Source organism: Hibiscus syriacus, unplaced genomic scaffold (genome assembly GCF_006381635.1).
Source record: "Hibiscus syriacus cultivar Baekdansim isolate YM2019G1 unplaced genomic scaffold, ASM638163v2 tig00015129_pilon, whole genome shotgun sequence".
In the NCBI taxonomy this organism is placed as follows: domain Eukaryota; kingdom Viridiplantae; phylum Streptophyta; class Magnoliopsida; order Malvales; family Malvaceae; genus Hibiscus; species Hibiscus syriacus.
In genome coordinates, this window is record NW_024062349.1 from 619 (window position 1) to 72076 (window position 71458).

The 71458-nt window shown below is 36.0% G+C and overlaps 5 protein-coding genes, 1 non-coding gene and 6 pseudogenes across 8 annotated transcripts in view; 7 read left to right on the plus strand and 5 right to left on the minus strand.

Moving 5' to 3' along the window:
• Positions 1 to 2935: 2935 nt before the first annotated feature.
• LOC120207674 lies at positions 2936 to 5598 on the minus strand (annotated as a pseudogene).
• A 1253-nt stretch (positions 5599 to 6851) lies between these two features.
• Positions 6852 to 11747, plus strand: LOC120207681 (neurofilament medium polypeptide-like). Its single transcript, XM_039207109.1, has 11 exons — positions 6852 to 7229; positions 7574 to 7691; positions 7791 to 7965; positions 8915 to 9152; positions 9375 to 9394; positions 9585 to 9688; positions 9804 to 9978; positions 10540 to 10593; positions 10675 to 10728; positions 10877 to 11052; positions 11527 to 11747. Exons 1-11 carry the CDS (start codon positions 6937 to 6939, stop codon positions 11650 to 11652), a joined length of 1533 nt encoding a protein of 510 aa, XP_039063040.1. The 5' UTR covers positions 6852 to 6936; the 3' UTR covers positions 11653 to 11747.
• Positions 11748 to 12933: 1186 nt separating this feature from the next.
• Positions 12934 to 15553, plus strand: LOC120207682 (la-related protein 6C-like). The gene is made up of 10 exons (XM_039207111.1): positions 12934 to 13385; positions 13539 to 13603; positions 13747 to 13901; positions 14012 to 14083; positions 14160 to 14239; positions 14336 to 14414; positions 14511 to 14558; positions 14657 to 14725; positions 14827 to 14949; positions 15033 to 15553. The coding sequence occupies exons 1-10, from the start codon at positions 12934 to 12936 to the stop codon at positions 15264 to 15266; spliced, it is 1377 nt and encodes a 458-aa protein (XP_039063042.1). The 3' UTR covers positions 15267 to 15553.
• Positions 15554 to 17539: 1986 nt separating this feature from the next.
• On the plus strand, positions 17540 to 20762 carry LOC120207675 (peptidyl-prolyl cis-trans isomerase CYP40-like). The gene is made up of 9 exons (XM_039207103.1): positions 17540 to 18003; positions 18437 to 18937; positions 19107 to 19194; positions 19305 to 19357; positions 19581 to 19685; positions 19899 to 19974; positions 20105 to 20142; positions 20232 to 20295; positions 20401 to 20762. The coding sequence occupies exons 1-9, from the start codon at positions 17824 to 17826 to the stop codon at positions 20415 to 20417; spliced, it is 1122 nt and encodes a 373-aa protein (XP_039063034.1). The 5' UTR covers positions 17540 to 17823; the 3' UTR covers positions 20418 to 20762.
• Positions 20763 to 21048: 286 nt separating this feature from the next.
• LOC120207683 lies at positions 21049 to 22798 on the plus strand (annotated as a pseudogene).
• A 25787-nt stretch (positions 22799 to 48585) lies between these two features.
• On the plus strand, positions 48586 to 62620 carry LOC120207678 (annotated as a pseudogene).
• On the minus strand, positions 51274 to 52959 carry LOC120207676 (annotated as a pseudogene).
• Positions 53660 to 56084, plus strand: LOC120207684 (annotated as a pseudogene).
• Positions 58555 to 61388, plus strand: LOC120207679 (annotated as a pseudogene).
• A 1555-nt stretch (positions 62621 to 64175) lies between the features above and the next one.
• On the minus strand, positions 64176 to 67861 carry LOC120207677 (uncharacterized protein At4g06598-like). 3 transcript variants are annotated; one of them, XM_039207106.1, is made up of 5 exons: positions 67719 to 67861; positions 66015 to 66737; positions 65310 to 65385; positions 65096 to 65222; positions 64176 to 64450 (listed from the first exon to the last, which is right to left on the minus strand). In XM_039207106.1, the coding sequence occupies exons 2-5, from the start codon at positions 66713 to 66715 to the stop codon at positions 64233 to 64235; spliced, it is 1122 nt and encodes a 373-aa protein (XP_039063037.1). In that variant the 5' UTR covers positions 66716 to 66737; positions 67719 to 67861; the 3' UTR covers positions 64176 to 64232. The 3 variants fall into 3 exon arrangements, with proteins under 3 accessions (XP_039063037.1, XP_039063038.1, XP_039063036.1); XM_039207107.1 differs by having other exon boundaries at positions 66015 to 66733; positions 67717 to 67861; XM_039207105.1 differs by lacking the exon at positions 67719 to 67861 and adding an exon at positions 67567 to 67613 and having other exon boundaries at positions 66015 to 66730.
• A 612-nt stretch (positions 67862 to 68473) lies between these two features.
• TRNAR-UCG lies at positions 68474 to 68547 on the minus strand. The gene has a single exon. It is a non-coding gene; the product is annotated as a tRNA-Arg (tRNA).
• Positions 68548 to 69505: 958 nt separating this feature from the next.
• LOC120207680 overlaps positions 69506 to 71458 on the minus strand; it is a 5867-nt gene continuing 3914 nt past the window's right edge. The window contains exons 7-11 of the mRNA XM_039207108.1: positions 71355 to 71458; positions 71052 to 71267; positions 70576 to 70918; positions 70305 to 70488; positions 69506 to 70209 (exon numbers count right to left, since the gene is read on the minus strand). The exon at positions 71355 to 71458 is cut by the window's right edge and continues 85 nt beyond it. Of these exons, the coding sequence (XP_039063039.1) occupies positions 69726 to 70209; positions 70305 to 70488; positions 70576 to 70918; positions 71052 to 71267; positions 71355 to 71458 (1331 nt within the window). The 3' untranslated portion in view covers positions 69506 to 69725. The remainder of the gene's footprint in view (positions 70210 to 70304; positions 70489 to 70575; positions 70919 to 71051; positions 71268 to 71354) is intronic.

Here is a 71458-nt window from a genome sequence, read left to right on the forward strand (position 1 = left end):
GGGGATCTTCAACAAGCCCTGGATCAAATAAATTCTTGAAACTGAAATATCTGACAAGGATAGAGAGGTGAAACCTATTATCAATGACTTTATTTTGTGCTCTGAGAATGCAATTTTCTAAAAGAGTCTTGACGTCTTTGGCTTTAGCTTTTCAAGATAGGTACTGTTTTTTATTGATAGGTCTCCATTATTGTTCAACAGATTGCCCAATGCAAACACATATTTCTGAACTAAATTTGCATGCAGAAGCCCAGGCAAAGGAGTATACGCAGAAGGTATGCTAACAATTCTTGATTGGATTAGGCTGTTCTGCTGCGTTTTCTCTGGCCTATTGAAGATAAAATTATATGTTCTTTTTCCTTGATATTCTAACCATTTGGAGAAATATAAAAATTGGAAACAGTTCAAGCATTGGAAGCCATGGCTGAACAAGTTAAACCTGAAGGTTACTCCACAAATACCCAAGTCATTCATCGAACAAGTAGAGAAAATGTGTCGAAGCCTCGAGGCTCTGGTTCCCCATTCAAATGCATTGGCTTGGGTTTGACACAACAAATAAAATTAGAGAAGATGAGGATCTTACTGCTGCAAGGCTGCGCATCGAAGAATTAGAATCCTTAGCGGCAATCGGCAGAAAGAGGTAGGCTTTATCACATTGATGTTGATTCCACAACTTTCTTACAAACTTTGGGAGTTTGCACTTGCTAATTATTTTCTGTAAACATGTTATTTTCCAGATATTTTCTCTCAATGCAAGATTAGCAGCTGCAGAAAGCATGACCCATGATGTGATTCGAGATCTATTGGGAGTCAATTGGACATGACAAATTATGGTAACCCAATTTACTTGTATCTACTATTTAATATAGGCTCTTGGCACTGAAATATATGTTGCTTAAGGACCAATTCTCTTTAATGCAGTCATTGTTGGATAACCAGCAAGTGCAGAAAATAGCAGAGAAGGCTAGACTTGATAGTTTAGAATCTCAAGTGAAGGTATGTTGCTTGAGTACTTTGAAGCTTTTTGGGCTCTATTTTGTGTCCTGATTTATCTGAATTGTCATATCATATTTACAGGATCATGAGGTGAGAAGCTCAGGCAGCAGCTCAATGAATTTGTTGAGGAAAGGCGAGGGTAAGCAAAACATAACTTCATTAAGAACAATATTGCTTACTTGGCTAAAGCTCAGGCAAACAACTATAAGCTAAAGTTTTTTTTTTATTTTCAATTATCTATTTCATATCTTCAGTATATCTTCATCTGTTTTAACAGGTGGCTCGAGGAAATTGATAGAAACAGGCCGAGCTAGTAACTGCGCAAGTAGATTGGAGAAGCTTCGTCAGCGAGATCAGTTACTTAAAACAGAGAATGAAATGCTTAAGGTTAGAACCTTGAACTTCTTTATTCTCGTTGTGTGTGAATGATTGATTTCCATCTTTTGTGGACGTAACTCCTTATGCTATCTGCAGATGGAGAATGTAAATTACAAGAAAAGGCGATGGAACTTGAAGGGGAAGTAAAGAAGTTGTCTGGCCAACAAAACCTCCAACAACGAATCATCATCATGCCAAAATTAAGGCAATTTCTAACTTTTCTTCCTCTAGTGGACTTTCTCCTCAAGTCATGCCAACTATGATCTGTCATTTCTTTTTTTTTCATTATGTTTGAATGATGCAATAGGAGGAAAATAACATGCTAAAGATTCAAACGAAGAGCTTGGTTCCAAGCTGCGGCGGACAGAGGTTGTCCTTTCGCGTGTAAGGGACGAGCTTGCTCAATATCGTGCTTCGATTGGGAAAAGCCCTTGCGTTAACTTTGATGAGGAGCAACGTTTGAATAACAAACTGGGTTAGTCCCTAGAGATATCCTTCTATAGTGGGCTTAGCACGGTGTTCTGGTTCGTCTAATCGTCTTTGAACCGGTTACAGGAATCTGATGAAGACCGAGTGCAACTAGCACATAAGTTGCTGGGATTGTGTGCAAGTGTTTTAAAGGCTGCTGGTATAACAATGCCTACTTCTGATGTATGCCCTGCGGCTGCTGAAGAGGCACTTGAGCAACTCCAGAATAAAGTCATCTCACTTGAAAGAGAATTGCAAAGTTTAACACTTAAGGTAATTAACTGACACTTGCAATTGTGTAATTATCTTGCATGCCGTATGCCTGAACTCGGGATGATTGTCAGATACGAATATGTTTACATGCTTTAGAGAAAGTAAAGAACTCGGACGTCGTGAAGAAACTGATAAATTAACAAATTTGTTTTGCAGAATAAGATTTATGGAAAGGAACAGATTGACGGAACTAATACCCCAAACACCACCAGCAAGTGCAAGAACAGATGAAAACTGTCATATCCGATAAGGGTACTCCAAGCTCCATTTCTTTCTACGTTATCGATAGCAAAAATCGACTTCTAATTACATGTTATACATTATGACTTATCTTTTTGTCTTTTGACACAAACCTCGACAACATGATTGTATATCTAATGAAATGAGCAATGCTTTTGTGAAAAACCCACGTTTAATGAAGCTCTAATTCCGTGCTCTAGTTCAATCAGTTCATAAAATTACTTTTACGAGGTACATGGTCTGCATATTCGTTTGGGCTGGATATAACAGGTTCATTTTATGAACTGTATAAGTTATACACAAACTTTTTCTTTTCTTTGGAAATGAAGATAATGAGTTACAAAGACTGAACAACATTACATAACAGCACTTCAAAGAGGCAAAGGCATCAAGTGAAACAGAGAACATAAGTACTTCACTTCGAAAGGGTTGTACTGATAAAATGCTAGATTCTGGGTTGACATTGGAGAAAAACCTGTATTTTTGGTCCCACACTTGCAATAAAATGATAGTCTCTTCTGTGTATTCTCCCGAAAGTTTCAAAGGGTAAACTTCGATGAATGTTGATGATCACCCTTCTATTGCACGATTATAATCACATTGCATATATTATCTCTCCGCTACTATCGATGTCGAGTTCAGGATCACTGTCTAGGTCCTCCATATCGTCTCGATGTCCAGACTACTGGTCAAATACTGATTGAGACTATTTGTATTGGCTGCGGGGATAGTGGCTTCGGAAATGATCTGCATGATCTCGTCAACACTTTGCATCGGTTGATCAGGTTCTTTGAACTGGTTGTTCATCGTGTTCTCATCCATGAGATCTGCTGGTAGGTTCTTTAGAAACCACTCGTGGTTACGTATTTCAGGAATGGATATCCTCTGTTGCAATAAAAAATCAAATCAAAGTTCCTACAATTAGAATTTAGGAACCAAGGAACAAAGAAGAAATGAGGTTAAAACTTATATGAATTTCAGGCAACTTGAACTTGAAAATAAAATGCAAGAATATTAACTCAGGTTTCAACAAAGAGAGAACTAACTTTTGCAGGGTCAGCCACAAAAATCCTCGAGATCAGATGACGGCACTCGGGTGATATGAACATAGTCTGGGATTGAGTACTGACATTTAAAATTCGCTGCAAGAACCGATTGATTACATCAGTCAACATTTAAAATAGTTGTCACTATGATTTTATGAAAAGAAGACAGCATTACATGAATTATTTTGTGGTTCTTAGGATCCTCGGGGTCTTCGAATGGATACGCACCAACCAACATAACATATAAGGTCACCCCACAAGACCAGACATCTGCAATCTGGCATATTTCGTTGGAAAAGAAATTTTAGCATATATATTACTTAGAAAGGGAAACATGTGCTAAAGTAAGACATACACAACTACTACGATGCATTGTCTTCTCACTAGTGGCCATTCTCTAAACCTGACAGAACTAGACATAGTACATGACATGTGGTAGAACAAAACCATGGAAAGCACTGGCCAAACTTAGTGTCTGGTAATTCACATTGCCTAATCCCTGAGATTTGCACACTGTTCATCTTCAACCACGATACAATAAGGCATGATGTTAGTTATTGCCCAGAAATTATAGGTACAGAATTTCGAAGCACAAGGCCAAGAAAACAACGTAGCACCAGAACAATCTAAGACAGGAGAACACGACAATTAACAGCTGACAAAAGCAGAAAATTTACAAAAGGAAAAAACGGTTCACATACTGGAAGACTAGAATAGTTCTTTCGAAAAGAAGCCTGTTAGTTAAGAATAGTGAATACAACATATGTAGATGGAACTTGCACTGCCACAAATATAAGAGTTTAAATTAGGAAAATAAGAAGCAATAGTACCTTTCCATCATATTCTTTCTTGAGTAACACTTCAGGTGCTATATACGCAGGAGTTCCAACGGTGATTTCGGTTGTGAGTGCAGCACCGAGGACTGAAAAATGTATTCCACATCAATGTAAATGTAGATGGAAAATCGGAACAATGAAGTTGCTTGCTTGAAACACCCTTGATGCTCTAATCAATACTATTTGTTACGGAACAAAACAGTAAAATTCAAGCTCTACCACAAGACAAGAAAATGGAAATAGATGTACCTTGGAGTACCCGAAGTCGCAAATCTTCAAACGAGGAGCAGGACTCCCATCAAGTAATGTGTTCTCCAATTTCAAATCTCGATGGCATACTTGCTTCAGATAGAAATTCAGCAAAAAGCTCAGCTGAGTCACAACTTGAATTCTCTTTCAGGTAAGTAAAGGACACAAAACAAAAGTTACTCACCATTGCATGACAGTAGCTGACTCCTGATATAAGCTGTTGAAAGAAGAACCGTGCCTGCAAATACACCGAGATACATAAAAGAAAATTTCGGATCACTACATGTATATATATATAAGTTAAAAATAAAGTGAAACAAAATGATTCAAATTAACTACAACATAATATTTAAGGTAAAACATATTAAATAATAAATATAATTACATAACTATAATAAAAAATAAATTTGGGGTTAAAAATCATAACAAATGATATTGTTGGTTATTTTTTTTTTAAAAGCAATCTCACATGGCTAAAAAACATAGAAGAGCATCCCAAAAGTCTAAAGAGTAAAATATGAGAACAAAAAAATCTCACATTGCTAAGAAACTAGAAGCGCGTCACAACTAACTTCTATAATAATAAGGTAATTTGACAATCAAATCATGGGACCTTTTGGTGAGCATTGAGTGAACTATTCTTTCACTTCAATCAAGCTCGAATTTTAGGCTTCAATCGAGCTTCTAATTTTTTTTTGAGTTCAAGTTTCAATATTATATTTCGAATTTGAGTTGAACTTGATAATTTTTAGCTTGTGAGTTTGAGTTGAGTTGAGCTTACTTTTAAAGTTTTCAAGTTCGAGTCGAGCTCAGCAATACTCGAGTTCGATTTGGCTCGTTTAACAAACGAAATTTGGTCTAATTTAAAAAAAAAAACAAAAATCCCGGTTTTTTCTGATTTTCAGCCGGTCCGGTTCGAATGGTTCAGTGATTCTGATCGGTTCACTAATAACGGTTCAACCAGTTTAGATTGAACCAGACCAAGAACGATTCCCGATTGAACCGGTTGAACCGACTGATCCGGTCCGATTTTCAAAACAGAGTTATGGACGATGCTTGGTCTATGAACACGCTGAAAGACAAGTTTAATAGAACATTAATGTATTACCCATCTAATTCTAGCTTCTTAAGTGATCACAATATAACTTCTTAAGGTTATGCGGTCAAAATAGAAAAAAATGAAATAAAGTTATTTTGTGTAGTTTTCCCTTTTTGTAATCCTAGTGTCCTTTGTGTTCAATAGCCCCATAAGCTTCGATTAAAGGTGGAAACTAAAAATATTTAACCTTAGGAGGGAGGAACGTAATATCTTATATTAGGAAGATGAAATTTTAAGCAAATAATAATAGTCAAGTGGGTTTACGAGAAAGATGTGTAGAGACAAACGTAAGATCTTATATTAAAAAAATAATTTTTTAAAAATTTAGGAGAGACAAAAATAAAATATCAATTAAAATTATAGAAAAATATCTAAAATATATACTAATTTAAAATTTTTAAAGGACGATTACTCACACCCGGTTTTTTGATCCATGGGGTGCGTATTTATGGTTTTAATTCTAAGATTATCTTTTTAAGTTTTTTTTTTATTATTGTTTGAGATTGTTTTTCTTATTTACAATGGAATTTAAAATAATATCTCGAAATATATGAGATGCTTTTAGGTCAGCATTATATCTTTTTTTCATTAAGTTAAAAGTGATTATAAAGTAATATTTGTTCAGTATTCTCAATCATTTGGCAATAAATGCTCAATTACTCTTGTAGTCGTTGGTGCTCAAGCACATAATCTTTAAGAACAACAACGATTCCTTAAAATATTGAGATAAGTTGATTCGTGCCAACATTATACTTTTAATTACCCTCATTCAAGGGGCATTAAGATACGTTAGTACTCAAGTTGGACTATGGTCAAAAGATAACAAATGAATATTAAAATTATACTTTTAATTCTAATAACATTATTTAAACGTAAACATTTTAGAACTTAGGGTAAAATTTATTTAGAATTTTTCTTAATTATTAATAATATATATATTATGGACATAATTATTTGAGTTCGAAGCTACTAAAAAAATTGATGGATAAAGCCCAAATCAATTGGTGGATAGGGTTCAAAGCCCACACTTCAACTCTAAAACCCTACAGATTGACTATTCCGTCTCAAAATGGTCTAAGCACGTGAAGGGTTTGGGTCAACGGATATTATTATTATTATTGAAAATAAAAATGAAAACAAGAGAAAAACAAAATTCCGAAAATACCCCTGACGGGCCACGGCAGCCCTCAATCCACAAATTTTCCACATTTGTTTTTTATGTGTTTTAAAGCTTTACTTGCATGCGACTCCAGTTTTGGAATAAGACACCCCCCTTTCCAAGTCTCTGTCTCGATATACCGGCGATAATCGCGAACCGGGGAAAACCCAGATTCGATTTTTATACATAAAAATGGTGTCGAACTCGGACCTGGTGGCCCGACTCCGAGAAATCCTATTGGAGTCGGACCTCGACACCGCCACCGCCGGCAGTGTGAGGAAACAACTCGAGGAAGATTTCGGCGTCGACTTGTCTGATAGGAAAGGTTTCGTGAGGGACCAAATCGACATTTTCCTCGAAACCTTAAATCAGGAAAATGAAAAGGAAGAACGTGCACTTGAATCTGAAAATGAAAATAACGTGCTTCAAGAAGGTGATGATGAAGAAGAAGAAGAAGAAAGCAAGGGAGAAGGAAGCCAAACAAGGCAGGTTTTGTTTTGCCCCATTTGATTATTGAGTAATTAGTAATATTGTATTAGAAATTAGGCGCTTTAATTGTTCAATTTTCGAGGGGGAACTTTCTCAAGTTCCATTCTTTTTTTAAGAATAAATTAAGCAAAAATAATATGTATTTGGGTTATCTTGTTTGTTATAATTGCATTGCAATAATCAGTTCAGTTGCATAAGGATGGATTTCTCAATTGCGATACTGAGTTCATTTATATAAGAAAAGGTTTTTCATCTAAAATGCGAGTATCTATAGTTGTTTTTGGCATCAAGTTTCTCGTATTATTGTTATGAATGGTTGGCGCCCTTTTCTTTTATGCAGGAGAGCAAGTAAAGCTGATAAACAAGTGAAGAAAAGAGGTGGTGGCTTTCAGACAGTGTGTAGTCTTTCTCCTCAGCTTCAAAAGGTAGTAGGAGAGTCTAAATTGGCCAGAACTGAGGTATGGGTCATATATGCATACTCGTTAATCGATGTAGTTTTCCTAGATAGTTTTGTCAGAATATTTGAATTCTTATTTTCTCCTTTACTGTGCTTCTAGGTAGTGAAGAAACTTTGGGTATATATCAAGGAGAAGAATTTGCAAGACCCGAATAATAAGCGAAATATTATATGCGACGAATTACTTCGTGCTATTTTTCGCGTAAATTCTATTAATATGTTCCAAATGAATAAAGCCCTGACCAAGCATATCTGGCCGTTGAGTGAAGATGATGGTATTTACTTTCGACATAGTTAATATTATCTGCTATGAGTGCTCATTTTGTCCAATTATTTTGCCTGTCAGTTATAGATTGTAGTGTGTAATGGTGATTTTGTTTTTTTAATTGGCATTAAAGGGATTGGACCCTCTATGTCTATACATTGGTTGTTGCAATCAAAGAATTATTCTATGAAATGACATTTGGACACATGCACTCACGGATCTCAAGTTCTAAATTTTCTTCATTTATTAAATATATAAGTACTGTGAGGAAAACTATCATTCTCTATCTGACTCCGTTATTGTAGCTGATGATCTTAATGATAACCTTTGGTGAGAGAACTTTCTAGTTGGAGGTATAACTTGTAAGGAACTATCTTTTCGGGTTTAGATGAAAACATGTTATTTATGCATGTTCCTTTTATAATTTTGCTAGTTTTAGCTGAAGATGATTACAATGGTGAAGTTATACTTTCCATGAAATATGAGGCCCCTAGCACATAAGCCTTTAACCTATCTCCAAAAGTTGTTCAGGTGATGATAAAATTGAAACTGATATAAATCTTTAATTCCATGCAAATAGTCATGTAAATATATAACACCTGGTGCTGAAAGATGAAGGAAATTTCAATAATGGGATTATCTATTGATAGCAATTTCTATGCTCATTATTATTTTTTGTTTTCGTAGGTAATTTTCGTTCTATTGGATGTGATATGTAATATTTCCAAGGTGCAAACTAATCTATTTCTTTCCAGCCTTGGATTACCTTAGGATGTTTAAATTTTTCTGCAATTTCAACTTCAACTTCTTCAAAAAGGCTTCCGCATTGAACTTCAGTTTTATATCACTAATGGTATATTATAAGTTTCTTATGTCTTTCTTCTGAAGGCATTGCCCTGAACTTGCATAATTTATGTGATCGTTTAAATATTAATGCTGTGCCAACAATTTAAATCCAGAAAATTCAAATCATGAGATGAAATGTGAAGGCGGTGATGATTCAATATCCATAAATGCTGAAAGTGCAAAGGAAGAGGAGAAAGAAGAGGAAAAGGAAGATGATGATGATCCTGTTTCCATAAATGCTGAAAGTTCAAAAGAAGAAGAGAAAGAAGAGGAAAAGGAAGGGGAGCAAGAGGAGGAGGAGGAAGAAGAGGCAGAGCACGAGGGTAATGCACATAGAAGCAAGAACAAAAGGTTTATTTTCTTTTTTGACTATAACTTTTGCTGGTGTTTGCTTATACTCTCCTCTATGTAAGTTCATTATCAAGTTTATATGTATGCTCAATGTAATCCTATATATAAGTATCGGTAGTACATGTTCCTTGTCATACTAGATTATCAACTGTCAGATAGAGAGATTAGTACTTAATGCAACTATACTGTTAGTTTCTGTTATATGTTTATGTATTTGTTTAGGTTTGTAACATTTTATCAAGGTGTGTAGTTGCAAGGATCCCTAGATTTGTGGTTTAGTTGTCCTTGTTTGTAGTATCCTGGTTCCATTAGATAAATGAAAATAGATGGTTTCTGAAATTGTTGCATTTGAGTAATCTACTGGAGGGAAATATTTCTTAAGCTACTTGATGCTAATGTAAATTTCTAACAAATTATTGTAGCTCGTCTAAGTGGATAAAGATATCAAGAGAAGGGGAGGTGGGTTTAGTAAGTTATGTAGTCTTTCCCCACAGCTTCAGGAATTTATTGGAGAATCTGAGCTGGCCAGAACTGAGGTTTAGATATTTTCATTTGGACATGTTAATCTTGTGAACCTTTTCTAATCAAAATCTTATGTTAGTTACCTGTTAATGCCTTTTCTTCCTTGCTTTTTCTTTCTTTTACTTGTAGGTTGTCAAGAAATTGTGGGCTTATATCCGAGAGAAGAATTTGCAAGATCCGAAGGACAAGAGAAATGTAACATGTGATGAATCATTGCATGCTCTTTTTGGCGTAAATTCTATCAACATGTTTCAGATGAACAAGGCTCTTTCCAAACACATATGGCCGTTAAATGAGGAAGATGGTATCATCTTAAGCATGACTTCCCCTGATACTTGACTGGATTGTGATATAAATGTTATTCAATCTTTATTTTCTCCTCACATACCAGTTTGTTTGGCAAAGCTAAACATGACTCTTCTTGCGTTTAAATCTTTGTTAGCACATGAACTTGGAATAACTTTTTATTCTATCCATTGCTATAGGTCTTTAAACAAGGTGGCCCCTTTCAAATTATTTTGTATAATTGCAAAGTTAGCAAGTTTGTCCCCTTCAAATGATTTTCTCTAACTGCGAAGTTGGTAAAGCTTTCTTTTAGAATGGGTCCCTCGACTCTTCTGTTTATATTATACCTATGTTTGAAGGGGAACTATTACATCTTGAAGGGCTTGTATTTGTTGTCTAAGGAACATTACCCAAATACTTTTTCTTTATTGAACTTTCAGAACTGTAATATTTGTTTTGCTGATTTGTTCATATGATCCATTACCATTTGAATTGCACTGCCCTTGGTTTTGCTTCTGTTGATTATCCACAAAGTTGGTCTTCACTGCTTGAATAAATTGTTTTTCCCTTGATGTGACAGCTCAATCTGACTTTGCAAAAATGGAAACAAAATCTAAACAAGCAATGGAGAAGGGTGAGTGAATTTTCAAGTCTATTAGTTATGAGGGTCCTGCATGATTTTGGCCAATAATTTTTTATTTCCTTGATGTGGCAGCTCAAGCTGACTCCGCCAAAACGGAAAGAAAATCTAAAATAGCAAGGGAGAGGGGTGAGTAAATTTTCAAGTCTATTAGTTATGAGGGTCCTGCATGATTTTCGCTGCCCACGCGAAGCAATGAATGATAGAACTTGGTTTAATGGATGATGGATTTGAGCTGTTTTGTCTATAACAATTTTTTTATATATATTTATATCAGGTTCATCTGAGCCAAAACAGAAAGAAAAGAGGCAGAAGAAAGGAACATCTGGTTTTCTTGCTCCTCTTCCACTTTCAGATGCTCTTGTGAAATTTTTTGCTACAGGTGAAAATGCACTAAGTCGTGCTGATGTTGTGAAGAGAATATGGGACTACATTAAAAAGAATGATCTTCAGGTTTGCTTGTTGTCTTCTATCGTTGGTTATACATGGTTTTGATTTTTGGTGAAGAAGCTTGGATGATAAAATCTCCATTTTATGCAATACTATGTTACTTGGACACGGTATAGCTAGAATTTCCCAGTTTTTGCATATATTTGAAGGATCATTGTTGGTCATATCCCCATATCCATGTGTCGGACACAAATGTTGAGACATGAGTACTTCAAGAAGAATGAAGAAGTCCGATCAACATAGATGCTATGAGTATCTGAACCTCTTCCGAAAGTCGTATATGCTGGCAATTAGAAAGCTTCAGCTCACTTCTGACCCTCGCACACAAACATATTATATGCTCAATCTATATTCGTAGTTGCAGTGCTTCATATTATATGCTTTGGAGAAATTTATCTGCATTGTTCAAATCTATTTTCAAATCTCTAGCATGAATTCTTTATTATCTTATTCATGATTATTTTTGTGTTTCAAAAGGATCCATCTGATAAGAGAAAGATTTTATGCGACTGTAAGCTCAAAGAACTTTTCGAGGTGGACTCCTTCAATGGCTTTTCCATGACAAAGCTTCTGACCACTCATTTCATCAAGCTGGAACAGTGAGTTGTTTCTTCCGTGTACATAACATAAACATAAACCTATGAGCTAAAAGTGGGCAATTTTGCTTGGCAAATGAAACCAGCAACATCTTTTGAGAAGAAGTTTAAAGCTTTCTGCTTTTGGCCCTCATATGCATGCTAAGTGCTTAACATACGTATCGCTCGTAGTTCACTTACATTTGTGATGTAAAACTAAATGAGTTTTATCCGCATTATGCGATGTTTTAAAATCAACTTGATATTGTTATCATATAGACCGATAATACCATCTTTCAAAATGCACCAATGGTTAGAAAGCTGTACATTGAAAAGATTCGAATTGTCAAATTTAGGCATGTGGATTAATTTTTTAATTGAGCATAATATAGGGACAAACTATAATTTGATAAGCGGATTAAATTATTTAAACAATGATTTTTTTGAATTTTTTTATAATTTTTATATAAATAATTCATTTAAGAATTGTGAAATATTCAAAATTTCAAACCAACAAAAAAAATTAACCGGTAAAATTCATTTATCTACCTATATCAAAGTTTGTAATTGAGATTTAAATCAAAAGGTATTTTCATTCATCGTTAATTATATTTAATGTCATCGGAAGCAAAATGGAGGTAATATTTGCTTTGGCCCCTGAAAAAAAAGGGTTTCCCTTTAGCTCCTTAGGAATGATGAAATTATAATTTAGTTCATTGGTAAAATTACACTTTATTTCCCTAAAATTTAAACTTTAATTTTAGGCCCATAATAAAAAAAACCTAGCTTTATCTTAGATAGAAGACTGTTACAAATTTAAATGTGTTCAAACGTATAATGTCTAAAAGTTGTAACAACAACGATGTTAATCAATAAATAATAATTATAATCTTTTAATCTCTTTTATTAAAGGGAAAAGGTTACAATTTTATTCTTCTTTGAAAAAATAAAATTTTTAATTTGGACGTTTCTAGAAATTTACAATTCGGCCACGTGCGTAATCCAAGAAAGTGGGAGTTAGTTAAAGTGGTGGCAAATCCCAAACCTTAAAAGAAACGGTCAAACTCCAAAAGCAACGGTTAACGTGTAAGAAAATCTCATCTCTCTCCTTGGCCGCCAAATGTGGATTCAAAGCAAACAGTTACCAAAGTTACAGTTAACTAAACTTTAGGAGAGAAAAATACAGAACAAATCTTAAAGTTCCCAAAACACACATTGACAGGGGGAAACACAAAACAGATCACGGACTTCTTCTTCTTCTTCTTTTATTTTTGTTGGGTTTTTTTTAAAGAGTAAATTTTTAACAAATATGGCACAAGCCCAAGCTGAGGAAAAGCCTAAAGAAGAACCACCCCACGACAGGTTTCAAATGAAAGATCATCAAGCCATTTCCATGGCTCCTGCAAAACCAACAATCGGTTGTAAATGTAATACTCCCATTTCCATGGCCGCTGCGAAACAGACGATCGGTTGTGGTAGTGGTACTAGTGGCAGTAACAACAACGGCAATGGTGTAACGTTCAAATTCAATGCACACGCACCGGAGTTCGTGCCGAAATCGCATAACCAAATGCCCATCTCGGGTTATTATTACCCTTTTTTCCATTACCTCGGTGGTGGCGCCACCGCCGCCTCTGAGTGGTTCTTCCTTGGTGACCAAGAACCTTCTACTTTTTTGAACTCTAACCCCAGTCTCTCTATCCCTAATTGTTCTTCCAAGACTGTTCTCATGATGATCTCCGCCAAAAGATCATCAAACAGGTAATCTTTTATGGGTTTTTTTTCAGCTCTTTTTGCTTGCTTTATCATTGTGATCATCAACTGTTTGATATATTTCCTTTTAACAATGAATGGTGTGAAAATAGTGTGATTTGTTTCTGATTGTGTGATGAAACAGGTGGAATACCAGTTCAGTGACATGAGTCTGATCGCAAACGAATCGTTGTCGAAGCAAATAAGTAAAGATCCCGAAGGTTATGGTATGGAAACTTGTGTTCTTGTTAAAATTTTCAATATCAAGATAGTTTTTTCACTGATGGCCAATGAGACCTTATTAGAGTTAGCAAGGTTGAGGCTTTCGAATTAGTTTTGGACTTTCGATCGAATCGAATTAGTTGTTGAGTTAATTATATTGTTCGGTGCTTAAACGGTTTTTCACTGATAAGTATTGCCTTTGCTTTAGTGCCTATACCTTTTATTGCTTCAACAAAGAAAATCAAGTCCCTCATCACCAACCACCAGTTGCTGGCCCAAGCACTTTGCTCCTCCTTAAAGCTTGTAAGTTCTTTGGTTCCATTGCTCTTGTTCAATTACGATAAGTAAAATTCGGGTTTTTTTAAGTGATGATCTTTGTTCTTTTGATGTGTTTTACTAACATGCTTGGAAAGGTTGTGAGTGATGATGGCAAGAAGGTTCGTCGTAAGCACCCATTCACCGAAAAAGAACGAGAACAAGTGCAGGTTGGATAGTGGATTTAAGATTTTGCCTTTTTTTATATGGTGCAAGTTGCAATCTACTTTTTCCTTTGTTTTGCAGTCTCGTACTGTTGTTGTAGAGAATTTGCCTGAAGATCACTCTCATCAGAACCTTGACAAAATCTTTAATGTTGTTGGGAGGTTTGGTTTTCGTCACATTCGGTTTCAGTTTCTGGTTTGTTGTTGGATATCTAGAATGGTTCTTTTGCAGCTCATACTATTAATGTTTTGATACAGTGTGAAGAACATCAGAATATGTCATCCCCAGGAATCCAATTCTTCTCGTTCTAAGAACGACTATTTTATGTCTAACAAGGTATGGATGTCGGAATCGAACCTGTTTTCTCAGTTAATCGTAGAGATTATTACACAATTGCCCCATGATTCCTTTCTTCTGCTGTTGTTCATTAAGCTACATGCACTTGTGGAATACGATTCGACAAAGTTTGCTGAGAAGGCGGTATGTTGACGTAGTTTTTCTTCTTGAACTTCTTGTTGTGATCTAATCGTTTTAGTTCTTTTTTGCAATGCCATTCAAAGCTTACCACTCCGATGCAGGTTGAGAGGCTAAACGATGAAAGGAATTGGCGAAAGGGGCTTCGAGTAAGGCTGCTGCTTAGACTCTCGGTATGTTGTGTATGTCTTTCACAATTTACATCTGATCTGTTTGAATGCTCTGTGCTTAATAGAAACCATTCACAACATCTGTTTTGGTACAAAATGCACAGCCTAAATCCGTTCTGAAAACTCGAAAATCAGAATTCGATGGCATATTAGACGACGATGATTCACCCCATGCTGAACACTCCGAAGGTTCTTCTCCACCAAATGCTGAATCATTTGAGACCAATGTAAGCAACAATGTTGATTAACCATGTTCATTATATGGCTACTTTGCGTTACGAGCTGACTGAAAAAATTCCTCATCCGTTAGGCTGAAAACAGTGCATTGGGATTGAAGAAGGGATGGTCTAAATCACGCGGGAAACTTCGGGGGTGCGCCCAAAACCACACCGGACGTGGCCTGCTTTCCGGATCTCCTCAACCTAGCAATGCAGTCCAATGCGAAGCATCGATGAAACAGATGTTGAAGGGCCCGAGAATGCCGGATGGAACCAGGGGTTTCACCATGGGACGAGGCAAGCCGTTGAGCTCACCATTGGAGTGATGATGAATTTCCACAATTTTTCCATGTCTGCTATCTGATATTAACAAAATACTCTGAAAATAGCTCTGCATTTTTCCTGAAAGCAGCACGAAATGATCAAGTAGCTATGCATGGTATCTGGCCTATGTATAGTTTAGTACTGCTTCATAGCTATTTGATGGTCATCTCCTTCGGGCACACCAATTTTTCTGGGTTTCTGTTGAGTATATTGCTCTGGATTCATCAGCTTTCGGCTTTGAATTCTGTAATGTATCCGAATAATCCAATCGAATCGATACATCCGTTTCTTTTCTCTCATTGTCAAAATCTGTTAACCACCTCTATTCTACACAATACACATACCTTAAGCAGAGAATTGAAACAGGCAAAGACTCTTTGAAGAAACTACTAATTAGCGTTGTCTTGTGGTGCAAGGCAGCTAAGTCCAGGCATTTTTGGGTAAATTTGTGTAAAAAGCCCCTGAAACTTTCCTCTCAAATCTAATTATCGAACTCCCTTTGATTCATCCATATCGAAGTATTTTCTTTAAAATCCGAATGATGGAGAGATCGAGAAGTAAAAAATGTAAATATATCTCTATTTATGATGATTAACAGTGGAATTGCATACTAAATTAAGATAGTATTAGAGCTTTGATTAGAGTTATTGATTTTAAAGGGACGATGGAGATTAACCATTCATGCCCTTAAGTGACCCTACGTTGACGTCAGATGTAGCGGGTGAACTTTTAAATTTCATTTTAATTTTAATTAGCTCTCGGTGTTTATTAAAATTGTCAATTTGGTTCCTATTCTTTTTTAAGCAATTTTGTTCACGACATTTTATTTTAAAGTAAAAAGACCCCAATTGATTAAATAATCATTTCGATCCTCATTCTTTCTTTCCAGAGCATTATGGCCCTCGATGTTTTACTTTAAAATAAAAATCTCTTATTTTGGAGTGTTAATCGTTTTTCAATTAACGGTTGTCATTCACATCGTGACCTTTTTGCTCCAAAATGAAACGTTGGAGCAAAATACTAAAAAAAAGGGTCAAATTGAATTTTAATCATAAAAATAAAACGATTAAAAACCAATTATGTTAAAGGCCAAAATAAAAGGAAAAAAATAACCATTGATTGTTCTAATAGAATGAAGTACTAAATCCTTTAAATAATATCAGGAGTTCGAACTTTGACATTTACGACTGAAGCAAACTAGATTTGGAGGGTCGCTCTTATGAGAGCTCATACAAAATCCAATTTGAATTAGACAATCAATAGATCGATTAAAAAAAGAATAGACATAGTCCGATAAAAGAATACAATTATAAGAGCAATGTATTAAAAAACATAGGTAAGCTACATATTTAATCATATATTCGTTATATTTTGTTTTGATCATTTAATTATTTTTTCAAAACTATACCTAATACTCCCTTCGTCCCATTAAACTTGTCTCTTTTAATTTTTAAAATCGTCTCATTTAAAATATCATATTAAATTTTTTTAACAAACAACAACATTTATATTTCTTTTTAACAAACCAATCGTAATATTGCATTTAATGGAGTTAATATTGAGGGGGATAATATGTAGCCATTCTAGGTTATATTATCCAAATATACCCCATTTAAGAATAATTTATCATTCTAACACCTATTACAAATTATTTTTTCAACCCATCTCATTTAAAATTCATATAATTTTATTTTATATTTTTATTAATATTTTTCTTTTTCTTTCGTTTCAGCTCAACTTAAAGGATTTTGATTTTCTGTGTTACATAAGCGGAATGTGTGCTTTCTGCATAAAGAGTTTTCTACTTATGTGGCACAAAAAACATGTTAACTTAAAAAATAATTTGAAATGCATGTTAAAATGATAAATTATTTTTAAATAATATATATTTGGATAAAATAGCCAACATTCTACTCTTTATAAACACATTGTAGATCGATTATTTTAGAATGATGGTTTTTAGGATAAAATTGTCATTCTAGAAAACCAATCTAAAAGATAAATTTAGTTGATATTAATGCTGATAAAATATTAAAATATACATCAGTTTAATAAATCTATTATTTTGTTCTGTTAATTGATTTAAGTTGAAAATAAAAATAAAAATTCGAGGGCCAAAAGAGATAGAAAAGGCCAAGGGCTAAAATGACCTTTTGAACAAATTCAAGGGTAAAAAATGTCATTAGGTCTAAAATGAATATAAAAAGTACGAAAATGAGAATATAAGTATAGTACAAGGATTAAATTAACTATTGAGCCTAAAAGAAAACCAGAGAGGAGCAGACAAATGGTAACCCAAACTCCAAAGAGACAGGGAGCCCCCATTTTTTATATTTGAAAAAAAGAAAAGAAAAGAAAATTAAACGGAAAGAAGCGGGATTAGGGTTTTGCAGAGAAGAAGTCTCTGGAGAGAGAGAGAGAGAGAGTTAGGTAAATATCTGTATATCTTATATATATAAACATAAAATCTGTATCAGCAACAAAGAGGAAAGTAAAAGAAACGAAAGGAAAAGGCTGAAGAGAGAGAGAGAGAGAGAGAGAGAGAGAGAGAGAGAGATCATGAATGTGGTGAAGAGGCAACGATGTTATTTGGATATAAGCATAGGTGACGAGCTTGAAGGAAGGATAATAGTGGAACTGTTCAATGATGTAGTGCCCAAAACTGCCGAGAATTTCAGGGCTCTTTGCACTGGTGAAAAGGGCATTGGCCCTAACACCGGCGTGCCTCTTCACTACAAGGTCTTTCTCTCTCTATTTATTTTTGTTGTTGTTTTAATTTGAGTTGTTTGCATATCTGGGTTTATGTTGGCTTTTCTTTTCTGGGTTCGTGTTCTTGGAATGAAAGCTTACTGGTTCTTTTCACTCTTTGAATTTGTTTCTCTGTAGTATTGGTAGATGGAAATCTTGGAGATCTTTGAATATATGGATGCATGTTGAGTATTGGTGTCAACTTTGATATTGATTCTTTAATTTGTTAATTGATCATTTGAATTGGAATATTTGAAATAGTTGGGTTTAGGGCACTCTTGAATCATTAAGATAGTATTTGTTTTGATTTCTTTTTTCAGAAAAGATGTTTCATTGCTTAATTATAATCTCTCTTCATTTGGATGGCAACTTCAGTTTTGTTCTGTTTGAATGATACTTTTATTTTTTATTATTATTATTTCAGGGAGTTCGTTTCCATCGAGTTATCAAAGGATTTATGCTACAAGGTGGCGATATATCTGCTGGTGATGGTACCGGAGGAGAGTCAATTTATGGTTTGAAATTCGAAGATGAAAATTTTGAATTGAAACATGAAAGGAAAGGAATGTTATCTATGGCAAACTCTGGTCCTAACACAAACGGGTCTCAGTTCTTCATCACTACAACTCGCACTTCTCATTTAGACGGTAAACATGTTTTATTTGGTAAGGTGGTCAAAGGAATGGGAGTAGTTCGTTCAATTGAGCATGTATCAACCGGTGAAGCTGATTGCCCCACTGTCCACGTCACAATCACTGGTTGTGGAGAAATCCCAGAGGGGGCCGATGATGGGATATCCAATTTTTTCAACGATGGTGATTCTTATGCTGATTGGCCAGCTGACCTTGATGAGAGTCCTAACGAGCTCTCTTGGTGGATGACTGCTGTAGATTCTACTAAGGCTTTCGGAAATGAACATTATAAGGTAATTGGTTTATACATGTTTATTAGCAATGTAATTGGTTTTTTGTCACACGGGATTGTGTTTTCATACAACCCTCTTGCGATTGGATATCTGAATGGTGCTCCTAATTGCCATTTGTTTTAGTTTCTCCTTTGAGGTCTCATTTGTGCTTAATTAATGTGCTTAACAGAAACAAGACTATAAGATGGCTCTCAGAAAGTACAGGAAGGCTCTACGCTATTTAGATATCTGCTGGGAAAAAGAGGGGATTGATGAAGGTAACAACATTTCTTTGCTCTAGAGTGTATCGTCTTTCTCTTATAAATGAAGTTGTAAGATTCTGGATTCACCTTGGTTGTTTTGCATATACTGTTTCGTGGCTTTGCAGAGAAGAGTTCAAGTTTGAGAAAGACAAAATCCCAGATATTCACAAATAGTTCTGTAAGCATCATTTGTCACTCTTTGACTGCCTATCAATTTTTTAGCAGTTTAAAGTTCAAATATTTATCAACCTTGGCTGCACTATTATTGTTTTGTTATCCTAGAGCTCTGATTAAACATGGACTATTATTGTTTTATGTCTTCTCGGTCGACTTTTTATTTGTACTGAACTTAGTTATCTTGCATTTCCCCCCCTTATACTTGATGGGTTATGTGGCTTTAGGCCTGTAAACTAAAACTAGGGGATCTGAAAGGAGCACTATTGGACACCGAATTTGCAATGCGTGATGAAGAAAACAATGTGAAAGCGCTGTTCCGTCAAGGTCAGGTTAGTATTCCTAGGTGTAATGAGTTTAATCTCTTTGATGCGGACGGCTTTAGCTTTTGGTCTAAGCTAATCATCTCTCCTGGAAAAGTTGTTGACCATGAACCTTGCACAGAAGTTACTGTTACATCTTGTTCAGTTATCTTCTTGATGTTGCACTTTCTGTCAATTCACGCGCACATTCTTGTCCTAACGATTGCAATAATCATCTTCCAGGCACACATGGCACTTAATGATGTTGATGCGGCTGCTGAAAGCTTCAAGAAAGCTTTGCAATTGGAGCCAAATGATGGTTAGTAATGAACTTGGCTACGATTAACTTAATAGGATTATTCTTCTTGACACCAAGGCAGTGTATATTGTCAAACAATGTGAACTTGTTGAGACCTTTTTGATAACATTTTGCTATGCATTCGATTCAGGTGGGATAAAGAAAGAGCTTGTTACTGCTACGAAAAAGGTTGGTAGACCAAATTGAATACATAGTTCCTTTAGGCACCAAACATATGTAAACAAATGTATTTATGGAGCTAAACTTGGTGAGCACAGATCAACGATCGACGCAATGAGGAGAGAAGAAGATACCGCAAGATGTTCCAACCAAACCCAACTGGTATGTCAAGTGTGCTATGCTTTTGGCTTTGCTTGTATTCATTTTTTTTCTTATCGCTGCTCGACATATGAATGATGTACTTGCATACGGGAACATTCAATGCAGGTGCAGACGAGCAATAGTGTTTTGAGAGCTTTGATGATCTTTTGCAGTTGCATATAGTTAGTTTCATCTGGTTTAGGCTTTCTTCATCAGGATCTCTTATGTTTCGGAGAAAACACTAGGGTTCGGTTCGGGTATTCAGCTTCTGCTTTCCGGTGCAACTGTTCGATAAAACTGATTAGAAACGAATACATATTGTGTTAGTTCGTTTAGGAAACGATGAAATCCTTGAAAATAGAACTTGTCATGTTGTTTTTATCAGGTTTCAGTGGAAGGAGAGAAAACATTTCTAAGCAGAATTCAACTGTGCAAATATGAGGCTTGAACCAATTGTTGTTAGACTAAAGATTTGATAATTTTTAAAAGATAATTTTTTACTGTTGATTTTGGATGTTAAAGTCTTTGGTTGCTTTGCTTTGTTAGTATCATGTTTCGGGATTTAAATCTACACTCTTTTCGTGATAAATCGAGTAATTATGTTAGGTACTGGATTAAGTTGAAATATAGATTATTTATTTATTTATAATTTATATAAATATAAAAATACTCTAAATGTAATTATAATATGATAAAGATGACAGTGAAATTAACCAAAAATCCAACCACCAGTGACACCCCTAGTTCTTCCATTTGTGGATATACGAAAAATACCCAGACGAAGAAACGGTATCGAAACAAAAGAGAAAGGCCTGGAAATAGAAACCGAAAGGGAAAGAGAAAAGGAAAACGATGAGTTTGTTTGGAGGAGATAGCTGGGAAAGAGAAGCACAATATCGAAAGCGAAGAATCGGTGAAGTTGTTTTAGAGGGGATCGACGTTGATGGCTATTCTTGCAAGAAGCTGTCTTCCGGCAAATACGCTTGTCTTGTCTGCCGTCACAACCCCATCTTTGATACTCCTCTCATGCTCTCTGTAAGCTTCACTTTTATTCACTCTGAATTCTTTTGTCATACTAAAAAACCTCATAAATTTAAAACCCAAATTGATGGTGTTTTAGTTATATTGGGGTAGGTTTACTATTTGAACTGATTAGAAGGCATTTTCTTGCTTACTTTCATGGTTTGAACTTTGAACTAATGGTCATAGTTAGACTCAAATGCTTATCCGGTTAAGCCCAATTTCTAATATCGATATGTTTCGGATTATGTTATTTTTCTTGGTTTTTAATATCGAAATTGAGGATGGGCTTTGTTTTGGAAAAAGGGAAAGTGTACTTGTAGTTCTGGATTGAACCCGGAACTGGACTCGATTGAAGTAAGTCCCTTTTGTCACTTCATCTTTGGTCGATTCGACGGATATCGGATATGGATACTTTAGTGAACATGAAACATGAATCCCCGGATAAGTTGGGTGTACTTTTCTACACTTTTTGTACCATTATAAGCTTACGAATTGGGGGAGGAGATGTTATAGTCAGGATGGGGATCTTGAACCTTGAATTCCCGACACAGAGCGTTAATCGCTTGCTCTTTCAGCTTGTCGGCTCTTTTTCTATATTGTAGGATAGCCATTTGACAAGGGAGTTTTTACATATTTCTATTTCCCTTCCTAGCTTGAATTAGTGGCTTTCTTTTGCATGAATTATGAAGATGGATTTAAACTCTCTTTTTTCCCCCTTCTTTTCTCTTGGATTTTGAGTGGAAGGGAGGGGGAGGCTGTGTTGAAGGCAGCTAACTTCGTAAATTTTAAGGTTAATTTACTTAATTCGAGCTTTAGTTGAGACTTGAGAGTTTTTAATTATTATGTTTTTTCTTGTTTACTGTCTGCTTATAAGATAATTAACTTGTTTTCTTGATTGTTGAATCGGTTTCGCAGATGCATTGCAAAGGATCGCGTCATTTGGCTGCCAAGTCCAAGGCAGAGGAAAAGGAACTCACGAGACGAGATGAAATAAACCAGAGACTAGCTTTGCAAGGCTTACCTACTACATGCTCTGTTAACTCTTCCAGTGCCACCAAGAAAAATGCTCAATCAGCTACCAAACCGTTGATCCAAATCTCAGAAGGCTGCTTCTGAGATATTTGGTAATGAAAGACTCGAGCACGATTCAAGAAATGAAAACCGTGACATGGTGCTGAGGCAGAACGATATTAAAATCATGACACCGGATTTCTTTCAGAATCACTCTTATCCGGAGAATGAAACGTCGGACAAGTTAATACAGCAGCATCTGGATTTCTGGGAACGTAGAGAGAGAGAACTTAAGTTCACATCCGCTGGTTGAATAGGCTACTGCCATGGTAAATGGCACAAAGACAAAAACGTGAGCTTCTTTTCCCCTAAATATATCTTGCTTCAACATCTTATAGCCCATTATTTCAGCATAATTAGTCTTTTTCATATAATTTGCTTGCAGGTTGAATTTGACTCGGATGAATAAGATCCGAACACCACATTTTGATTGAAGATTCACCGGGAACCCATTGGTAAACTGTTTCTTAGAGGTAAGAAAGTTTCTTTGTAAGTTTTGTGTGTAATTGATTAGGTACCAGTTCTTAATGATGTGTCCTAAGGACCACGGCTCAATGAGCTGTCTGGTTTCAGCTTTCCAACAGCTGTTCCATTAGCCCCAACAAAAGTAGAAATTTCCATGAAAAATACCCCCCACAACCACCCTCATCCCGAGTTTGGTGATTCATTGAGTCAAGAGATGTTCTTTGAGGAAGATGAAATCAACTTGGATGTTTCCGTATTCCCGCAGGACGAAAGTCGATGAAGTGCCCTCAGGCTCATGTTCACCTAGTTGGAGATCGAAGCATCCAATCCCGTTTCATCTTTCTTGAAGAAAAAAAAACGTTTTTCAGCTGGATCCATTACCAAATATAAGTAGACAAAGTCATTATCTATCAACCCTAAACCTGTGGTTTAACACTCCATTATATTGTTTTAATGTTTCCAAAGTTGAAAACAAGAAATGTATAACCAAAAAATGAAAATGTTTTGCATCTAAGATATGCTTCATTTGTACTAACTTGTGCAAAAAGAAAACTCAGACTTAACTCGGGTTAATGCAGACAATCATAAGAGGTTGTATAAAATTTACTTTCATCCTACATTTCTAACAAATAAATCGAATAAAGTTATGTAACATTTCCATTAATGTATTAATGTATCAGGTAATGTTATATTTTGAAAATTATATTCTTATAATTAATATTTGTCGTAATCTTATCTGACTCGATAGAATTAACATTTACTTTCGTCACACAAAAGAAAACGAAAGTGATGCATGATTTACGTGTGCATTACGTAGGAGATGTATACCTATAATAGATGCGTGGGCAGCCCGAAGATACATCTGGCCTTGCTTAAGGGATCTAGTGTTTCATTCCACTATACCAACTGGTTGTTGGTAGAGAAGACACATCTTTAATCAAATGCATTCATAGTTTTCCCCTTGAAGGGTCAAAGAACACATTGATGAGAATGATAAAAGCTCCTCTTCTTTTTGTTAAATTCCTTACAGTTTTTTTTTGGTTAAATTCTTTTATCAGTTCATGTATTATGCGAATCTTATTGATTTGTTTTCTATATTTTAATTTAATATTTTTTAGTTCTTGTACTTTTTCAAATTTTAGGTCATGAAATTTTTTAAATTTAATTATTCTATTAGTCGACATATTATATTTAAGTTATATATTTAGTTATTGTTATCCCATTTGATCATTTTACGTCCCTATAATTTAGTCATATTATCCTTATATTGTTTGGATAATAATTTAAATTTCAAAATTTACAAAGTACAAGGATTAAAATTGACTAAATTAGAATACCATACTAATTCTATAATGTATTCAAAAAATGAGAACTAATTATGAAATTTAACATTAAATATATTTCTTATAAACAGATTGGTATTGTAATAATTAAATGAACTAAACTCATTGTTGATGATGATATCTATTTATTATTCTAATAATTAATTAATATCTAATTTGGCCATGTTGATGTTTTCTGCGTGATAATTAATTATTTTGAAGAAAAAAAACTACTATTAATTTGATTTTTAGTTGAATGTGAATCGAATTATATATATTACAATGTAGGTATGGGCTAGCCCCCTTAAGTGGAAAATTTGTACTTTAGCCCTTTATATTTCATAAAATTTTAAATCAACATATTGATTTTAATTTCTCAAAATGATAAATTATGAATTAATTGATATCTTGACTCCTTTTTTGATACAATTACTTTTTAGGTGCCTATTAGTTTTGAAACTAGACAAAATAACCATTGATTTACCTTTTTTAAATACTTTTTATGCCCCTTCAATTTCAAAATCAAACAAATTAGATCCCAACTCCTCACTTTTAATTGATGACTTAATAATTAGACTTTAACCATCATTTTATCTCTATTTATACTTATTCAATGCAATTTCATCACGACTTTATCGTTGAATTCGACCACTAAACCGAGTCAGTTAAATGACAACAATATATATATATATATGTGTGTGTAGAAATGACCATCCAACTCAGTTGGTAGAACACAAAGTTCTTACTCTTGGGGTTATGGGATCGAGTCCCACGGAAGGCATTTCATAATTTGAAGGTCTCCTATTGAAACTGCTCTCAACCTGGCGTTGAGGGCAGCTTACTATCCTACCTCCCCTTATCCCATTACATATGGGAATAAGGGTTAGCTAATTTTTAATATATATATATATATATTGGACCAAGTTGGTTTGGTGTAGATTCTAAGGAGCAACTAAAAGTGTTGCAAAACCCCCCCCCCCAAAGTAGTAGATGAAAGATGAATTTAATCTTTATTTGTATCACATGAGACTTGATTAATTTAAACCCAAAGAAAAAATGGTTGAACTTGTTAATTAGGTTATAGTTAAGTTTGTTTAACAAATATGCTCAAAATCTTGTAAACTATATCAACCTCAAAACATGTGATTATGGCAACTAGGGGCAGACGTAGGAATTCCTGTCATGGGGTGTGAACTTAAGAAATTATATTAAAATTATAGGGGGTGCGAAATTAGATAGTTCATATATAATATAAGAAAAGTACTTAAAATATAAGAGGTTTTAAAATTTCTAAGGGTGCAACCGCACCCCTCGATCCATCCCTGATGACAATGTTAAAAATATTTGCAAATCTAAGTACTATAAAATAAGACCAGTGTATTTTTCTAATCCCAATTTTTTTCACACACCATTTTAACAAATTTAATTTTAGTGATTATAAAATATTTTTATTTTTGATAAATAATAATAATAATATGAGTTAAATTTTTATATCTACCATAAATATATATCGATGAGATTAATGAAAAAGCCATTAATATCCTTCAGCAGTCACAACTATCAATAATAACTCTATGTTCAGGATTGTGTCTGTAAAATAAGAATAGTAATATTATATTATCTCTCTTAATAATAAGGAATTTCTCTTTGATACTAAAGGAACGTCGTGTTGTTTTCTCTAGAGATTTTAGATTCGAATAATTGTATATGTAGAGTGTGTGCGTATGTTGTCAATGACTAATAATTTTTTTTTTATAAAATATTACATTGTAATTATCACAGACTATTCCACACTACACACACCATACATACGCAACTGTTCGAAGGTAAGATCTCTAAGAAAAATAGCAATATTTTTTATCATTGAGATCAATTTATGAGTTCGGTGTACATCATCGATCTAAATTTGACAAAATTGATGAGACAATGTGTTGAAAAAATAGTTCATATGAATGTCGAATTTTTTTTTTAAAAAATAGGGTGAAATGATTAGTAAATAAGAGAAAATATCATATCATTTGGCTTCTTTAGGAAGATGTCGAGAGATACGATGTCTACCTTAGACTATATGTAATATAAAAGCCAATCTTATCAGCGTATCAACCTAAAAGATGTCGATTTTCCCCATATTTTTTTGAGAAAATAACCTCAGTGACCAAAAATCCCATATAATATACGATTTTAACCAACTTTTTCCGGATTTGCCAAAATGACCAACAAAATCGCAATGTGATCGCTAATTCGCAACGCGATCTCCATTATCGCAAATTCGCGTTGCATTTTCGCAATGCGATAGTTGAAAATCGCGTTGCGATGATCTACAGTATCGTTGCGATTTTCCCAATTCGCAATGCGAATAAGTAAATCGCAACGCGAATTGGGAAAATCGCAATGCGAATAAGTAAATCGCAACGCGAATTGGGAAAATCGCAATGCGATACTGACTATCGCAATGCGATAATAAAAAATCGCAACGAGATACTTACTTTCGCAACGCGATACTGACTTTCGCAACGCGATAATACATAATCGCAATGCGATTTTCAAAGCGCCATTAGTATCATGGCCAAGTATTTTATTTTTAAATTCCAAACATGAATATTAATATATTGGAACACTGAACTGTCCACAGTATATCCCGTAATCGCAACTCATAACCTAAAACCTAAAATCACAACTCAGTCCCATCTCCATCTCTCACTCTCTCACCCATCTCCGACGAAATCCGTCCCCATCTCCGGCGAAATCCGTCTATCTAAATCTCTCAGAGCCACCCTCACAATCAGAAATGGAAAATCAACCAAATCAACCAACGAGGGTTAGTTTTTTTAATTATTTTCTTTTTGAATTTTTTGCATTATTATTAGGTTTTTCATATTGAAATTGATGATAAGTTTACTGGTAATTTCAATAATAGATTAACCATTTCACTTAGATTGCTTATTAAATCAACCAAGAATCGCAATGCGAAATGCAAATCGCAACGCGATTTTAGTTTCGCGTTGCGATTCTCTCGTTGCGATAGTCATTTTCGTGTTGCGATTTTCATTTTCAGAAACTATTCTTCTTCTGCAAATTGAAACTTGAATGAATTGCATTACTTCAACCAAAAAACAAAGACAAATACGAAATTCACAGTGTTGCATATTTAAGTTTGAAGAATAAACTACTACTATTTATGTTTAGAGAAAATCGCCTCAGTGACCAAAAATGCCTTATAATATACGATTTTAACCAACTTTTTTTGGATTTGCCAAAATGACTAACAAAATCGCAACGCGAAATAAAAATCGCAACGCGATCCCCATAATCGCAAATCAGTTTCCAAAATCGCAACGCGATTCTTGAAAATCGCAATGCGATAGTACAAATTCGCATTGCGATTTTCAAGAATCGCAACGCGAATATGAAAATCGCAACGCGTATCCGTAAACCGCAACGTGTATCCGTAAATAGCAACGCGTATCCGTAAATCGCAATGCGTATCCGTATATCGCAACGCGTATCCGTAAATCGCAACGATAATCCGTAAATCGCAACGAGAATCTGTAAATCGCAACGATAATCCGTAAATCGCAACGAGAATCTGTAAATCACAACACTGAAATTTTGGGTATATAACTACGCAACAACAGCAAATCATAAACTAAATCCCTAAATCGCAACTCATTCCATCTCCATCTATCACTCTCTCCGGCGACATCCGTTCCTATATCCAACGACATCCTTCCCAATCCGGCAACAAGTTTTAGTTTCGCAGCTCGTCTGTTTAGTAAATTAATTTACAACCATGAAATCATCTAATGTTGATCATGTTTGGATAGATTTGTGTTTTGGAGGGTCATGGGATAATGTTCATGGTGTTTTACAATATATGCCTTTACCCATGAATCTTCAACTAAAATTGTCTTTACAAAAGTTAACTTATGAAACTCTAATGCTACGTGTTTCAAATAAATTGAATTTAGAGCCCCTAAGTGGATTTAGGCTATCTTATCAGAGAAATGGTAAAGTTTATTTGTTAACCGACAATGAAGATGTTGAACGATTCATTGCTTACATTAGTGTTTAACAAGATGATGTTACATTGTATGTTGTTGAACCTAGAAGTAGTATTGTTGGGTCAGTAGCGGGTAGTAATCAACTAAGTTTTTCTCAAAACCCACAACCTTTCTCTAATCCAAATCCCAATCAACTTTCAGCACCAAATTTCGGTTTTCGTATTGACCAGTTAGACGATGATGAGCCAACAGAAAAAATTGTGAGTACTAGTAAGTATTCGAAATTTGGTCTTGGTCAATATCCGGACTTTGATATTGGTCAATACACGGATTTTGATGATGTTTCAAAAGAAGAAACAGACCCTGCATGTAATGATTTTGATATTGGTCAATACCCGAATTTTGATGATGAAACAGCCGTTGCCGAAGAATGTATTGTTGATGATAATGAGGAGGAAGTTACGACTGTGAATGAACATGTTGAACATCCATTCTGTAATTCATATAATCCTGAAGAAGAAAAAGAAGAAGAAAAAGTCCCCGAAGAAAAGAAAATGCCACGGGCGTATAATTGGAATATGCCAGAATTACTTCAGATACCGGAAGAAGAGTTGGTAAAGAAAGCAGTTGATTGTTACACAAAAGTTATTCGTATCAAGAAAGATGATTGTTTTGATACAAAGGAAGACTTGAAGATAGCTTTGTATACGAAATGTGTGGAAGATGGCTATCAACTAAAAGTTAACAAATCAAGCAAAGATCGTTTCGAAACAAGGTGTATGATTGACAAAAACTGTACGTGGCGTATGATTGCAAAGAGAATAAAAGATTGCGAAATGTTTCAAGTTAGAACTTTTATTGATAAACATACATGTTCAAGAACCCAAGTTTTTCCTCACCATAGACAGGCAAACAAAAAGGTGTTGGGTGGTTTTCTGGCTGAGTTAATGTTTTGAATGGCATGGTATATCGGGGACATGAAATTATGACTGACATGAATGCTCGGTTCAAGATTAGTATATCATATTCTCAAGCTTGGAGAGCCAAATGTTATGCCTTGGAATTGTTGAGGGGGTCGCCAGAAGCATCGTTTGCCCAACTGCCGGCTTATTGTCACAATTTAAAGCTGAAAAATCCTGGGTCGGTAACTCATATCAAAACAGATAGAGATGGATACTTTGAGTTGCTATTTATCGCCATTGGTGCTACGGTTAGTAAATCAATATAATTTTGTTGACTCATTTTTGTTAGTTACATGCATTTCACATTTAAATGATTATATTTCTTGTGTATATTATTTTGTAGATTCGTTCGTTTATTACATGCATGCGCCCAGTTATTATAGTTGACGGAGCACATTTGAAAGGTCGATACCTTGGAGTAAACTTATTAGCAGTAACCATGGATGCTAACAATGGGATATTGCCAATAGCTTACGGGGTTGGCAAATCTGAAACCTCTGATTCATGGACATGGTTTATGGGGCATCTTAGGGATTGCATAGGTCCTATTAGCAATCTGACAATCATATCCGATAGGGCAAACTCAATTGACAACGCTGTTAGAAGGTGTTTCCCAGATGCTTTTCATGGACTTTGTGGTGTTCATTTGTATAGAAATCTAAAATCAAGGTCTGTTGGTATAAAAAAGCACAAATGGACATACTGGAAGGCTGTAAAAGCTTATCGGGAAGTGGATTTCAATAAGCATATAAATTGTTTAAGACGTGTTTTGCCTCAGTGTGCTCAAATACTAGAAGATGTCGGGTTTGAAAGATGGTCAAGAGTACATCAACTTGGAGCAAGATATGGTTTCATGACGTCTAATAGTGCAGAATCAATCAACGCTCTAAGTCGTCATTCCCGGAAATTACCCATTACTATGTTAATGGAGTTTTTTCGAGCCTCTATTCAACAGTGGTACTACAAGAAAAGAAACCATGCAGGTATTATTTCTTGAATTCGTAACTTATCATATTTATATATTTTACTAAGTATTGTTTATTTAAATTTACAGGAACATTGGAACATCGTGTTACACCATGGACTGAAAAAAAGATAACGAAACGTGTTGTGAAGTCAACGTCATGGAGAGTTGAACCATGTTCAAACACTTTGTTTCAAGTACTGGATAATAACTTAAATGGGCTAGTCGATCTAAATGCAAAGACGTGTAGTTGTATGAAATGACAAACATCTGGTTATCCGTGTGGCCATGTTATAAAAGTTGCTCTTCATTTAAACCAAGATGATTTAAGCGCATACGCTATGGATTGCTACACTACAGAAGTTTATCGACAGACTTATGCCGAGATTGTCTACCCTATTCCACATCCTTCTGAGTGGGACATACCAGATGACTTACAAACAGTTTTGCCACCAGCCATGGACAGAAGGCTACCTGGCCGACCAAAAAGTCACGATCGTATACCGTCTAAGGGTGAAGAGAAGAAGAGATCGACATGTAGTCGGTGCAAGGAAAGTGGTCATACATGGTTGACATGTGGATCACCAGTGCCATCAAAATCATCTTTTCCTCTACCAAAATATGGATCCTCATCAAAATCCAAAGCTCATATGGTGTCAAGCAAAAGGCAATCATCTTTAAAATCCCAATCACAATTGGCTTCACCTTTTGGGACTGTTAACTTAGGTGATTTTTAAATGCAAACGTTGTATTATGTGGATTTTATGTGTGAACTTTTAACATTTTCAGTTGAATTAATGACTCAGGCCAACCATTTTGACTTAACCAACTCTTGTTATTCAGTTGTTATCACTTATTAGGCATGCATTTGACTATCGCAACACGGAAATTACAATCGCAACGAGAGAATCGCAATGCGAAATGAAAATCCCAACATGAAAATCGCAATGCGGAAATGAAAATCGCAATGCGAAATGAAAATCGCAACGAGAGAATCGCAATGCGAAATGAAAATCGCAATGCGAAATGAAAATCGCAATGCGAAATGAAAATTGCATTGCGATTCTCTCGTTGCGATTTTCATTTCCGCATTGCGATTTTCATTTCGCATTGCGATTCTCTCGTTGTGATTTTCATTTCGCATTGCGATTTTCATTTCGCATTGCGATAGTCATTTTTGCCTTCAACATAATGCAGATTGAAATCAACAAAATCAACCATTACATTTCAATCAATTAAACAAGCACAAATAAGAATTATGTTCGCATCAATACACAAATCAACTTTTACAAATCATCTTTTACAAATCAATTAAACAATCAAAAAATAAACAATAATTCTTATTTCCAATCATCTACTATTGAATCAACTTTTACAAATCAATTAAACAATCAAAAAACAATCAATTAAACTATTGAATCAACTTTTGCAGCCATACATCATTTTCACGCAGTTCACTTCTGAGATTAACCTGCAGAAACCAAACATTTGCTCAAACAACACTTTCTACACATCTAAAATCTACAAACAACAAATTATTGAATTCTAGGTACTTAACCAAACATTTTCAAACCAAAAGTCTATAAACTTACCAATTGTTTATGGACATTTTTATAACGCGGATGCAGGTAGGCAGCGTCTCGTATATATCGATTTAGCCATATAATGCCGAAACCACAAGCCTACGGCAGCTCTATCTCTATCGGTGGGAGGTAGATACTTGGTGCTTCCCATCGTCAAACGCTCCAACGCCAAGCATACAAGAGGACCACAATCTCCTCTGGCTCCTTCCGTTTGTTGTGGCGCGGTCTCGTCTCTAATAACTGTAATATTGAGCTTCTTTGGCTTCTTGTTTCCAGAACGAGTCCAATAATTGATCGCATCCAAGAATTTAGCCAAATGAGAGCTCCATCCCTTAATAATATCTCTTAAATCAGCCAATGATATGTAATTTATCATGCTGTCATACACTATTGTCTTAAGGGATGGAAGCTGAAGCTCGACGAGAATCCAATGTTTACGTTCCAAAACAGGGATAAACACCTGCAATCATAAGTAATAATTCATTCATTTGCGCACTTATTTCATAAAACCTTTAAACTCATCTAAAATAAATACTAACCTTATCGACCTCCCACCATGTAGGATAAAGTTTAGCTTGTCCATTGCCCAAATCAAATGATTCATCTCGTGCATTCTTCAGTGAACGGCGTTAAAAGACGTCGGCATAATTGTATATCATATATTTTTATTTTTCTTAAGTTTTCTTATTATTAGAAGACGTGTCACCCACGCATCGATATGCTGTTTTACAAAAAAAGACATATATTAGTGACTTACATAAATTAAAAAAAATTAATCAAATTGAAATATAAGAAAAATATAAGACTTACCCCCCCATCGAAATAGTCATTGTCTTCGACCCCTAATAATACGCCCCACCAAGACCGATCAAGCAACAAATAGATATCATCGGTGAGCTTGCATATGTCAGTGAAACACCCCTGGCTCCGCTGATGTAGATAAAAATCAACTGCGGTCTTAGCCCAAAGGGTGTTATCCAGAATTGTGTCTGGTAGTTGTCTCCTCTCCACTTCCGATACCGGAATGGTACTGGCCGGTAACTTATACGAGAGCCAACTCTCATCCATTATGTCCGGCACGTCAGAGGGTTTCTCAAGAAGCCTACATATGACTCCATGTGAATCGGGCTCTTGAATGGTGGGAGGGACCTCTTCAATGATGACAGTGGCCTCTTAAACGGTGGGAGGGGACTCTCGAGGAATGATAGGGGGGCCTCTTCAACGATAGGAGTGGACTCTTGAGGGATGACAGGCGAGTCGGGCTTCTTCTTGCGGTGTCTTCGCACTATTGGGGTGTACGGAGACTTAATAGCACGTGAACGTTGTCTGATGCGTGAACTCCGTCGTGCAAGCATAACCCGACGTAAAGCATCCACTCTATCGGGCCGCTAAATAATTAAATACAAAAATCAGTAAATAAACAGACATGATATTTAAACAGTGAAAACAAAGACAAATATGTTTCAAACTTGCATTGTATTCACCCAAGTCATTATTCTATCATAGTTCACAAAATGCATCAGATAACAAAGAAAAATATGTTTCAAACTAATACCCTGAAGTTAGTATTTGTCTTTGTTTTGTCTATTGGTTGAAGTAATGCAATCCATTCAAGTTTCAATTTGCAGAAGAAGAAATAGTTTACTTTCGCAACACGAAACTTAAAATCGCAACGCGAAATGAGAATCGCAACGAGAAACCAAAATCGCAACGCGAAACCAAAATCGCAACGCGAAATGAAAATCGCAACGACAGAATCGCAATGCGAAATGAAAATCGCAACGAGAGAATCGCAACGCGAAATGAAAATCGCAATGCGATTTTGGTTTCGCGTTGCGATATTGTCGTTGCGATTTTGGTTTAGCGTTGCGATTCTGTCGTTGCGATTTTCATTTCGCGTTGCGATTCTCTCGTTGCGATTTTAAGTTTCGTGTTGCGAAAGTAAACTATTTCTTCTTCTGCAAATTGAAACTTGAATGGATTGCATTACTTCAACCAATAGACAAAACAAGACAAATACTGACTTCAGGGTATTAGTTTAGCAGAATTGGCAGCAACCGAACAAATTTACTTTCAACCAAAAGACAAAACAAAGACAAATACTATTTCACAGTGTTAAAGAATACACAGTTTAGCAGAATTGGCAGCAACCGAACAAATTTACTTTCAACCAAAAGACAAAACAAAGACAAATACTATTTCACAGTGTTAAAGAATACACAGTTTAACAGAATTGGCAGCAACCGGACAAATTTACTTTCAACCAAAAGACAAAACAAAGACAAATACTATTTCACAGTGTTAAAGAATACACAGTTTAGCAGAATTGGCAGCAACCGAATAAATTTACTAAGCAATCTAAGTGAAATGGCTAATCTAAGTGAATACGAGTAAATTTATCATTAAGTTAAATATGGAAAATCTTAAACTTACCTCGTTGCGTAGAGTATGAACCTCATTCTGCAACGATACTATCATCTCACGTAGAGCGGCAACCTCACCACGTAAAGTTGACACCTCCACACGCCATGCACCACGTTATCGCGTAGAGTACCGATCTCCTCACAAGGCATTGACATCATCACGTAACTCATCCCGTGGAGGTGGAGAACAAGGAGATAAATGTCGTGGCCTCTTTACCGGTCGCCTATCATGAGGTGATGGTGGAGAAGAGGCTCGATGATGTGACGGGATAGGTGATGGCTCTCGTTCTAGAGGTGTATAGTCGGGTCGATCGGGTGATGGCTCTGGGTGAGGTGATGGCTCTCGAATTGGAGGAAGTGGATGCTGCTCATCATCCGTGCCATCAAAAAAACTCTGACTAGCTTGCCACCAATCAGTGGCAAGCTCTTCCTCCGTGGGTGTCAGTCTTTGTAATGGAATGTTGGCCTCCTAACAATATAAAAACTCAAACAAAGTTAAACGTATACTATTAATAACTTGTTTATATATTATATGAAAGTATTTGTGTTAACTTACATTATTTATTGTCGCATATGGTATTAAGTCTTCCCAATCCAACAGATTTTTCCTCTTCCAGGAAATAGCCCTGGGAATATCATTTGACGTTTTATTGCATATGTACGCATGCTGGGGAAAGCCTCGAATATCCAAATCTACAAACAATATAATAACAAAATTAGTAATTGTTAAATAATTAATTATAATTTTAGAAACATTATATAGAAATTCTTACCTTAAAGGCCCAAACAAGCCTGGCAAAGTGTATTTGACCCATCGCCACGCAAACTTTTGCGGTCATCAAAGGCAGTAGACAACTTAGTCCAGGTAGCTTTCCATATATACGAACCCACGGAAACAGATTCCATGCATTCAGGTCCTCTACCAATATTATTAGCTCCCGAGGAATAGGTTGTCTGGCCTCTCTGCCTAAAAAGCCGGCATACACAAGTAGTAGAAGGCATACTCAGACAACATCGACGTCATCCATCCGAGTGAAACCAGCTTTCTTATTAAACAATTTCTTCAGGTCGTCGACGTGTAGGTTCGGCTTCTCCATTGACTCATCCGGAAAAACCCGGGATAACCATGATGGGCGGGCGATATGACGAGTGTACCGGCCTACATCATCGTGTCCGAATCGTAGACCAGTGATTAAGCAGAACTCCTTCCGCCCAAAACAAGTATACGCTGGTGGAAAATGAAACATATCTCTTCCTCACCACGTTGTATACTGTCGGGTAGATTTGATGTCATGGTCTGAAGCCACAAATGGGTCAAATTAGCATCTCCACCCGGATGCTGTACTCTCAGCCATGGCCCGAAGCAGGTTTCCTCAAACAATTGTCTTTGTGCAGGTGAAAGCTTCGAAGCAATTGTAGTGGTTAGGCTAACTTTATTCCTTAATGTCAATGAAGCCGAAAAAAATTTCTACAAAAACAATAAACATACCAAGTTAGATATACCAAAAACTACACTGTGAAGATATACCAAAAACAATAAAATAAAAAGTAGTAGTTTATTCTTGAAACTAAAATTTGCAACACTGTTTTGTCTTTTGGTTGAAATGAAAATCGCAACGAGAGAATGACTGTCGCAACGAGAGAAATGAAAATTGCAACGAGAGAATCGCAACGCGAAATGAAAATCGCAATGCGATTTTGGTTTCGCGTTGCGATTCTCTCGTTGCGATTTCATTTCGCGTTGCGATTCTCTCGTTGCGATTTTCATTTTTCTCGTTGCAGATAGTCATTTTCACGTTGCGATTTCATTTATCTCGTTGCGACTCTTATGCAAATTGAAACTTGAATGGATTGCATTACTTCAACCAAAAGACAGAACAAAGACAAAGACAAATACTAACTTGAAAATCGCAACGAGAGAATAGCAACGCGAAATGAAAATCGCAACGAGAGAATCGTAACGCGAAATGAAATCTAAGTGAAATGGTTAATCTATTATTGAAATGACCAGTAAACTTATCATCAGTTTCAATATGAAAAACCTACAATAATGCAAAAATTTCAAAATAAAAATAATTAAAAAACTAACCCGGAGGTTGATTTTCCATTCTGAATATTGTGAGGGATTTCTGACCGTGAATGGTTGTGAGGGATTTCGCCGGAGATGGGACGGAAATCTTCGGAGATGGGGACGGATTTCGCCGTAGAGAGTGAGAGATGGAGATGGGACTGAGTTATGATTTTAGGTTTTAGGTTATGAGTTGCGATTACGGGATTTTGTCTTAATATTCGTTTTTGTAATTTGAAAATAAAATACGCGTAGCGATTATAATGGCGCTTTAAAAATCGCGTTGCGATTTACGGATACGCGTTGCGATTTTACGTATTGTCGTTGCGATTTACGGATACGCGTTGCGATATACGGATACGCATTGCGATTTACGGATACGCGTTGCGATTTACGGATACACGTTGCGATTTACGGATACGCGTTGCGATTTATGTGTTCGCGTTGCGATTTTCATATTCGCGTTGCGATTCTTGAAAATTGCAATGCGAATTTGTACTATCGCATTGTGATTTTCAAGAATCGCATTGCGATTTTGGAAACTGATTTGCGATTCTAGGGATCGCGTTGCGATTTTTATTTCGCGTTGCGATTTTGTTGGTCATTTTGGCAAATCCAAAAAAAGTTGGTTAAAATCGTATATTATAAGGCATTTTTGGTCACTGAGGCGATTTTCTCTTATGTTTATTATTGTTTTTGGTATATCTTCACAGTGTAGTTTTTGGTATATCTAATTTAGTATGTTTATTGTTTTTGTAGAACTTTTATTCGGCTCAATTGACCTTGAGAAATAAAGTCAGCCTGGCCAAAACAATTGCGTCGAAGCTTTCACCTGCACAAAGAAAAATGTTTGAGGATACATGCTTCGGGCCATGGCTGAAAGTACAACATCCCGGTGGAAATGCGATGTTGACACACCTGTTTCTTCAAACCATGACTAGAGATTTACCAGAGACTATACAACGTCGTGATGAAGAGATATGGTTTGATTTTCCACCGGCGTATACGTGTTTTGGGCGGGAGGAGTTTTGCTTAATCACCGGTCTACGCTTCGGACACGATGATGTAGGTCGGTACACTAGACACATTACCCGCCCATCATGGCTATCCCGGGTTTTTCCTGAGCTGGAGAGGCCGAGTCTACACGTAGAAGACCTGACAAGATTTTTGAATAATAAAGATGGTTTTACTCGGATGGATGACGTCGACGTTGTCCGAGTATGCCTTCTAATTCTTTTGCATGCCGGCTTTTTAGGCAGAGAGGCCAGACAACCTATTCCAAATGATTTACTCAAATTGGTAGAAGACCTAAATGCGTGGAACCTGTTTCCGTGGGGCTCGTATTTATGGAAAGCTACATGGAATAAGTTATCGTCTGCCTTGGATGATCGAAAAAGTTTGCATGGCGATGGTTCCAAATACACTTTGACAGGCTTTATTTGGGCCTTTAAGGTAAAATTTTTTATATAATGTTTCCAAAATTATAAGTAATTATTTAACAATTACTAATGTTTGTTATTATATTGTTTGTAGATTTGGATATTTGAGGCCTTTCCCGCCATGAAGACATATGCAATAAAAACTTCAAATAATATTCCCAGGGCTATTTCCTGAAAGAGGAAACGAACCTTGCAATGGGAAGATTTACTACGGTATATGACAATAAATAATGTAAGTTAACATAAATACTACCATATGTTTATAAACAAGTTATTACTAGTACACATTTAACTTTGTTTGAGCTTTTATATTGTTAGGAGGCCAACACTCCTCTACAGAGGCTGACACCCACGGAAGCTGAGCTTGCCACTGATTGGTGGCAAGCTAGTAAGCGTTTTTTGATGGAACGGTTGATGAGCAGCCTCCACTTCGGGAGCCATCACCTCGCCCAGAGCTATCACCTCACCCAGAGCCATCATCTGATCGACCCGGCTATACACCTCCACAACGACAGCCATCACCTATTATGTCACATCATCGAGCCTCTTCTCCACCATCACCGCAAGATAGGCGACCGGCAAAGATGCCACGACGTTTATCTCCCTGTTCTCCACCTCCACCTCAACGGGATGAGTTAGGGGAGTTATGTGATGAGGTCAATGCCTTGCGTGAGGAGGTCGGTACTTTACGCAAAGACGATGGTGCATGGCGTGTTGAGGTGTCTACATTACGCGTGAGGTAGCCGCTCTACGTGAGATGGTAGTATCGTTGCAGAATGAGGTTCATACTCTACGCAACGAGGTAAGTTTAAGATTTTTCATACTCGTAATTCATTCGGTTGCTGCCAATCTGTTTTTGTTAGTATTTATTTTTGGTTTGTTTTTGTCTTTTGGTTGAAGTAATGCAATCCATTCAAGTTTCAATTTGCAGAAGAAGAATAGTTTACTTTCGTAACACGAAAATGACTATCGCAACGCGGAAATGGCTATCGCAATGCGAAATGAAAATCGCAACGACAAAATCGCAACGCGAAATGAAATCGCAACGACAAAATCGCAACGCGAAATGAAAATCGCAATGCGATTTGTGTTTCGCGTTGCGATTTTGTCGTTGCGATTTCATTTCGCGTTGCGATTTTGTCGTTGCGATTTTCATTTCGCATTGCGATAGCCATTTCCGCGTTGCGATAGTCATTTCGCGTTGCGATTTTAAGTTTCGTGTTGCGAAAGTAAACTATTCTTCTTCTGGAATATTTATATATGTTGTCCTTTTAAATGTTTATATAAGTGCTTACTTCTGGAATGTTATCTGAGCATTTTGTGAACTATGATAGAATAATGATTTGGGTGAATACAATGCTAGTTTGAAACATATTTGTCTTTGTTTAATATCATGTCTGTTTATTTACTGATTTATGTATTAATTTTTTTTAGCGGCCCGATAAGGTGGATGCTTTACGTCGGGTTTTCCTTGCATGACGGAGTTCACGCATCAGACGGCGTGGACGTGCTATTACGTCTCCGTTCACCCCAATGGTGCGAAGACTCCGCAAGAAGAAGCCCGACTCACCGGTCATCCCTCAAGAGTCACCTCCAATCGTTCAAGAGGCCCCTATTCTCCCTCAAGATTCCCCCCCACCGTTCAAGAGGTCACTGTCATCGTTGAAGAGGTCCCTCCCACCATTCCAGAGCCCGATTCACATGGAGTAATATATCGAAGTATTGAGAAACCCCCACCGGTTCCGGACATGATGGATGAGAGTTGGCTCTCGTATGAGTTACCAGCTAGTACCCTTCCGGTATCTGAAGTGGAGAGGAGACAACTACCGGAAACAATTGTGGATAATACCCTTTGGGCTAAGACCGCAGTTGATTTTTATCTACATGAGCGGAGCCAAGGGTGTTACACTGACATCAGCAAACTCAACGATGAAATGTTTTGTTGCTTGATCGGTCTTGGTGGGGTGTGCTATTAGGGGTTGAAGACAGTGGCTATTTGGATGGGGAGGTAAGACTATATTTGTCTTATATATGATTTTGATTAATTTGTTTAAAAATTAATGTAATTCACTAATATATGTATTTTTTTGTAAAACAGCATATCGATGCGTGGGTGTCACGTCTACTAATAATAAGGAAGCTTAGGAAAAATAAAAAAAATTCGCTATATACAATAATGCCGACGGCTTTTCACGCAGTTCACTTGAAGAATCAACGAGATGAATCATTTTTGTTGGGCAATGGACAAGCTAAACTCTATCCTGCATGGTGGGAGGTCGATAAGGTTAGTGTTAATTTTTTAAATTTTTTAAAGGTGTTAATAAATAAGTGCTCAAATAAATGAATTATTACTTATGATCGCAGGTGTTTATCCCTGTTTTGGAACGTCGTCACTGGCTTCTCGTCCAACTTCAGCTCCCATCCCTGAAGATAATAGTGTATGTCAGCATGATCAATTACATATCACTGTCTGATTTGAGAGATATTTTCAAGGGATGGAGCTCTCATTTGGCTAAATTCTTGGATGGGATTAAGTATTGGAGTCATTCTGGACACAAGAAGCCAAAGAAGTTCAATGTCACAGTTTTCAGAGACGAGACCGCGCCACAGCAATCGCCGGGAGCCAGAGGGGATTGTGGTCCTCTCGTATGCCTTTGCTTGGCGCGTTTGACGACGGGAAGCACAGAGTTTTTACCTCCCACCGATAGAGATAGAGCTGCAGTAGGCTTGTGGTTTCGGCATTATATGGCTAGAGCAATATATTCGAGACGCTGCCTACCTGCATCCGCGTATGAAAGTGTCCATTGTTAATTGGTAAGTCAAATGCAAGTTTTGTTAACATATATACTCCTTTTGGTTTGAAAATGTTTGGTTAAGTACCTAGAATTCAATAATTTGCTGTTTGTAGGTTTTAGATGTGTAGGAAGTCTTGTTTGAGCAAATGTTTGGTTTCTGCAGGTTAATCCTTAAGTGAGCTGCGTGAAATGGATGTACGGGGTCACAAAGTTGTTGATTCATTGATTCAATAATTGATGAAGAAATAAGAATTATTATTATTTTTTGATTGTTTAATTGATTTGTAAAAGATGATTGTAAATCTTGATTTGTTTAATTGATGTGTACATAATTTGTGTTGAAATGTAATAGTTGATTTGTTGATTTTCAATCTGCTTTATGTTGAAGGCAAAACAGACTATCGCAACGCGAAATGGCTATCGCAATGCGAAATGAAAATCGCAATGCGATAACCATTTTCGCGTTGCGATAGTCAAATGAATGTCTAATAAGTGATGACAACTGAACAGATCATAGCAATGTTCAAACTCAAGTTACTAATACATGCCTAACTGAAAATGTTAAAAGTGCACACATAAAATACACATAATGCAAGTTTTGTTAACATATATACTCCTTTTGGTTTGAAAATGTTTGGTTAAGTACCTAGAATTCAATAATAATTGTTAAAAGTTTATGCATGTTAATCCTCGTTGCCTTTTTCATTTCGCATTGTGATTCTATCGTTGCGATTTGCATTTCGCATTGCGATGGTATATATATACGCAACATGTTTTAGTTTCGCAAGCCAAATTTTGAGTGTATATATATACGCAGCAGCAACAACTCATAACCTAAATCCCTAAATCACAACTCATGCCATCTCCATCTATCACTCTCTCCGGCGACATTCGTTCCAATATCCAACGACATCCTTCCCCATCCGGCAACAGGTCTTAGTTTCGCATCTCGTTTGTTTAGTTACAACCATGAAATCATCTAATGTTGATCATGTTTGGATAGATTTGTGTTTTGGAGGGTCATGGGAGAATGTTCATGGTGTTTTACAATATATGTCTTTACCCATGAATCTTCAACTAAAACTGTCATTAAAGAAGTTAACTTATGAAACCCTAATGTTACGTGTTTCAAAGAAATTGAATTTAGAGCCCCTAAGTGGATTTAGGCTATCTTATCAGAGAAATGGTAAAGTTTATTTGTTAACCGACAATGAAGATGTTGAACGATTCATTGCTTACAAGTGATGATGTTACATTGTATGTTGTTGAACCTAGAAGTAGTATTGTTGGGTCAGTAGCGGGTAGTAATCAACTAAGTGGGTCAAAAAACCCACAGCCTTTCTCTAATCCAAATCCAAATCAACTTTCAGCACCAAATTCCGGTTTTCGTATTGACCAATTAGACGATGATGAGCCAAGAGAAAAAATTGTGAGTACTAGTCAGTATTCGAAATTTGATCTTGGTCAATACCCGGACTTTGATATTGGTCAATACACGGATTTTGATGATGTTTCAGAAGAAGAAACAGACCCTGCGTGTAATGATTTTGATATTGGTCAATACCCGAATTTTGATGATAAAACACCCGTTGCCGAGGAAGATGTTGTTGATGATAATGAGGAGGAAGTTACGACACTGAATGAATATGTTGAACATCCATTCTGTAATTCATATAATCCTGAAGAAGAAAAAGAAGAAGAAAAAGTCCCCGAAGAAAAGAAAATGCCACGGGAGTATAACTGGAATATGCCAGAATTACTTCAGTTACCGGAAGAAGAGTTGGCAAAGAAAGCTGTTGATTGTTACACAAAAGTTATTCGTATCAAGAAAGATGATTGTTTTGATACAAAGGAAGACTTGAAGATAGCTTTGTATACGAAATGTGTGGAAGATGGCTATCAACTAAAAGTTAACAAATCAAGCAAAGATCGTTTCAAACAAGGTGTACGATTGACAAAAACTGTACGTGGCGTATGATTGCAAAGAGGATAAAAGATTGCGCAATGTTTCAAGTTAGGACTTTTATTGATAAACATACATGTTCAAGAACCCAAGTTTTTCCTCACCATAGACAGGCAAACAAAAAGGTGTTGGGTGGTTTTCTGGCTGAGTTAATGTTTTTGAATGGCAGGGTATATCGGGGACATGAAATTATGACTGACATGAATGCTCGGTTCAAGATTAGTATATCATATTCTCAAGCTTGGAGAGCCAAATGTTATGCCTTGGAATTGTTGAGGGGGTCGCCAGAAGCATCGTTTGCCCAACTGTCGGCTTATTGTCACAATTTAAAGCTGAAAAATCCTGGGTCGGTAACTCATATCAAAACAGATAGAGATGGACGCTTTGAGTTGCTGTTTATCGCCATTGGTGCTGCGGTTAGTAAATCAATATAATTCTGTTGACTCATTTCTGTTAGTTACATGCATTTAAAATTTAAATGATTATATTTCTTGTGTATATTATTTTGTAGATTCGTTCGTTTATTACTTGCATGCGCCCAGTTATTATAGTTGACGGAGCACATTTGAAAGGTCGATACCTTGGAGTAAACTTATTAGCAGTAGCCATGGATGCTAACAATGGGATATTGCCAATAGCTTACGGGGTTGGCAAATCTGAAACCTCTGATTCATGGACATGGTTTATGGGGCATCTTAGGGATTGCATAGGTCCTATTAGCAATCTGACAATCATATCCGATAGGGCAAACTCAATTGACAACGCTGTTAGAAGGTGTTTCCCAGATGCTTTTCATGAACTTTGTGGTGTTCATTTGTATAGAAATCTAAAATCAAGGTCTGCTGGTATAAAAAAGCACAAATGGACATACTGGAAGGTTGTAAAGGCTTATCGGGAAGTGGATTTCAATAAGCATATAAACTGTTTAAGACGTGTTTTGCCTCAGTGTGCTCAAACACTAGAAGATGTCAGGTTTGAAAGATGGTCAAGAGTACATCAACTTGGAGCAAGATATGGTTTCATGACGTCTAATAGTGCAGAATCAATTAACGCTCTAAGTCGTCATTCCCGGAAATTACCCATTACTATGTTAATGGAGTTTTTTCGAGCCTCTATTCAACAGTGGTACTACAAGAAAAAAACCATGCAGGTATTATTTCTTTGAATTCGTAACTTATCATATATTTTACTAAGTATATTTATTTAAATTTACAGGAACATTGGAACATCGTGTTACACCATGGACTGAAAAAAAGATAACGAAACGTGTTGTGAAGTCAACGTCATGGAGAGTTGAACCATGTTCAACACTTTGTTTGAAGTACTGGATAATAACTTAAATGGGCTTGTCGATCTAAATGCAAGGACGTGTAATTGTATGAAATGGCAAACATCTGGTTATCCATGTGGCCATGTTATAAAGTTGCTCTTCATCTAAACCAAGATGATTCAAGCACATACGCTATGGATTGCTATACTACAGAAGTATATCGACAGACTTATGCCGAGATTGCCTACCCTATTTCACATCCTTCTGAGTGGGACATACCAGATGACTTACAAACAGTTTTACCACCAACCATGGACAGAAGGCTACCTGGCCGACCAAAAAGTCACGATCGTATACCGTCTAAGGGTGAAGAGAAGAAGAGATCGACATGTAGTCGGTGCAAGGAAAGTGGTCATACAAGGTTGACATGTGGATCACCAGTGCCATCACAATCATCTTTTCCTCTACCAAAATATGGATTATCATCAAAATCCCAAGCTCATATGGTGTCAAGAAAAAGGCAATCAAAATCGCAATCATCTTTAAAATCCCAATCACAACTGGCTTCACCTTTTGGGACTGTTAACTTAGGTGATTTTTAAATGCAAACGTTGTATTATGTAGATTTTATGTGTGAACTTTTACATTTTCAGTTAGGCATGTATTAGTAACTTGAGTTTGAAAATTGTTATGATCTGTTCCAGTTGTTATCACTTAATAGGCAATCATCTTAATGTCCATCGCAACGCGGAAATTACTATCGCAATGCGAAATGAAAATCACAACGAGAGAATCGCAATGCGAAATGAAAATCGCAACGCTAATTTCGCAATGCGAAATGAAAATCGCAACGAGGGAATCGCAATGGGAAATGAAAATCGCAACGCGAATTTAATTTCGCGTTGCGATTTTCATTTTCGCGTTGCGATTCTCTCGTTGCGATTTTCATTTCGCATTGCGATAGTACTTTTTGCCTTCAACATAATGCAGATTGAAATCAACAAAATCAACCATTACATTTCAATCAATTAAACAAGCACAAATAAGAATTATGTTAACATCAATTAAACAAATCAACTTTTACAAATCACCTTTTACAAATCAATTAAACAATCAAAAAATAAGCAATAATTATTAGAGAAAATAACACTTCTACTATTGAATCAACTTTTGCAGTCATACATCATTTTCACGCAGCTCACTTCTGAGATTAACCTGCATAAACCAAACATTTGCTCAAACAACACTTTCTACACATCTAAAACCTACAAACATCAAATTATTGAATTCTAGGTACTTAACCAAACATTTTCAAACCACAAGCCTATAAACATACCAATTGTTTATGGACATTTTTATAACGCGGATGCAGGTAGGCAGCGTCTCGTATATCGATCTAGCCATATAATGTCGAAACCACAAGCCTACTGCAGCTCTATCTATATCGGTGGGAGGTAGATACTTTATACTTCCTGTGATCAAACGGTCCAACGCCAAGCATACGAGAGGACCACAATCCCCTCTGGGTCCTTTCGTTTGTTGTGGTGCGGTCTCATCTCTGCTAACTGTAATATTGAACTTCTTTGGCTTCTTGTTTCCAGAACGAGTCCAATAATTATCGCATCCAAGTATTTAGCCAAATAAGAGCTCCATCCCTTAATAATATCTCTTAAATCAGCCAATGATATGTAATTTATCATGCTGTCATATACTATTGCCTTAAGGGATGGGATCTGAAGCTCGACGAGAAGCCAATGGTTGCGTTCCAAACAGGGATACACCTGCAATCATAAGTAATAATTCATTCATTTGCGCACTTATTATGAATACCTTTAAACTCAATCTAAAATAAACACTAACCTTATCGACCTCCCACCATGCAGGATAAAGTTTAGCTTGTCCATTGCCCAACGCAAATGATTCATCTCGTTGATTCTTCAAGTGAACTACGTTAAAAGCCGTCGGCATTATTGTATACCGTGTATTTCTTTTATTTTCCTTAAGTTCCTAATTATTAGTAGACGTGACACCACGCATCGATATGCTGTTTTACAAAAAAATACATATATTAGTGAATTACATTAATTTTTAAACAAATTAATCAAATGAAATATAAGAAAAATATAAGACTTACCCCTCCATCGAAATAGCCATTGTCTTCGACCCCTAATAATACGCCCCACCAAGACCGATCAAGCAACAAATAGATATCATCATTGAGCTTGCATATGTCAGTGAAACACCCCTGGCTTCGCTCATGTAGATAAAATCAACTGCGGTCTTAGCCCAAAGGGTGTTATCCAGAATTGTGTCCGGTAGTTGTTTCCTCTCCTCTTCAGATACCGGTATGGTACTGGCCGGTAACTCATACGAGAGCCAACTTGAATCCATCATGTCCGCACGTCAGAGGGTTTCTCAAGAATCCTACATATGACGCCATGTGAATCGGGCTCTTGAATGGTGGGAGGGACCTCTTCAACGATGACAGTGGCCTCTTGAACGGTGGGAGGGGACTCTCGAGGAATGATAGGGGCCTCTTCAACGATAGGAGTGGACTCTTGAGGGATGATAGGCGAGTCGGGCTTCTTCTTGCGGTGTCTTCGCACTATTGGGGTATACGGAGACTTAATAGCACGTGCACGCCGTCTGATACGTGAACTCTGTCGTGCAAGAAAAACCCGACGTAAAGCATCCACCTTATCGGTCCGCTAAATAAAATACAAATATCAGTAAATAAACAGACATGATATTTAACAGTGAAAACAAAGATAAATATATTTCAAACTTTCAACCAAAAGACAAACAAAGACAAATACTAACTTCACAGTGTTAAAGTAAAAGTTTAGCAGTTTTGGCAGCAACCGAATAAATTTACTAAGCAATCTAAGTGAAATGGTTAATTTAAGTGAAATTACGAGTAAATTTATCATCAAGTTAAATATGGAAAATCTTAAACTTACCTCGTTGCGTAGAGTATGAACCTCATTCTGCAACGATACTACCATCTCACGTAGAGCGTCAACCTCACCACGTAAAGTAGACACCTCCACACGCCATACACCATCGTTATCGCGTAGAGTACCGATCTCCTCACGCAAGGCATTGACCTCATCACGTAACTCCCTTGACTCATCCCGTGGAGGTGGAGAACAGGGAGATAGAAGTCGTGGCATCTTTGTCGGTCGCCTATCATGAGGTGATGGTGGAGAAGAGACTCGATGATGTGACGGGATATGTGATGGCTTTCGTTGTAGAGGTGTATAGTCGGGTCGATCAGGTGATGGCTCTGGGTGAGGTGATGGCTCTCGAAGTGGAGGAAGTGGAGGCTGCTTATTCAATGATGATTTTAGGTCTAGGTTACATCTCTATTTATAATAGAAAACCCTGGTACATAATTACAAAATCAACCCTGTACCGTACCGCGGGGGCTGCGCCCCCGCACCCCCAACCCACATAATTCGTAACCCCACAACGAGACTTTCTTTGTAAGGACAGTTGATGTTCGCTTCGCTCACTCCGCTCCATCTCCTGTCCTCTTTACTGGTATATTTATGAGCCATACCTAACATTTACTTTTGACCTTCTGTTCCAGTCTTCTATGTATTCCTGTTCAATTTCCTAGTTGAGTGTTGCAATTTTTTCAAAATTTCAAGCTAGTTGGACTTATGAATTTTAGCAAAAGAAGAAATATTGGGGGGTAATTTAGTGTTTCAGATCTTATAGATGGATAACAATGCTGGGTTAATTTCATTTCTTACAATTACCGTTTCATGATTGTAAAACAGCATAAAGTGGTCAACTTCTTTGTTTATTGATTGTTTTCTTTCTGGGGTCAGTTGCTTTGGTCCACCTGAGCCACTTGGATTATTTGATCTTCTAAGGTTACACATCATACTTGGATAAATTAAGTCTAAGATCACAGCTGGCCCTGAAAAGTGCATCTTTGCATCATTTAGTTTTGTATGGCTCGATCTGGATGGTGGTGGACGTATTGACTTATCACTTTCACTACACCTCAGAATTGACAGCTTCTATTGGAGCACTATTGTTCAATGGTTATGAATCAGACTGAATTATTGAAAAGATCATTGCCTCAAATGTAACTTTCATGCAGAGTCAGACTTGAGTTACCTGGGTTTGGTGCATACAGTGCATTGAACCTTTGCATGGAAGAAGATACATTGTACCATTCATTCATATGATTCAATTCATTCCTAACATAAGATTGTTCATGAATAGAGTTATTTTCAAATCAGAAATAATTAACAAATTCTTTGCTGCTGGTCAAGATCTTACTATTTATGAGGTGGAAATTTGATTAAATTTAATCCTTTCTTGCAAGACAGCTTAAGATGTTATAACAACTGATATATTGCTCTCTATCCTACTTTCCTCCTCTCATGTGTTAATCTTTGATTGTGATGGCCTGTTGTAAGATGGAGAACTGAAACAGATTTCCTTTTATAACATGCAATAGAGTAGAACTGACAAAAAAATATTCGGATAAGACCTTTTATTTTTGCTCCTATGTGACCGACTTTAGAAGAAGAAGAAAGTTAAATGTCTTTTTGCTAATCCGAATAACCACTTATTCTGGGAAGTAAGGAACATGTTTTATGAAAATATAAGGATGATCTAAGTGGTTGCTATTTGTTGGTATTTTCTTCTTCACTCAAATTACAAATGTATTGTGTAAGAGAATGGTTATGTCTAGTTATCTTAGATACACCTATGTAAGTACTGAAAGTTCAACAAAGTGAGATTATGATCTTGTTTTTGTATTTTTCGTTTTCTCTTGGTTTTCCTTCTGTGTTTTTCTCACGACAGTTAATAGTTTTTTATGTTGTCAGATGACAACTGCTACTGCAGTCGAGGATGTGAGAAGGGAGGTGAAGATATTGCGAGCCTTGTATGGACATAGCAATCTAGTGAAATTCTACGATGTGTTCGAAGATCATGATAACGTCTATATAGTAATGGAGTAAGCTTGAAACATGCACCGCTATTGATGTTATCTTGTTTTAATTTTTCATCACAATTAGTCGGAGAAAGTCAAAGATCTCGAGTAACTTAATTTAAATTACAGGTTTTTGAAGGAGGTGAGCTTTTGGATAGAATACTTGCAAGGTGATTATTCTACTGCTATATATCTTAAAATTCTCTGGCATCGTTTATTGTTGTTCTTGCCTCTACCTCAATAGTAGCCTCTAACTGGCAGGTCGATTATGCTTGTAGGGGTGGAAAATACACGGAAGATGATGCAAAGGCTGTAATGGTACAGATACTAAATGTTGTTGCTTTTTGTCATCTTCAAGGCGTGGTGCATCGAGATCTTAAACCAGAGGTGGATCAAAGTTTCGTTTTTGTTAATATTTAAAAGCATCAATGCATGATAATTTTCTATATTCACAAAGCATAACAAAGATGTGATAGGAGTTATATTTGATTATTTCGTATACTGAAAATTGACCTGATGGGGGACTTTGGTTGTATTTTTTAGCCATGTCTTTCTGTGGTAAATATTTTTTGTAGCTTCGGAGTTTTTGTGTTCTAACTACCATATTGGAATCTAAATTTGCATTTTTCTGGACCAGAACTTTCTGTATATTACGAAGGAGGAGAACTCTTTGCTAAAAGCTATAGACTTTGGCCTGTCAGATTTCATAAGACCAGGTTTGCATTCTTTTCTTTCAACTTCCTTCTGCTCAATCTCGGGAATTATTTTTTTCTAATGCTTAGCGTGTTTCCAGATTAAAGACTTAATGACATTGTGGGAAGTGCATACTATGTGGCCCCCGAAGTTCTACATAGGTCTTATGGTACAGAAGCTGATGTTTGGAGTATAGGAGTGATAGCTTATATTCTTTTATGTGGGAGTCGACCATTTTGGGCTAGGACTGAGTCCGGAATTTTTCGAGCAGTCCTGAAAGCTGACCCAAATTTTAATGAACCACCTTGGCCTTCCTTGTCTTTAGAAGCCAAAGACTTTGTGAAGCGCCTTTTGATTAAGGATCCTAGGAAACGAATGACAGCAGCTCAGGCTATGAGTGTGTGCATCACTTTTACTCGTAATATTAGGTTGCTAACATCATTGCGGTAGAGTAACTGATCGTGATCTTTCGTTCACAGGCCATCCTTGGATCCAGAATCTTACTAATGTCAAAGTTCCACTCGATATTTTAATATTTAGGCTTATGAAGGCATACATGCGATCATCGCCTTTGCGGAAGGCTGCTTTAAAAGTACGCAAATATTCTCTTCTTCTTTTACATTATCTATGCCAGAACCTGGTCTCGTAACCACTATGCTCATGGACCAAGCATTGTTCGCACAATGCGCTTTCTTCTTATGCAGCATGTCCAGAATGGTTCATTCCTGCAGGCTTTGTCGAAGACATTGACTCCCGATGAACTATTTTACCTGAGAGAGCAATTTGCATTATTAGAACCAAAACATGATAGAATAACCTTGGAGAATATTAAGACGGTTAGCATAACGGCATAACCTGAAAGAAGTGATTGAGATAACGTTAGATTATGCACTTTTCTGATCATTTGATTTCTTGCAAACAGGCCCTAATGAAAAATGCAACAGATGCGATGAAGGAGTCTCACATTCCGGATTTTGTTTTATCGGTATGAACTCAGTTGCTATTCTTTCCGTTCCTCAACTTCTATGGTCATAAGAAATAGCTTATCGAATTTCCTTTTACTTTGCATTGCATGTCAGCTAAATGCACTTCTATACAGAAGAATAGATTTTGAAGAATTTTGTGCTGCTGCATTAAGCGTCCATCAGCTCGAGGAATTTGATCACTGGGAACAACATGCCCGTTGTGCGTACGAGCTTTTCGAGAAGGATGGAAACAGGGCTATTGTCATCGAGGAACTCGCTTCCGTAAGTTTCGCAATTCTTTTATAACGTTAAACTTAATTGTTTATGATCATAATACCACATGCAAATCTAAACCGGCCGCTACTGTGGAACCCAGGAGCTCGGTCTTGGACCTTCTATTCCGGTTCACGCAGTTCTTAATGACTGGATAAGGCATACTGATGGGAAGCTGAGTTTCCTCGGGTTTGTGAAATTATTGCACGGTCCGTCCAGTCGAGCCAGTGCAAAGGAACAATAATCATGCCATGTTTGGTAAAAACGCATCGATCTTTCTTCGGGGTTTTACAAGGATGCTACATGAATCCAGCTTCAGCCAAATTGAAGTTAATTCTTTGAGGAGTGGCAAAGAAGATATATCATTGGCAATGATGGCAAGGAAATCACAGTGTAGAGAAGATATATGGATAAGCTTTAGTTTTTGCTTTAATGGGGGTTAATTATACTTGTATTGTTTCACGTTTTTTTAATATTTAATTGTGTGTTTGATCTATTATTTCCTTCCTTTTATTATTTATTTATTTATTGCTTTAAAATTGGGATTTTCATTTCCAATGAAAGATTGGACACTTTCTTCATGATTTAGTACTTAAAGTTGTCCCATGTGGCATTCCCTGCAAGCATAGTAGTAAAACAAAGGGAAAAGATCATATAGTTTTATCTATATTTACCACTCACCAGGCTCTCTATCAAACACTAACATGGCATATCCCTTTTATGAATACACAATACATCAAAGCAAACAACTTGCCTATCAAAGCAAACATTCTTAGTGTCCACCAAACCAGGTTCATTTGCCACAGCAGTTGATAATGAGCGTAAAGTCGGACATGTTCTTCTAAAACGATGATGAGAAATACAATAAGTGTGAAATGGGACATGTTATCTCAACCACGTTAGAGCTACTCAAATGCATATTCATGCAGATAACACAAGGTTAAAAAATCAACCTGTTGTCAAACAGTTCGTAACTTACCTGGTTGAAAGCCTTTGGTGCCAATACCTGTCTCAAACTTTCCCCGAAGTAATAGAACTGCTTCTCACTCTCAAGCACCCTTGCCGGCACCCCAGTTTCATCGGGATCCTTCTGAATCTCAGGTTCAGGTTCTCTAGCAATCTGACACAAATTATGCAACACACAACAAACAACGATCGTCTGTGGTGCATGATTAATTTCCACATTCAAATATCGAAGAATCTTCTACCTCGTTTTAAGTAACCCGATCGCTTCCACCACCACAGACCTCCCTTTCATTAGCATTCCATCATACAAATTTTGCGTCAGCGTCCCGGCCCCATCCGGAGAAAAGGGTGTCATGAAAAACGACAATAAAGGAAAACACCAATCTCCAATGATATAAGGCCTAACATGATGACCCCTAAAATTGATCACCTTATCCCAAACAATGTCACCTGAAGTAAGGTTATTATGCAACAAACTATCCCTAAAATGAGTAGCATCATCAGCTCCACCAGGAGCTTTAACACAAACATCCCAGAAAATTTTTCTATGGTCAGCAACAACCTGAAGCAAAACCGAATTATACCCGTTTTTGCATTTATAAGAACTCATTGAATTCCGATCAAGCTTCAACCCAGGAACCTTTATCGGGCTCCCATCGATAGCTCCACAAATGTTGGGCAGTGAGGTAAGTTCCTCAAACCCTTGTGTAGTCTCGATCAACCTTCTACGAGAAACCGGGATCTTAATGAACTCCGGGTAGAGCTTAGTAGCCAGCGGACGAGTCACCATGTTGGTTATTTTCGAAACAATGTAAGGGTCAAGAGAAGACCGTGAAGCAATGGTTTTTGCCGATTATCCATGGCAGATACGAGAAAGCACAATGGCTACAGCATAATCAGAAGGAAGGGACAGATTCGATGCGGTTATAAAAGGCTTGAGCTTCTCAACCACGGTGGTGAAAACCGGGTAGGAGAGCCCGTATAACGATCGCCATTCGGCATCACGGATCGGGGCATCCATCGACCATATATGATCAGTGGAAAGAACACAAAAAGCGGCAACAGAGAAGTGGTATGAAGAGGAAGGTGGAGGAGAAGGCGAAGAATTGGGTTCCCTTTTCTTTGACAAAGGTAGTGATCTCTTCGAAGAAGAGGTGGAGAGAAAAGAAAGGAGGGAAGCGAGGGTAAAGAAGAGGAGAGGAGCAGGGGAAGAAGAAAGAATGGATGAAGGAGAAGAAGCGGTGAGATCAAGAGAGTTGTGATGGTGGAGGAGATTTGATAACATCAACAACAAAGTTTCATCCATTGATGAAAAAACAATAAAAAGGAAAAAAGGTTTCAGATTTTTTTTTGAAGTATTAGGGTTTTGTGTGTTTGGATTTGGGGGGAAAGGAAAACTAAGAGATTTGGGAATCTGGGTTTGCTTTGTTTTCAGTTGAATGTGAAGAAAATCACCAGCATTTTGACAACGAATTCAAAGCGTTATTGTTTATCTTCTTTGCTTCTCAAGTCTTTTACGAAGAGAAAAAATCACTTTTGTTTCAGACTTCAGCTGAAGCTGTAGCAGTGACGGTAAAGTATATAGTTATGCAATGAACAAATAACTCAATATTATTGTTTTAAAATATGTTTATATTCAACGTATCAAATGAAATGTTTTTAATGGTAAAATAAAATTTTGAATTCAAACGTCTTTATTTATATAGTGTAAATATGTTATCAAATATTACATTTTTCAAATTTGATTTATTTTAAGTATTTAAATATACTTTTTTAAACATATATTTATTGATAAGGATGTAAATGAATATATTTTAAACGAATAAGTGTTTGTTTGTTTTATTATTAAAGGTGTTCATGTTCATGTTTCGTTCGTGTTCATTTGTTTATTTTTGAGAGTGTTCATGTTTAATTCGTGTTTGTTTAGATTTTTATTATCTCGTACTTGTTCATTTATTTATTTTTTAAGATTTTTTGTTTATTCGTTTAACATTCGTGAACATATTCATTTATATATTCACAAACATATTCGCTTAACATTTAGGAATATGTTCATTTAGTGATCATTTAACGTTGATTTATATATTCAATTTTTAATTTTTTGTATCATTAAGTTAAAGAAAAATGGTAAAATTAGGGTTCCTAATTTAAAATCCTTACAGTTGGTTTAAAGAAACTCCTGATGTCACCTGCAATTAGCAACTTTCGAACAGTTGGCTTCCCGAAGTTCAGAGTTTCGCAGCTACGACGGAGGTAATCAAATCTCCTAATTCTTTTTTCTTTTATTTTTTCACTTATATTCTTTAAAGAAATCAAACCCCTCAAATTTATTATAGACGATTTCCCTTGATCTTTGTTCATACAGTAAGATTTTTCAATGAATTAAGTTTCTGTTTAGTCGTTTTCCCCGTTATTTGATGTTATTGCTCTAGTTTAGTCTCTCTCTTTTTTCAGTATTGGGTGAGTCGGGAATAAATGGTGCGATGTCTGCAAAATTTTCATATCGAATAACCCGTCGAGTATTCGAAACCATGAGCTCGGTCAACGGCACAAAGAAAATGTTGCTCAGAGGCTTACTACTATTTGAAAAGAGAGTGCAGCCAAAGAGAAGGAACAAAAGGATGCCGTTCGTGCTCTTGAACAGATTGAAGCTGTAAGTAACCCTCAATTAGGTTTTCCTTTTTCATGCTTTATGCTTATTTTTTACTGACTATTAGTATTTCTTAACTATGTTTTCCAGAAAGCTAAGCGGAGTTATCAGAAGGATGTTGCTAGTTTTGAGGCTAGGGACTCAAGTGCGCAAGCATTAGATGGTCAAGAAGGTAAAGTACACGTCATCTTCAACTTGCATTTTATTTAAATAGTAAAAGTAATGGCAGTGATACAAGTTTTGGGTTGTTCTTGAAACTTTCAGTTGCTGTCGTCACCTGCCCTGTTGGCTAATTGTATGGTCTTAAAACTCTTTAGTTTGTAGTTAGTGCTATGTTTAATGCAGTGTTGTATTCTGTTTAAATATGAAAATATCAAACCTAGGCTATATGCTTTGGCTTTCGACTGAGATTTACTGCATTGCTTGAGTATTTACATAACTCCACGTCTGGCTGTTAACCCCCCTTCTTGCTATTGCTACCTTTCTTAACAGTGGAGCTTTTGAGTTTGGATTATTGCAGGAAAATGAATGTTTAATCTAGTTCGGTAGTGTACCAAATAATAGTCCATAGATATGTGTTAGAATCATGACTACGAGACGTGTTAAACTCATTTGATTGAAGATAAGCTGAACAAGATGGATCAACAACTTCCATTGGTTGCGCTCTTGGTCAAAGTCAGTTTTTCTGTTCCTTTTTCCTTGTTGGTTTGCCGTTTGCCCTTATTTATATCAAAACTCACTCTAGATTTTTAGTTTTAATCTTCAGTAGCATATGATGTCATTTGATTTAGTTCTCATTTTACATAAGGGTTTATTACTATTCTAACTCTTACAGTTTGATGCAGAATGGGAGTATGACAGTAGTTCGGGTTATTACTACAATCAAAATAATGGTTTATGCTATGATCCAAAATCGGGATTTTACTATTCTGATGCTATAGGTATGAATCTGCACTTGAACTTTTAACATTGGTCCCGTTCCTTCTTCTCTTAGATAATATATCAGATTAAATGTTGTTTTTGGTATATTTACTTAGAGGGAATGCCACAGGCAGGTGGGTGACTCAGGAAGAGGCATATGCCAAGGTTCAAGCTTCATCAAATACTAAATCAGGCAGTCCTATTTTTAAAATGTCATTTTCAACTTCAGGGGCAGGAGCAGCTGCAGATAGCAAAAGTGTTGCTAAAAGTCAAAATGATACTGCACCCGGGCTTGTCCTTTCAGCTACTTTAAACCCCATGAGATCTGTCAAAGGTGCTCAATCCTCAGTTGCTGTTAAGAGAAAAAGACAAGATGAGAAACAACTGAAGGCCGTATCTAAAGAAGAGGCAGCTGCACTCAAAGCAAGGGAAGCTGCGAAGAAGACAGTTGAAGAGAGAGAAACCGTTGCTCGGCTTGTATAAGGGATCTCGTCGATACGGAATAACTCGAGCAAGCACCCTGGCTGTTCTTTATTCAAGGGGTAAGCTTCAGCATGCTACTAAACTTTCTTTATCTTCTGATTCTCTTGGTTAGGGGAGTGGGGCAACTTAAATTGACCATATTTTATATACTGTACGACTATTATCAAAGTCATTACTCTAATCCCTTGTTTGTTTTTGCATTTATACTTATTTGCGTACAGGGCAACTTAAATTATTGGGATTAAAAGTAGAGATATTAAATTTTTTAATTTGCAAGGAGTACAGGGACCGGAAGATAATTAAACCGTTTTGGTCTAAACATATTCCTTGGGAGTCGCTTTCTCCATTGATAAAACATCGTCTTCCTCTTGCAACCATGATCGTTACCCATCATCTACATTTTCATCTGGTACTGTGTTATTTATGTTCTCTTTTGACGAATCTCTTTTGATCTGAATTAACAATTTTTACATGTATCTCTTTCTCTTTTGATCTTCTTTTTGTTGCTGTTGTTTAAACATCCTGAGCTTGACAAGTGACCTTGCTTCATCAAGTTCATCAGACATAATAGCAGCGGCACCCATAGCTGGGTACTAAGAAAGCTTTGAAATTTCATACTGCATTGGTTGCTTAATTCGTCTTAACTTATTCGTATTCCTTCCAGGAAATTATATTAAATTTATCTGAATTTAATCCGCTGGTAGAGCGGAGGACTGTAGTAGTATGTTGCTGAAATCCTTGGATGTTGGTTCGAATCCGGTGGGTTGGATTTTTTCTTAAATACACCCTTTATTATCAGTAAATGATGAATTTATCTGAATTAACAATTTTTTTTACAGACCATCAATCATTTGAATAATAGATTTATCTAAATTTATTTGGGTAAATTGCACAAATAGTCTCTGATCATAGGGTGTTGTTTTGTTAATTATTTAAAATTATAAAATTGTCTTTTTATTATAGAATGTTGTTTTGTTGAGTCTCTTGGTTATTAAAAGTTATTAAATAGTCACCTTACTATTAATATGTTTTAAATTCGTTATTTTCATAAAAAAATTAACAGCTTTTTAAGTTGGATGTTAACTTGTTGATTAAGATATGATAAAATTTAATCTCATAATTGTTTGAAGTGTATTTTGTAGATCAAGTCTTCATTTACATTATGTTGTCGAGTTAGTGCTTGAAATATTATGTCGTCAAGTTAGTGTTTAAAAGTAACAACGATACCAACTACATCATTAAAATATAATTTTATGATATCGAATTTAGTAGATTAACATCTATTTCAACTGATCATCAATGTTTTAACATAAAAGGAAGAGTTTATAATATATGAATAATCGGATGATTATTTTTCAACTTTTAATAATTAGGGGAATCAACAAAATAATGTCTCATAGTTAAGAGATTATTTTGTAACTTTTAACAGTTAGAATACCTAACAAATATTGCTCTATATTTGAGAGACAATTTATATACTTTATCTCTTTTTTTTTTTACAACTTTTTGATTGTTATGTTGCTTCCATAATCTCCATAAGTGTCCCAAAACAATGCCTCAATTCACCACTTCGAGGAAATAACCTTTAGATGTAACTTTTAATACTTCAGTGGTTGTTTTAAATTCTCTCAATTATATGATAATCGTCTAGGCTTGTAAATAAATCGAACGCATACAAATTGAGGTATGTTAAATAAACGCATAAATGAACAATTTTTTGTTCATGTTCGTTCATTTAAATAATAAACGAACACAAACGAACGAACATAAACGAACTCGAACGAACATACATAAACGAACTGAATAAAAGAACATAAACGAACAACACAAACACAAAAAAAACTTATTCAAACACAACAAACGAATGTAAAAAAAAGTAAACAACAAGAATGACAACTTAAAATTCATTAATATAACTTGCAACTTTAGAGTTAATTTGTTCGAATACGACAAAAACATACATAAATCATAAATAAGTTATATGAACATAATAAAGTCTTAAAGTTAATTTGTTCAACAAATCAATCTTCTTGAAATCCAAAAAACTTCAATAATCTTCGTAACATATTCAATTTGCCTCTATTCGAACATAAATGAACGAACATATAATCGAATGTTCACGAACGTAAATGAACGAACGAGCCTTTTGTTTATGTTCGTTCATTTAATTAAACGAACGCAAAATCTTGTTCATGTTCGTTCATTTAATTAAATGAACGCAAAATCTTGTTCATGTTCGTTCATTTAATAAATAAACGAACATAAACGAACTTCTGCCGCACGGTTCATGAACGGTTCACTGAACGTTCAGTTCATTTATAGGCCTACAATCGTCCAATCATCTTTACAGTCGTTGGTGTTTAAACATATAATATATAAAAACAACAACGATTTAATTAACCATCGAGATAAATTAATTCATTATTTTCTTATAAATTTTGGATTAAAACAACCACGTTAATAATATATATGTTGTATATAAGCTAAAAGAGTTATGAATAAAATATTAATTTATAATCACATACTATTAAAAAATGATAAATTGATAAGTAATGATGTAATTTATGCTTTTATTTTAATCCTTTTGAAGATGTGGTAATCTACATGTTTAGTATCTTAATTATTTTTTTTTTCTTTTTTACCATCAAATTATTTTTTGTTTTAAAGTCATATTTAATATTACGTTTTGGTCACACACTACTAAAAAATTAACGGTGATGCTAGTTTGTCACTATAAGATAATATTACGTCATAATTGGAAAAAAATAAAAATGATATGACATCAGTTCTATTAATTTTTTAATCGTATATAATCAAAATAAAATTAAGATATAATATTATATATGATTATAAAAAAAATAAGTGATAGAAGAAAAGTAATAATTAAAATACTAAAATTGTAGTCTACCCTAAGAAAAATCTATTATTGAAAAGAAAAGGAATGCTGGTGGGGTCATACGAAGAGTGCGAGTTTAAGAATCCGAGATATGAACTCAGTAAATGAGTTAACACACTGAAATCGTTCCCCGCCCTTCAAAAAGAGAGAGACGAAAAACAGTGGGAAAGCAAAAGAGAATGGGGAGACTCAGATCCGAAAAGTCTTTCTTTCTCTTTCTGTCTGTTGAGATTCTCTCCTTTTTACTTTCTTAGTTTGTTTGATATATAAATTCAAGCACTCAACGCAGTATTATGATTTCATTCAGTGAGAGTACAATTAGATAGATAAATACATATATACATATGCATAAGCTTATTCTCTCCGCTCGAACGCAAAACCATTATATGATCTGACAATTTTCCACCAAATGCCACGCCCTTCTTTCCATAAGCTTATTCTCCCCGCTACTCTCCAGGACAAGAAACTGGTAAAAATACTCGAAACCCAAGTTTCCTCTTCCTTTAATATTTCGTTTAATTCAATATTTTAGTATTGAGAAACTAGAGGCCGATAGGAATAGATCATGGGTTTTGTTTGTTATGTATTATTCAATTCTGGGTTTCTGTTATTTCTTCTTCTTCTGGGTTTTGAATTGTGTTTTTGAGAGTTGGAAATTAAATTTGAATGTTAAGAGCTGCAAAGAGTATGTTTGGTTGATGGGAATTAGGGTAAACCTAGGGAGAATTAAATTAATATTTTGGTAGTTGGTGTGATATGATGTTGTTTAAATAAAATAATAGTATCTTGTTTGGCTACTGGATGAACTGGGTAAAGTATAAAAAAGAAACACAAGATCTAAATTCTTCTTACAGAGTCCTTATCAGACAAGTGGTGGATTGAAGCTGTGGGGATACTTGCTGGAATTAATTACATATGCATGATTTTATTTATATAATTTTAGATAATAAAATATTATCTTCATTTTTCATTCTTGTCGTATGCTACGTTGATTTCGGAATCTGTGAGTATCATCATAGTTTGTCATCTGTTTGTTTGACATTTCTTTCTGGTTTATGCTGCTACTGAGTTTTTATCAAATATGCACCAAATATGTGGCGGTTCGTAATGGTGCTTTATGAACAAGACAGGAAAGTTCGTCTACACATGTAGGGAGTTTAATTTTAATCTCTTACCCTCTTTTTTCTGTTTGATCATGGATATTTTGATTTGGTTATTGATTATGTTCTACTTACCATGTTTTTGTGTGAGGATGTATATAATTATATCCTTTTGTTTGAAATGATTCAATCTTCTCAATTCGATGCTAGTATTAGGTAAAAGGATTGAAAAGTAGTTTTCTTTGTATGGCATGAGGTTTAATGCCACATTGTTATGAATGGTAATCTGCTAAACACCGTTCCTCAGATCAATTGGTCTAAATTGTTTTTGGGTGTTTGCAGAGGATACCTGATAACTTTGTTAAGAGATTCAGGGATGACCTTTCTGTTGCTGCTGCACTCACTATTCCTGATGGCCATGTTTGGCGTGTAGGAATAAAGAAAGCTGACAACAAGGTCTGGTTTAAGGAGGGTTGGCAGGAATTCGCCGAACGTTACTATATCCGTGCTGGATACTTTTTGATATTCAGATACGAAGGAAATTCCGTTTTCAGTGTTAGTATATTTAACTTGTACAACTCGGAAATTAACTATCAGACTAATGCTCTCGTTGGTAATCAATACAATCTTGGAAGAAGATATCCATTTGAAGAACTTGAAGACGATGAATGCCTCTCTCCGGAACTGCCTAATTTATTTGGTGGGTCCTAAACTTAATAGCTGCATAAACTGGAGTGGTGAAGTCAATCCTCATGCATCAAACGGTGTTAATAATCAGCCTATTCAGGGTATGGCCTTTCATTTACTGTATTTGAACTTAAAGAGATTCTGCTAATGAAGCAAAATTGCATTCTTCAGGTGCAGAGCTACCAAAACCGGAAAAACCGGTGAGGAAAAAGATGAAGTTTGAGCCTGGTGAGTCCTCCTTTGTTTTGTGGTGTGTAAATATTTTGGAATTTCTCATCAGTTGTTCGATGAAATGTAGATGAAGAGACTCCATCTCTCGTACATGAGAATGACACGGAAATGCACAATAGATTTTATGAAAGTGCTTCAGCCAGAAAGAGAATTGTGACTGCTGAAGAAAGAGAGAGAGCAATTAATGCAGCCAAAACATTTGAGCCGACAAACCCTTTCTGCAGGGTCGTCTTGCGACCATCATATCTATATAGGGGATGTATTATGGTAAGCATTGAATTCAATGTACATGCTCTTTTGGTTTTGGTCTATATAGCCTTGCCTAAGTGTACATTCTGATTTTCTCTATTGCAGTATTTACCATCATGCTTTGCCGAGCAACATTTAAGTGGGGTTTCTGGATTCATTAAACTTCAGCTTCCAGATGGGAGACAGTGGCCTGTTCGGTGTCTTTATAGAGGAGGCAGGGCTAAGTTCAGTCAAGGATGGTATGAATTTACATTGGAGAATAATTTGGGGGAAGGAGATGTCTGTGTCTTTGAACTTCTCAGATCGAGGGAATTTGTGCTCAAAGTTACTGTATTTCGTGTAATGGAAGGTGCTGGACTTACATACCGATCTCAATAAAAAGCCAACCGTGTTAAACCAGTTTAGAGTATAGTGGCTGCCTGGCTAGTAATTTAAGGACTGTCAAACCCTTCTTTTCAGGTGACTTCTAACTTTTCCAAGTTCATAAAAAAATTAGCTTCTGTGCCATTTTGATGTTCTGAAGGTTTTTACAATGGGACTTTTTCCCTGCTTACGAGTGATACCAAGATACGAAATTTTTGTCTTGACTAGCGTCTGTAAATAGATTGTCCCATGAAGTAGAACCTGAACTGGATTGAAAAAATGGGTTCGAGACTCGATTTTCCAGTCTTCTAGATTTGGTGAGAATTTTCATATTCTGGCTTTGGCTGAAACTCCTTATGATACTTTCATGCTGTAGTCTTAGTTTCATATATTGCTTTGGATTTTCAGAGTTTATGGGAGAAACCAAGTGATGTTCTTTTACATCAGTTGTCTCTATCTTCCCTAGTTTTATCTCATAATGATGGATTAGTGATGTTTGTCTGATATGCGCTTGCTCGTTAAAAGATGCTTTTCATTTATCGATCGGCCAAAATACTCTCATGTTTCTCGTTCTACTGCCTATATTTGAGTACAGTCTTATGCATGTGGGTACATTGTTGGTGTCTGAGTTGAATTGGAAGGAAATCATGGCTATATATTCTACTGCCTGCAAACTTCCATGTTACGTGTTAGCCTCGTAGTTAAGCTAGGTAGTCAAACGAGTACAATGAATTTCATGGAAACTATACTTGAAACTATATGTATGTATACATATATAGCTATCGGCATCACGAGTTGGTTCAGTCGATTGATTAATTCATCAAGGTTCGAGTTTCACCAGCCTCGCTGAATTCGGTGACATGCCCTTCTCGACTAAATTTTCTTAAAAGATTTCATAAACTATATCAAACTATTGTATCGCATATTTTCGGATCGAATCATAGTAACATTCATGTCATAAACTATAACAGATCGAATCATAGTAACATTCATGTCATAAACTATAACAGATCGATTAGTTTTGATATTGGGCATACCAATTGGTATGCATTCTTTTGGTCTTAAATTATTACCGATTTGTTTAAATTCCGTTTTTAATAAAATTTTGGTTTCTTTTGATTATTTCTATATCACATGGATTAATATGTACTTGTTAGTACAAGATTTTAATGGTTTAAATCAAAAAGTAATATTTTATTTTTATAATTACATTTAAATATATATAATCATTTAATTAATTTTTAAATCAATAATTTCATATTTTATGTTTACCTATAAATATATTTATACGCATACAATTGAAGTGTATAATATATAATATTATTTTAAAATACTAATATACTTGAAATGTTACATTAAAGTACATTTATATATACTAACATCAAAATAAAAATTACATTTCATCTACCGATATAATATTGAATTCGTCCCATGTTTACCGTCAACGATAGATTCAAAAATATTTTTGAGTTAACAACACAAATTTTTTAATCGAATGAGCACAAATAAAATTTTAGAGTAGACATGATCTATAAAATAGATAATTAACAGAAGAAAATTCAAATTTTAAAATGGACATACGTTCACTTTAATAAAACTATAAATCCGCGGCGGCTGTTTATAATTACATAATTATAAACATTCTGTAAAAATTAAGGGTAAATAATTACATAAATTTTTTGATTAATGTATTAAATAACAAGCATTTATTAAATACAAAAACCCAACCGAATTACGGTTATTACAAACATGTCTATATTTTTACGTAAATTATATAGAGCTGTTTGTAGTAAACTTAGTGAAGAACAGCCCAGATATCTTGGCCGAGCAGTTTAATCTTCCTTTTCACTTCAATCTTCACCGTTGAACCATAGCCGCCGTCCATGGATTTACGATGAAGAAACACCACATCACCGGCTCTCACGTCTTTGCCGCCAAGAAACTGAAGCCAACCAACGGAAACAATGTCCTCGCTTTGCGGGAAGAAGGAAGGGATATCCCAAGCTTTCCCAGTCTCATCAACGGCGGTGATGTTAAAAAACCGACCACCTTCGAAGGGGACCGGGAAGACACTGAATGAATCAGTGGGGATCAGTAAGCACTTCTCAATGTCGGTTTTCGTTAACAACTTCGAAATGATCGACATTGTCGAATTACGGAATCAAAATCAAGCTTCTTAGTTTTAGTTTGCTCGATGATTTGCTGAATTGATTCTTTGAAGTTGCTCTTCTTCTCAGTTTCAGCTGATGGTTTGACTGTTTCTTACACTGATTTTCTTGTGGGGGGTGAATCAAATGAAGTTGGTCAAAGACTGAAAGGGATCCCATACTCCACGTCTTCTTGCGATTTTCTTTTCTTGAAAACCAAACAGAAAATTACATCAAAACAGAAAGTTATCCACTAATTTTCATGTTAATTTTTATTTTTTTGTATAAATTTACAAGCTTTTTATAATTAGAAAAAGAAAATCCAAGGAGTGCTAATAAAACCTAAACATCAAAATAAAAGTTACTGCTACGACCTCAATTAATTTATTAGTTATTTAAGTAACTTTTTGTTTCCATCGAGACCGAGTTCAAACGAATATATATAGTTAATTACTACACGTCCCCAAACTAGCTTTTATTCTAATTTCATGCCTAAACTTTTAAATATTCTAATTCCATCCCCAAACTATAACTATCATTCTAAATTGGTCCCCCAAACTTCTTTGTCTAAAATTATGTCAATTTTAAGCGTTGTATATATATGGCACAGGTAACAAAGATAACTCATAAAGGAAAAGAACACACGAGAAATATTTTCCCATACCATTTTATGCATTTATAAATAATGCACATCCAAACAGAGCCTAAAGTGACTACTTGAAATGGAAGACCTCAAATTTCTGAATCATATTAACCTATAATCAACAGACACGAGGGGGCGAAACACGAAACCTGTTCCTTTTTTTTTCTCTCTTACCAACTCAGGTTAATCATACGCCTGAAGTCGAGTTTTCCAGCAATGACTTACAAGGTTCACATCAAGATATTCATTGGTTGAAAGAACCACAAAGAGGGGGGAATCAAGAGAATATCAGGCAGAGGGAGGGTACCAAGAATAGGATGAACTTTACCATGGGGCAGCTGCGGTTGAAGTACTGGCACAAAAGAGCTTCAGGTAAAGTAAATATCTAAATGCGGAGTGGACCAGTTACAGGGTCGTGAGTGGAATTGGCATCTTTATGACTCAGGGAGAGATTTGTGAATTGAGACTCAAGATCTCTACTGCTAGAGCGCCGATGGCTAGATGATAGCAGCTGTTGTTGTTGCTGTTGATTTTGGTGCTGCTGCAGCTGCTTATACAAGACTCGTAGCCTGCTGACCTCCCTCTCCAATACTTCCTGCTCAACTGATCATAATGATTGCATAATTTAGTTTTCATTTAATACCATTTTGTCTTAATCAACTAAGGTAATTACTGTCCATTACAAGACAGATCAATAATGGCCCCTTAGACACAGTCGCCTTTTTCTACATACATATTTATGCTTTCAGAATATAGAAAGTAGGAACCCTTTCTTCCTAGACACAAGTAAACAAACAAGAACAACGTATGGACCACAATATCCTATGTACCCCCTAAAAATGAAGGAAAATCTAATAGATGTAGCTTGCTCATGAGTCCAGACCTAGCTTAACGCAAATATTTCTATATTTTATTAGTGTAACAAACAAAATTATATCCAAAGTCCTTACCCGCCATTTTAGAATGAAACAAGAGAGTTCGTCTTGTCTAACCAACACTCAACTATCTCAACCTGACTCTCCAATCACTTTTTTGGTCAAAGTTTGTATTTCCTTTAAAAAGCATTTTCTTTGGCAACTAATGGATTATAAAATCTAGCAGGATCTACCAACACCTATGATCAGAATTCATATAGGTCCAAAATATGGGCTACATAAGGTATATAAAAATGGTTAACATGAAATTGTAATTCTGAAAAAAAAAAGAACATGTAATTGTGGCATTAGAGGTCATTGGTTGGACACATACGATATTTTATAACCTGCTCCTGAGCTAAACCCTCTAACCGTTGCTTGAGAGCTTTGTTCTCCATGCTAAGAATGAGATTCTGCTGGTTGAGAAATTCAAGCTCAGCTGAAACTTCAGATCCTTCTGCCTATTAAGAGAAACAATTAACACTTCATAGTAAGGCATACTGTTTCATAGTAGATTTTTAAAAACTTCTGTTTCAACCTATACTTGCCTGCAAAGCTTGAACATTTCTTTCCAGCTCAGCTATGTACTGAAGTTTACGCACCCTAGATCGTTGAGCAAACTGCCTGCAATGAACAGGAACAAAGTACTATAATCAAACATTTTCTACCAACATAGGGCATAAGCATCTGTATAAAAAACAAATATGAATTTTGATAAGAAAATTTCAAGAATCACACAACAAAACTAAATCAAAATCACTGGTTATTAAATAAGGAAATATCAACAAAATATTAAACACCATGCACAACAAAATAAGAAATTTGAAGAAAGAAAGAAAGAATATGTTGTGTATTCGATTTAAAAACAGATGAAAGCATAAGAGTATATACCGATGTTATCCTTTTCCATGTTTATATGCAGTATAAGCTTGCAAAACAGACTACAGAAAGCACCACCATACTCCCTATGTTCCATAATATGATAACCAAAGAGGATAGCAGGAAACCAGAAGAAAATCTATCTGCTTTGTGGCTAAATACCCAGCCAATGAACCAGAGGTACAAGGCCAAAAATGCATAAAAGTAATAGAAAGTCAATGCAACCACAAGAAACATATAATCAATGCAACCATGCTGAGAGCAGCTCTGGCTAGCATCATTTCAAAATCCCATTGCATACCAATTGATGAGCCCCTTGTCAATGTAAGCATAAAAGTGATTAATCACTAACAAGTAATGACATTAGAACTCACTGCTTGGAACATTTACTATCACTTTCAAATGCAGGAGATTTAGTGCGAGAATTATCCTTCTTCCCAGAAGAAGCTTTTGCATCAAGAGAAGGTTCAGCAGAATCTTGTTTTTCACTTGCAGTTGATGGAGCACCCTCTACATCTTGTGGTGCATGTGACGATCCTAAACTCTGAAGACTGGTATTTTCCCTGAGAGAAGGAAGTCTGTTTGGATGAGACACAACACCCAAAGAAGAATCACATGCCCTGTTCTTTTGCTTTCCCAAGTTCACATCAGTGTAGACTGAGGAAAGTCGAGCATCTTGAGATGCCCAAGATGGTGCAGTAATCATATGTTTATATCTGTAGTCATCTTGAGATGCAAAATCAATGTTAGGAACATTAGAGGCGTCAAAATATGCAAAGGAGTCGCTTGAAGAACGTCGATGACCTCCTTTGCGCACAGGACTCTCTGGCTCATTAAGAAGATCATCAAGCCAAGAAGGCTGTTCCTCTATCCGGAAGCTTTCAGAGGAAGTGCGCTGGTGATGTGTATTTCCCTCTCTAGGCTTTGGAACTGCTCTTGACCCAATAACATTGTTGGGGACGTAATCAGTATATGCGGGGGAGACCGGAGGAAATGGACTTTTTGGAGGAAGTAGAGGATGCTTTCCAGAAAACATAAAATTTCTTATATTTGTTGGACCCTTGGAATTCGCCATGGCCAAGAACAATCCCTACTGCAAAGAGCATAAGGTAGACAAGTCATGAAATAAATAATTATGAAAAGAAAAAGGATAAACATGAAGGTCCCGAGAAGAAAAAAAACACTTGCGGTGATGTGTACACAAATCGAGGGACAATAATCTCTCCATTCAGCAGAAGAAATCAGAAAATCATGCACCAAACATACTCTTACGTAGCATATAATGATCCAAACATAAAAACATCCATGTCCAGTAGACAGCACAAGCATAACAGGGAAACTGTGCATAAAGGGAAGGGTTCATAAAGGAGCACCTTGCTATCTACCCAAAATACTCGTCAAAAGGACCTGCTCGATGTTTCATATTCGAATCAAGTTCAAAATTGTTCAACGTTGTTAAAGTTCTGTAGCAAAGTCCAATTTAAAAGAAGAAAAAAAGGCCTACTTTCACCAGGAAGCAACGGAGTAAACCATTAATCGCATGGCCCAACCTTTGAATAAATTAAAAAAACAAAGCAAACAGAAAGAATTATCCCCCCCAAATGCTTATTATCTGCAACGAAATTGCCAAATACGAAGCGTCTCTACAGGAAACAGATCAAGAACAATCCTTAAAAAAACCTCTAAAAATATCTAATCATTGCCTTAAACGACACTCTTCAATTCCTTCAACAAAACTCAAAAATGCAAAGCGAAATCTCACGAATGAAATTAGAACAATGATTCTGGCAATATTTACAGCTTCTTTTTTTCAAATCCTACAATAAATTATGCTCCAAATAATCAATAAACAATAAATAAATAAAAAATACGTAAGCTAAGCAAACCAAAGCTATAGAATAGTGAAAATCCAAACACCGAAAAAACTTCGATTCTTTTGAACTTTCCATGCTTCCTCAACAACAGATTCGTTTCTGAAGTTCAGAAAAATAAATAAACAAACAAAAAACATTATTTTATGATGAATTTGTGAGATATAAAAATACAAAAATCACAACAACAAAATGAAAAGCTTACCGTTTCTGAAATTGAAGAACTCTGATTTGAAATCTAATGTCTCTAAACCGGAAGCTAACTATTTCTTAAGTTTTTTTTAAATGAAGGCCTCTTCTCAGTTCTCTCTTTCCCTGTACTTTATTTTCTATTTTTCCCTCTCTCTGCGTTGAAGGCTGTAAGTTGGGAATCAGGGCTGGAATTAACAAATAAAATCTGACAAACATTTTCCCTTTTAATCCCTTTAAAATACTAATATTACATACTAAACCTCGCCCATTCTTTTATTTTATACTTTTGTATGATAGTGTTTCAGTCTTTACCAACACTTGAAGGACTATTTTTTAAAATATTAATCTAATTTTAAAATAAAGTTGAGGATAAATAAGAATTTTTTAGCTTAATTATATAAATTTAAGTGATTGAATTGAAGTTTTATTGTTTTTATTTAAAAATATAATTTTATCATTAATTTAATTTTATAAACTTAGTTTTTGTAGGACTAAACTTGAGATTTTACTATTTTAATTTTATAAATAAGAACTTTTAATTTAATAAATTATTTTTTTATATTTTATCACATTTCTATTTTATTCATTAATTTTATACTTTAAAATCGAAATATTGGGAGGTTAGATGTAAAGGAAAATATGAGAATATGTTATTTAAGAATCGAAATGTTGCTAAATTGCTGGGCCGTAATAAAGACGCAGGTAAAGTTTGAAACTGAAATCCAAGCCCAAAAAATAAGCATTTCGCCTGAGAATATAACGGATAAAAACGACCACAGTGGGAGTCGAACCCACGACCTTCTGATCCGAAGTCAGACGCGCTAATCCACTGCGCTATGCGGTCTCAGTTGAAGACGCTTTGAGAATAATTATATTTATATAATATAATCTTTTCTAGATAGAAATAGATGGTAACCTCCATGCATGAGAAACAGAATCAATCATGGATGATGAGAGATTCCTAAATTGTTCATCGAACAAACAAAGGGAAAAATATATGGCGTTGATGTAAAGTTTGAGGTTCTATAGTCATAATCAAATATTAAGAGAGGTTAAATTATTACATTTCAAAGATACGATGACAAATATTTAAATTGTCGTCCCTTTTTTTGTTTATCATCTTTCTGGTAAGACCTTATGTTTTACACATCACTCGGATTAGTATTGATATCTGGTTTTATTCTTCGTTCCATTTATACAGAATGGCTTTGAGATGGTTACATTTCTCTGGTCATTGGTAAGCTTTATGTTCTTACCCTTCTTCCATTCGACTGCGAATAGGTTGTTGCAAGCCATTTGCAGTAGTTTCTTCTTTAAATGGATTAATTTTACTAGTCTCAAATTGTTCAGTGGGGATTTCAGCAAAGATCGTGCTTCATAAAAAACCATCGTATGGTAGTATTCCGATTGATTTTCGGGTACGATATCTTCCTATAAAATTTCGATAGACATTTTTCAACATAATGTGATTTCGACTTTAGTAAATGCAGGATTCTTGTTTAGTTCTGCTGTAGCTCTATCATAGTGCCTTTGAATGTAATTGTCACACAGGTTTTTTCCCTAGTCCTCAGTCCTTACAGCTCAAAATGAGAATCCCTGCCCTCACATTCCATAAGATCCGTGTGTTCACTCGAATCAATCGTTGACGACGAGAGGGATATCGTCACAGTTAGCACTTTATCGAGAAACTCGTCCATGGAGTCATTTTGCCATCAAGGGTGGCGGAGTACGTATCAGAGTCTATAAACATTAATGCACCATTGACCATCGATGAAGAAGACATTGAAGGGAAGATTTGCTCCTTTTAAATGAAAAATCACATTATTATTACATTTGGCTTTCCCAGTGAAAGAAAGAAAAGCCAAGGCAATCCCTTCTTTCCATTAACCTAAATACTATTCACATGAACGACCATAGGAATCGACTAAATCCATCTAGCATACTTTGTCCGTCATAATTAATTAATGCACCCTTTTATCACACATTAATTACATTTTACATAAACTGCCATTATCACAAATCTCACAAGCTACCAATCAAGGTCGCATACCACGGCCTGTGGACGCGGATAGACACTGTTGCGGCAACCACCAACACCTCAGCTTCTTTCACGACCCGTTTTGTTAGGGAGCCAGCCCCGACTCGACGGAGTGCCATTTCTGCTAACTGTCTACCGTGGGTACCGCTCCCCCCAAGCACAATCCCTCTAAAAGCTAAATAAACAGCGCGGGATACCCTTTCGAACACTTCATCCCCAGCTTGCAAGCCCTTTTCTAGCATCCTCGCCATGGTAGCCTTCCTCGTTTGAAGGATCTTGTCATCTGTTACTCTGTCGTCATCTCTTGAGATGCCACTGATTGTTTCAACAATCCCTTCGATCCCTGCATCTTCAACACGGTCTAAGAACTTGAAAAGCCGTTCGGCACAATTTGATGTTATCTTTTCCTTGTCAGCGGAGCTAGCTATTACTTTCTCGCTCGAGAGGAGTTGCCTAAAAATAAGAATGCTGTATATGAAAAAAAAAATTATTAGATCATTTGTTCACTCGAGAACCGGACCAGACGGGTCTGATAAAAGGCCAGGGCATATATACAAAGATACCTTGTGGATACTACAATGATCTTCTGAATCTCAGCCTGGACGCCCCTCAATCTCGAGAAGTTAAGTGTGAAGGATTCGGGCAAAGCATCTGGTCTTAGACCAGAAACTTCGCTTACTAACTTTAGCAAACCGAGCCTAACCAGTACATCAACTCTCTCTCCCTTGCACTCTGGCTGTTCATGACCTGACCAAAGAACATAAGAATCATTAACAAACAATGATTGGAGTCGTTGTCGATATCCAAAAAATTTAAATAGTTTCACATTCAAACCTGTAAAATTAGAAGCATTAGGGTCAACAGATGTCATCAGGCTTGCATTTCCGGAATTATAGTTTCCACCAGTTTTAAGCGTGATGGAAGTAAGAAGCTCCTGAGATGAACTACCGTTTGCCTTCAAAGTTGAAAGAGAATTTTGGTGTTCCCCCCACTCTTGATCTTTACAGTTCCAGATAGACGAAAACCACGACATGGTCAAGGGTAAAAATGAGTTTGCATCAGAAGGCGACCCGTAACGGTTAGCAAAACCTTTCGTAAGGTAATCCAAAGCAGCGGGTCCCTTTAACAATGGCTCCATCATCCTTATACGAGCTTTGCTTATCTCTAGCTTAAGAACCTGTCCAGAAAATGCATATTACTATACTAGAAAAGACCTAACTCAAAAGCATATGGTTAAATGCCTTTGAAACAGGTGACACAATGAAGAATCCATTCAATTAAGAGGAAAAGAAATGGAGATAGAAAAACACCTGAATCTGCTCTAGGACAAAACGTAGACCCTTGACCATTGCAAGGGCTGAGTTCTCTCTGGCTTCACAGATCTCAGCTAACTCTTTCAATAGCCTCTGGTTACCAGCCTTGATTTCACCATCATTGGCTGGAGAGGAGAGCTTCTGTAAAGTGATCAATGCAAATTCCAGAATCCTTCCAAGATAGGCAATGTCCAGATTGCCTGACTTCAGCACCTTAGAAAGGGAAAAAAAAAACAAATACGATTGAAATGAAGATAATGGCATAATGCTAATATGGAAATTGTAAAGGTATTCTAGTACCTGGGAGAGTATTTCCAGATCAATAGCATCAGTTATTTCTTCTCTCCAACTGCGAGGAGCCAACTCACAAATTTCATCCCTCACTTCCCTCACAAGCTCAATAA

Bases quoted from the DNA above. Each gene is read 5' to 3' on its own strand.
- LOC120207682 (XM_039207111.1), top strand. From the start codon at position 12,934: ATGGCACAAGCCCAAGCTGAGGAAAAGCCTAAAGAAGAACCACCCCAC. The intron at 14,559-14,656 runs GTATGTTGACGT...ACTCCGATGCAG, and splicing joins CAAAGTTTGCTGAGAAGGCG to GTTGAGAGGCTAAACGATGA. The intron at 14,950-15,032 runs GTAAGCAACAAT...CTCATCCGTTAG, and splicing joins CTGAATCATTTGAGACCAAT to GCTGAAAACAGTGCATTGGG.
- LOC120207681 (XM_039207109.1), top strand. From the start codon at position 6,937: ATGGTGTCGAACTCGGACCTGGTGGCCCGACTCCGAGAAATCCTATTG. The intron at 7,692-7,790 runs GTATGGGTCATA...CTGTGCTTCTAG, and splicing joins CTAAATTGGCCAGAACTGAG to GTAGTGAAGAAACTTTGGGT. The intron at 9,689-9,803 runs GTTTAGATATTT...TTTTACTTGTAG, and splicing joins CTGAGCTGGCCAGAACTGAG to GTTGTCAAGAAATTGTGGGC.
- LOC120207675 (XM_039207103.1), top strand. From the start codon at position 17,824: ATGAATGTGGTGAAGAGGCAACGATGTTATTTGGATATAAGCATAGGT. The intron at 18,004-18,436 runs GTCTTTCTCTCT...TTATTATTTCAG, and splicing joins GCGTGCCTCTTCACTACAAG to GGAGTTCGTTTCCATCGAGT. The intron at 19,195-19,304 runs GTAACAACATTT...GTGGCTTTGCAG, and splicing joins AAAAGAGGGGATTGATGAAG to AGAAGAGTTCAAGTTTGAGA.
- LOC120207677 (XM_039207106.1), bottom strand. From the start codon at position 66,715: ATGGCGAATTCCAAGGGTCCAACAAATATAAGAAATTTTATGTTTTCT. The intron at 65,386-66,014 runs GTGAGTTCTAAT...TGTTCATTGCAG, and splicing joins GATAGTAAATGTTCCAAGCA to GCAGTTTGCTCAACGATCTA. The intron at 64,451-65,095 runs GTATGTGTCCAA...CATTATGATCAG, and splicing joins GGAGCAGGTTATAAAATATC to TTGAGCAGGAAGTATTGGAG.